Consider the following 63,370-nt stretch of genomic DNA (forward strand, 5'->3'; position numbering starts at 1 on the left):
GCGTATTTAACTATAATCCGGGTACCTTTGATAACTATCTATTCATATGTTATAAAGTTTCCCAAATTTTCTAATCAAAACCCATATATTTAATCACTGCACTGCACTGCACTACAACAATAAGAGGAAACGGAAATAGGTCTGGATACACAATTTTAAATCGGATTGGATCCGCATCTATCTGTCTGCATACTAGAATATGATGTCATTGATTACTATTTTTTTCTTGAACGAATTGATAGTTTGTACAGTTTGACTAAGTGTCAAATACTTTAAATGATTTTATTATAATATCTTTTTAACTGATTCATCACATGTTTGAAATTCATATTTGTCTTTTCAAAACAGGATGAAAATTATGGGATAAATTTCAGTCTTTGTTTTTTGTGTTGAAGATCTCTAGATGATTCACGAAACCATTATTTGGATACATTTTACTGTTACAAAGTTAATGCAATTAAAACAAATTGTAAATTATCACAACCCACACATACAGATTTATTAAGGATATCTCTAAAGTATATGTAGGTAATAGAGTCACTACGTGACTTCTAAGTTGGCTTATCTTGAATTAAAATCAAATGTAGCGGTCTATTTGGGTTATGAGCAAAAAACTAATATGAGGATAATGGTTTGCAGTTTCATTGTATGAACCAATATTATAAGGGTGGTCTTAAGGATTACAGTTTTCTCTTGTTGTTCATTTCGATTTGATATTTCATTTTCAAATTAATGATAGTTGTATGATTATGCACTGCCTAAAGCCTCGGTCACACCTTACCGGATAGCTCGAACGGACGCCTAACGGATAATTTTTTTTCAATCCGTTCAAGTCCGTTAGATGTCCGTCCATATCCGTTGCATGTCCGTTAAGCGTCCGTTTTATCCGTTTCATGTCCGTTAAGCGTCCGTTTCATCCGTTGACGTCCGTTCTGTCAGGTGGAAAATTTTGAGCATGTTCAAAACTTTGAACGGACGTCTAACGGATAAAATGTCCATTGAACGTCCGTTAGACGTCCGTTAGGCGTCCGTTTTGTACGGTACTCGTCCGTTTCGTTTCCGTTTTGTATCCGTTACGTGTCCGTTATACATCCGTTGGAGGTCTGGCAGATAAATTCACCAACGGACTTCTAACGGACGTCTAACGGATAAAACGAATGTATAACGGATGAGAAACGGACTTCTACCGGACGTATAACGGACAAAACGGATGATGATGAACGGAACTGAAACGGATAAAATTAATGCCAATTGAAAATTGAAAATTTCATAAGGTTCATGAATTCTTATTATTCATAATCGATCTTAGAGTAAGGGCAAATCTTCTCAATCAAGCAGCTGTTAAACTTATTCAGGTCAGACACTGCCCTTTAGCGGCATTTTGAAAAACAAACAAAAACCAGTTACACAGAACTTTGACTCTGGAGGCTCACAAATCAAATAGATTTGCTTTCATTATATTGCATGTTTTTTCAGTTTTGTTTGGTAGTATTTGCATGAATTTTTATGTGATAGTCGGTTAAAAAGCTCACCAGAGCTCATGTTTTGTCTGTTATTATGTATATATATGCCGACTCTAAATAAAATCTATTTACTTAATTACTTAACTTGAACATTATCAATTATATCAATGCGATTTACATGTATTATTATTGTCGCCTTTAATTTTTTCGTATATCTTGTTTATCCGTTTTATCCGGTACGCTTCCGTTAGGTGTCCGTTTTATGCGGTACTCGTCCGTTGGATGTACGTTCGACATCCGTTCTGTCCGTTACGTCTCCGTTTCTCGTCCGTTGCATATCCGTTGCATGTCCGTTATGCATTCGTTAGGCGTCCGTTTTAGTTGGTCAGTACATCAACGGACGCCCAACGGATAACAATTTTGTCAACGGACAACTTTTATTTTCATCCGTTAGGCGTCCGTTCGTCTTATCCGGTAAGGTGTGACCGAGGCTTTATTGTTAAGGCTTCAGTTTTTAAAACAATGTAATTTTACACAAAAGTCATAAAATTTCTATCCGTGAATGCCACTTGAAGTTTTCATATGAGCTACATGATTTATATCTTTTAGACGGTTCCATTTATTGTTGATGCGTTTTCTTCGGTTTTCGTTTTTTACCCGGATTTGATTTGTTATGACTTTTGAACAGCGGTATAAAAATGTTGCCTTTATTCGATAATTGAATGGTTATTTGTTTCGTTACTTCTTTCAAAAAAACTAATGAAAATGTTATCTTGCACAACCAAATGACAATATAGGCATTCGTTGGCTGCTGCTGTATTTGATTTTAGTTGTTGTTTTTAAGTATAAAACAGTCAGTTAATTTTATTATATGAATTGATTTAATCACGCCTGTATATTTGAGTGTTTATTATGTGGTATGCAGAATAGTTTTGCTTATTGTCCTTTTGATCTCTGTCGTATAGTTGAGTCATTGATATTATAAAATAATTCTGTTTAATTCAGATATTTACCCTCTTTGATACAAACGAAGAAAATAAATAACAGCACGATGGGATTTTGTGAAATCAAAAAAAGGAGAACTAAAATATAATAAAATGAATGTATTTGCAGCCGGTAAACACATTGAGTCTTTGAACTTCTGTCTGTATCTTGCATGATTAATTCAAACTTATTGTTGTAATTCCATAACAGCAACATACTTTTAGTATAGGTTGAAACAATGATAATGCTTTAAAATCAGGTTCATGATAGAATAAGTTAACAACAAAAAAAGTAACAAATTAATTGATATACTTCGTATAATTGGATATTGTTTTCAAATTGACTGCTCTTAAAGGGACCATAAGAACATTAAAAGATCAATAGAAAAAAACAAAATGAAAGGAGAGGAGAGCGTATGATTTCAAATGTCACGTTTTGTTTTCTTGCACTGATTAAACGCTTCTTTCAAATAGTTTTCACCATAAAAAGATAATGAAAATCCGAATTAAGTTGATAGAATAAATAGATGAAAAGAAAAAACCGTGCAAAAATGGTCCAGGGGGAATATGATTAATTACAACAGCTATAATAGACGTTAATATATAAGGACGTTATTAACTTAAGGTTGTATGGGTGTCTTCCTTCATCTTGGATTGTAAAAAACAGAGAACCAAAGGTCCAGATTTTCTAACAAGTTAGCAAAATTGTATGCAGGAATGCAGATATTTAATGTGAATTTTTATTTAAAAGAACCAATTTATAAGAATATAACTTCTAACGGACGTCTAACGGATAAAACGAATGTATAACGGATGAGAAACGGACTTCTACCGGACGTATAACGGACAAAACGGATGATGATGAACGGAACTGAAACGGATAAAATTAATGCCAATTGAAAATTGAAAATTTCATAAGGTTCATGAATTCTTATTATTCATAATCGATCTTAGAGTAAGGGCAAATCTTCTCAATCAAGCAGCTGTTAAACTTATTCAGGTCAGACACTGCCCTTTAGCGGCATTTTGAAAAACAAACAAAAACCAGTTACACAGAACTTTGACTCTGGAGGCTCACAAATCAAATAGATTTGCTTTCATTATATTGCATGTTTTTTCAGTTTTGTTTGGTAGTATTTGCATGAATTTTTATGTGATAGTCGGTTAAAAAGCTCACCAGAGCTCATGTTTTGTCTGTTATTATGTATATATATGCCGACTCTAAATAAAATCTATTTACTTAATTACTTAACTTGAACATTATCAATTATATCAATGCGATTTACATGTATTATTATTGTCGCCTTTAATTTTTTCGTATATCTTGTTTATCCGTTTTATCCGGTACGCTTCCGTTAGGTGTCCGTTTTATGCGGTACTCGTCCGTTGGATGTACGTTCGACATCCGTTCTGTCCGTTACGTCTCCGTTTCTCGTCCGTTGCATATCCGTTGCATGTCCGTTATGCATTCGTTAGGCGTCCGTTTTAGTTGGTCAGTACATCAACGGACGCCCAACGGATAACAATTTTGTCAACGGACAACTTTTATTTTCATCCGTTAGGCGTCCGTTCGTCTTATCCGGTAAGGTGTGACCGAGGCTTTATTGTTAAGGCTTCAGTTTTTAAAACAATGTAATTTTACACAAAAGTCATAAAATTTCTATCCGTGAATGCCACTTGAAGTTTTCATATGAGCTACATGATTTATATCTTTTAGACGGTTCCATTTATTGTTGATGCGTTTTCTTCGGTTTTCGTTTTTTACCCGGATTTGATTTGTTATGACTTTTGAACAGCGGTATAAAAATGTTGCCTTTATTCGATAATTGAATGGTTATTTGTTTCGTTACTTCTTTCAAAAAAACTAATGAAAATGTTATCTTGCACAACCAAATGACAATATAGGCATTCGTTGGCTGCTGCTGTATTTGATTTTAGTTGTTGTTTTTAAGTATAAAACAGTCAGTTAATTTTATTATATGAATTGATTTAATCACGCCTGTATATTTGAGTGTTTATTATGTGGTATGCAGAATAGTTTTGCTTATTGTCCTTTTGATCTCTGTCGTATAGTTGAGTCATTGATGTTATAAAATAATTCTGTTTAATTCAGATATTTACCCTCTTTGATACAAACGAAGAAAATAAATAACAGCACGATGGGATTTTGTGAAATCAAAAAAAGGAGAACTAAAATATAATAAAATGAATGTATTTGCAGCCGGTAAACACATTGAGTCTTTGAACTTCTGTCTGTATCTTGCATGATTAATTCAAACTTATTGTTGTAATTCCATAACAGCAACATACTTTTAGTATAGGTTGAAACAATGATAATGCTTTAAAATCAGGTTCATGATAGAATAAGTTAACAACAAAAAAAGTAACAAATTAATTGATATACTTCGTATAATTGGATATTGTTTTCAAATTGACTGCTCTTAAAGGGACCATAAGAACATTAAAAGATCAATAGAAAAAAACAAAATGAAAGGAGAGGAGAGCGTATGATTTCAAATGTCACGTTTTGTTTTCTTGCACTGATTAAACGCTTCTTTCAAATAGTTTTCACCATAAAAAGATAATGAAAATCCGAATTAAGTTGATAGAATAAATAGATGAAAAGAAAAAACCGTGCAAAAATGGTCCAGGGGGAATATGATTAATTACAACAGCTATAATAGACGTTAATATATAAGGACGTTATTAACTTAAGGTTGTATGGGTGTCTTCCTTCATCTTGGATTGTAAAAAACAGAGAACCAAAGGTCCAGATTTTCTAACAAGTTAGCAAAATTTTATGCAGGAATGCAGATATTTAATGTGAATTTTTATTTAAAAGAACCAATTTATAAGAATATAACTTATAGATATTAATATTTTTGCAAATGTTGATTATTTTTTGTTGTTTTTTTTTTTTTTTATATTGGCATTATAAGGGGAGGTAACTCTAAAACAGTGCATTTTCTGAAGGATTCTACATGGAATTTTCCTATTTTGTATTTTAGCCGGAAAAAACGTACGGTGACCCTATCTTTTCTTTTGATATTCTCAAAGCATTGTCTGAAAGCTATCTTTTCCTTAAGTATTTAACAATTCTATCATTTTGTTTAGTTTCTAATCCCAAAATGGTGGTTTTTCCTGTATAATCCATACAAAATGTGTCATTTTTTCACATCCTGTAGCTTGAGAAAATGCGCGGTGACCTATAATTTTTATTATATTTTTCAACATATATCAATAGATACTATCTTTTGGCAAAGTATGAACAAATTCTATCATTTTTATTTTAGACTCCCATACCACCTTAAGCTTTCCTAAACGTAATTGTCATTGTAAATTGACAACGTAGTATATTACACATGATAAGATCAGGGCTTCAAAGCTATAAGGGTGGTATACAACAAATGTTTAGTCATTCAATTAATTCATTGCTATTGCACTTACAATTATGAAATGCCTTTACCATTTAAAGATTTTTTTTAAATACTGCTGCAGCATTTACATTGCAATTTAAGTTATAAAAGATTGACTTTTACTCCGTCTAAACGAGCAACGATGGCAACTTTTCTCACATTTAAGGAGATTCTATAAAAACTTGTCCATTCCTTTGTTCAACAAGCAGCTGTGATCTTTTAATTTTAGCATGTATCTTTTAATTTTATGATCTTACTTTTCTTTTCTAGAGTTTGTGTTTAAAGTTTGAGACCATTTTCTCTTAATTTATGAGAAATATGACAGTGGTTTCCAATTTTTCACGTGCTTAAGCTTTGATTTTGCCATTTCATAAAGAATTTTCAGTTTTGAATTTTCCTTGTAGTTCGGTATTGCTGCTATTTAACTTTCTTTATCATTCTTGTGTCATTTCGTAAAAGTTCTTTAATCAATATACAATAAGATTTCTAGTGCTCCAGTATCGTGTGCGTGATTGATTTTGACCTAAAGAATATTTTATCAATGCATTTTCTTTTTCCGACTAATGTTTAAAAAAATTTATTCTCATAGTATTTTATATAACTGTATTTTCTGTATGTTGACTATAAATATTTCCCCGACATGGTTAAATGGCTATTATGTTGTGGGTATCATAATTGTTTAAGTGTCAAGTAATTTTAATCTACCCTTTTTCTGTCTCTATGAGGTAGCTAATTAATCTATAAATTTTGAATACTAACGACACGCTTGTCAGACGTACCATAATGTAAGAATTGAATAAGGCTTTTGACAAACCACAAATACATACCACTAGTTGTTGATGTTTCATTCCACAGGATATCATCAGCCGAAACGTTATATGCTGATATGATATATCACTATGGCAATCATTAATTAAAAATGTACGTCAACCTTATGACATGTATCAATCGCAATCGTTTTATTGAGTTTTTATCTTACCCTAGGCGAAAATGGCGTTATCCAGATTTGGTACAACTTTTTTTAAACTATTGGGGTTCAATGCCTTTTATCTTCGTAAATGTATTTTCCCTTCAAACGTATGATTCGATTGTTTTACTGAATTGTGAAAAAAGCATCTTTGATATTTTTATAGACAAATCAAACGACTGTTTGGTACACTTATATAATAAAAAAAATATTTACAATTTCACTTAATTATTATGTGATAAAACATGACAGATCACTTTGCACAATTTAAGTAAAGACTGAGCAATTGGGTTACAAATTCATTCCCCAAAAAACATAGACATTTGCCGGCGGAGGCCATTTTAGCGCATTGATAGGACATTTGAGCGAGAAAAAAAATAGGACGTTTTAGCGCCAAAGTAGAATCCATTTTAGCGCCTGATTTTTAACCCATTTTAGAGATAATTCACATTGTCAAAGCCCATTTTAGCGAAATATTTTTAACCCTTTATAATATATTATTAATAGAAAAAAACCTTTAATACACTCAAGACAGCACAATATAAACCATATGATGTCCATTAAAATACAGCACTAAATGTCTAAAAGATTTAATCAAATATTAAATGTTCGTTCTAGCCTGAAATTTATGTCCTAGAGAACGTACGTCATGGGCTCTGGATATACCCCCTGTACAATACTGTTGAATTTCATTTGGAACTGTTCTTTCTCTTTATCTTGTCTAGATTTTGATGCACATTCGTCTATGCTTCGTATTTTTGTAAATGTTGTTTGCAATTAATTTGACATGAGTAGCAAAGAAACGTAAATAGCTGGGTGTGTTATTCAACCAGGTTAGTTTTCGCTAAAATGGGCTATCGAAAATACACTGTCAGGTGAACGGATTAATCCGGCGCTAAATTGGGCTCTAATGTTGGCGCTCAAATGTCCCCTAGTAGTTCAAAATGTTTTGCTAAAATGTCCTGCGCCCATATTGGCCTCCTCAAAACAAACCAAATATATAAAAAAAAAAATTAGATAACGCCTTCCGCTACTTTAACAAAACAAAATATGTAAACTAGAGGAAAAGTGCATGGAAATAGTTTTGCACCATTTTACACTCTTCTCTTATCGTTCGAATGTATACTTTAAATATATATACGTACTTATAAATATAATTATTTTCTGTGACTGTATCTTATATTAATTTGTAGGATCCTTTACTATAGATAATTTAGCTGATCTGTAAAAATAACATCTCCATGCCTTATATATCATGTACTGTAGTACGACGCTAGATTAAAACTGACGTGGAAAGGTAACACCCGGCCACCGATAGCTTCATTTTTATGGAGCCCAGGTGGACGTGTGGTCTAGCGGGACGGCTACAGTGCAGGCGATTTGGTGTCACAATATCTCAGTAGCATGGGTTCGAATCCCGGCGAAGGAAGAACAAACAATTTGCAAAAGCAAATTAACAGATGTATCATTGTTGGGTTGATGTTTAGACGAGTTGTATATACATAATGTACACAGCCATGAATCACCATCACTGCTGGTGATCCGATGGATAAATATGTTGTAGATTGTCACTGGCTCAGACGTACTTATACATATAATTAGTTTCTGTGACTGTATTTTATATTAATTTGTAGGATCCTTTACTATACATAATTTAGCTGACCTGTAAAAAAAACATCTCCATGCCTTAAATATCATGTACTGTAGTACGACGCTAGATTAAAACTGACGTGGAAAGGTAACACCCGGCCACCGATAGCTTCATTTTTATGAAGCCCAGGTGGTCGTGTGGTCTAGCGGGACGGCTACAGTGCAGGCGATTTGGTGTCACGATAACTCAGTAGCATGGGTTCGAATCCCGGCGAGGGAAGAACAAAAAATTTGCGAAAGCAAATTTACAGATTTAACATTGATGGGTTGATGTTTAGACGAGTTGCATATATATTAGAGAAACAAATTATTTCAACATCTTTATCCAAACCTCTGTCTTGGTTCCGTTTCATGGATGATGTTGACATGAAATGGATTGAATCCCAACAAAAGTTGGATGCTTTTATCAGACATGCAAACAACGCCCACCAGTTAATTAAATTTACATATGAAATATCCGACTCTAAGATATCTTTCTTAGACACAACTACATCTATAAAGGACGGTGTCATATCAACAGACCTCTACTGTAAACCTACAGATAAACATCAGTACCTATCTCCCCAAAGATGTCACCCCAAACCCTGTACAAAAAGTATTCCGTACAGTCAAGCTCTCAGAGTAAAGCGGATTTGCTCATCTGAGGAGGCTGTCACTCAGCGGTTACAGGAACTTCGCGGATTTTTAATGAAACGAGGTTATAAGAAATGGGACATAGATAAGGGGTTTGCGCGTGCTAACAATAACAGCCACAATGACCTGTTAAAGTACAAAAAGAAGAGGCGCAGCAAAATAGTTCCATTTGTTTTAACAGACAATCCCGCCTTTACTAACCTTTCACGTTTGATCCGTGCCAATTGGCAAAGTATTGCCAATCACCCAAAATTATCCAAAATCTTTCCCGATCCTCCTGTCTTAGCTTTTCGGAGACCAGCAAGTCTAAAAGACTTATTTGTGAAAGCTGCCGTCTCCTCTAATACAAGCTGTTCAACTACAGGATGGTGCAAGTCATGTGGTAACAAACGATGTCTGACTTGCCAACAAATACTGAATACTCAAACATTTACTTGCCACTCCACTGGGTCTGTGTACACAATATTTTGTAATGTAACTTGCAAAACCCAGAATGTTGTATACATTCTTCAGTGTCGATGTGGCATGCAGTATGTTGGCGAGACAGAACAGCCATTCAACAAACGCATGAATGGTCATCGTAGTGACTACACCTGCAAGCCCGACCTCCCCGTAAGTCGTAATTTAAGATCACCTGGGCACGCCCATGCTGATCTAAAAAAAAACTTACCATCACCATCATAGATCACAACGAGGATTGGTCAAAGGCCGACAGACTTGCTCGGGAAAGTTTTTGGATAAGAATGCTGAGGACAGTTTCCCCAGAGGTCATTAATGAAAAAACATAGAAGAGTCACTCATTTTCCCTACCATCACTAATTTCCTGCCATTACTTGTGCCCAGTAACCCCGGCTTCCGTACTGGACTCTTACACTTTTCAGGAATTTTTGAACTATACTAGTTTTAATTTACAGTTGGCAGGGATGTGTAAATACGCTGCCACGTTCTATTACTTAACCTTAGTAATAATTTATTACTCATTTTTCTTATCATCAAATTGCTATATATTTGGGATGTTTAAATACGCAGTCTCTGTTGCAATTTCTCTACCGTTGTCATATTTTAAATATTATACCAGCTTAGATCGGTCAAGACTGTGTATTGGGACTGTTTTTCCACTCAGTTGTTAACATCTCAACTGCCACCACCTTTGGGCATTTAGAGTTGTGCCAGTTCACATCGTAAATAACTATTTTTATTTTGGCATATCTTTGTAGTCTTTGCGCCGTGTTTGGAAATTTTAAAATTGTACCAGCGTTCGCTTAAATTGTATTAATTTCAAGATTTTGACAGAGTCTTAATTTGAATTGACATGATCCATTTGACATCGTGCTATTACCGAGGAAGGATATCTGTTATCCGAAATATCTAACAGATTGTTCGTTTTATTGTGTTTTTTGGTGATGTACCCTTTTAGACTTGTTATATATTATATTTTGTAGTGTACTGAATCATATTATATATATGATCCATCGCCCCGTAAGATTTATCGTTGACTATTTATTCAGTCATATATATATAAACTTTGTCGTTTTAATGATTTGATATTCTAATCATACTCAAATGCACTGCATATTTCTTTGTGGTACTTAGTAATTATGGTACATTGATATTGAATTGAGACAATGTAAGTTAACCGATACCGATTTCAAATCTGATAAATTGCTTAAGTGAACCATGTTTTAAGATGATTTATTGCCTACAGAATGAATTTTAGGCCTACGTCAATAAAATAAGCGGTTACAACTTTTGCTGAACCTATTTGGAAAAAATCCTTCAAGCCAAGAATGTACAGAGTAATAGAAAAATCATGAGTTCGCATGGTAATAACTTCTCCCATTAAAGGACGCCGCTAATTTTGTTTAAGCTTGTATCCAATCCCTTTTGCAACTTTTTCAAATAAAATCTATGTATATACTAAATCCCATGACATATTAACAAGGAAAGAGAGGACTGTTTACCTACGTGTACAGAACGAACACTGATTACTTAGCCTTTCTTATGAACGTTAAGACAATAACTGAATAAGATAATAAACTGTACAATTATCAATGCAATTTGTTTCTGTGTAATCAATGCTAAATGCATAATCATGAACCTTAAGCCAAGTTTTAGGTTAAAAGATTTAAATGTCAGAAATGTGTGTACAAATTTAAGAAACGGAGGCGGAGTAGGAGAGTTTGTGATATAGACAATATGTGATCTATCTCTCGTGATTATAACGAACAAGGTCATAAACGCCTAAACGCATAAAATACAGATTCCATAATTAAACTTTTGAAGAATGTCTGGCGAACATCAAATAAATCCGGGTATACATGATGATATTTTTGCATGAATAATATCTGAAATTTACACCAGTCATTAGTATGCAGTTACCAAGTGTCGAACTTCAATATAATACGCGAGTTTGATTATTTTATCCAATAGTATCTGTCGTTTGTTTACAATATTTTGCTGTGACACCTTTATATCATTTTGGAATTAAAATTACATTAGGGTTATGCTACCCTCTTCGGGTAGTGTTGGGGAAAATGTAACAGAAAAGAACTAAGTCACAAGTAAGAAGTTAAAATGCAACACATGTTACTATTTTGTTTCTGACCGGGTTTGAACTTGCATGAGAATCACGACGGGTGCAACATGTGAATCAGGTTCTGCTTACCCTTTTCGGAGCGCCTGATATCACTCTTGTTGTGTGTAGGGTTCGTGTTGCTGTCTTTAGTTTTCGTGTTGCTGTCTTTAGTTTTCTATGTTATGTTCTGCTGTTTGTCGGTTTGTCTTTTTCTGGCGTTGTCAGACTTTTTCTACTTATGATTTTGAATGTCCCTTTCGGTATCCTTCGCCTCTCTTTGACAAAAGTGTTTCAAGATGGTATTGTAAAGTCAAAAATAATAGTATGTGTCACAGAACACGTCTTACAATACTTAAATGAATTGAATCCTATGGCATTATTTTCATTTCTCATCTGTAGTATATTTCCTTTGTGGATTGTTTTACAGTGCAGCTGAATTGTACTCCTGCCACCATGAAAATGATATCCTACTAAGAAAAAAAAAGCTTGAGCAAATATTACTTCCTTAAGTTAATCTTTGAGACTTCAATTAATCGGCTTTTCTACACGGGTGCGAGTGTTCGTAGAAAAACATATTGATTTTTTCTTTGATTAGATTGGATACTAAATATTGTATAACAATAAAACGAAAATATGGAAACCCAATATTCGACTTATAGTTGGACTTGTAATTAAGTGTCTGGGTATTATTTCTTTCATATAATTCAGTGTCAAATGAATAGCCTTGCGTAAAAGTAAATCTGTATGTTAGTTTCTTATTTTTCTTTATTTTTTTAAATCGGACTTCATAATTTTTGTGACATCAATGATCCTCTTAAAAACAAAAATATATTATTTATAAAGATGTAATTTTTTTACTGTGATCACAACCTGAAAAATGATCGTTACTGAATCGATAAGGATTTGTTAATTGGAACTATTACTTTTAATTTTGAAAATGAAAATAATGTTATAATTATAAAAATTTCATACAGATAAATTGGTCAACAGGTCATTGATAATATTTGTTTGTAGACGAAACAAAATTGTATTCATGTTATCTTTGATAAGTTTGTACACAATGATTGTTTACGGAAACAATTGTTCAAATGCTTAATAATCTGGCCAGATGCACATATCTATCCTTAGATATTTCTAAGCAAGTGTAAACGACACACCTAGATGACACTGATAAATTGTCCTACCGTTAAATCCCAAATGCAGCACAATGACTATAATGTTCTTATCGAACGTATTTTGTAAATGCAGTTTAACTTGATGGAAAACGTTTTAACCGTACTAATATTCCTCAAAATCAGATTACAACTTTTCACATTGTAAAGGTAGTGAAAAATCCTTCTTAACCGAGAGGTGACAGATACCAAAAGGCATATTCAAACTAATAACTTAAAAGTAATCTGAAAGTACCATGGCAAATTAAAAAAAACGCAACACAGAAGACATCACAGAAGAAAAAAAAGACTGGCCAAGACGAACACCACCAAACGGGGTTTTTATGCTTTATGAATACCTGAAATAGCAGCAAAAATCTAGCTCAAATTCAATCAGGAGTTTGTTAAATAATTACGAGACAGGAACTAATACCTGGCAGCGGCGGCGTAAACTTTTGTATGAAGCTTTATATTTCAGGAGATCAGGGACCTAAATGGTTCATCCCATATGTATTCAGATACATTATCTTACGAAGTTAACGTCTGTAATATATCCATTCTCCTTCACCTCATTTTCATTGTTCAGTCGCTGCTTGAAAAAAAATGTTTGTCTTGTGAATTTCTCACTCATTGTGATTAATAGTATTATCAAATTTTATTTGTGGTTTCCTTGCTACTTTTACAAGTCTGTTAGACAGGGTTCACCTGACTTCGACCTCATTTCATGTATCAGTTATCGAGGTTAATGTTCAGTGATTATTTCCGTTTCTAAAAACCATAAGAAGTAGGTATCTATAGGTGGTGTATGGAATGATTGTATGGGGTAAATGTTAATCTGGCAGGTTTCAACTTATGTTGATATCATTTTCATGGTTTATTGGGCAATTTTAAGTTTTTTGCGTTTTAGTCTGTTTTCAACAGCTATATGAAATAGGTTAACTATGTATGGAGTCTTGAAAAAAAAGTAAAATCCCAAAAATACTGAATTCCGAGGAAAATTCAAAACGGAAAGTTCCTAATCAAATGGCAAAATCAAATCATAAAACACATCAAACGAATGGACAACAATTGTCATATTCCTGACTTGGTACAGGCATTTTCAAATGTAGAAAATGGTGGATTGAACCTGGTTTATAGCGCTAAACCTCTCACTTGTATGACAGTCGCATCAAATTATTGAATGATTGTAAGATGAACATGTCTGTCTGGACTGTATCATTTATCTTCGCCAACAATTATAGGTGAACTTTATTTGGTATACGGAATGATTGTAAGGTAAACATGTCCGTCTAGTCAAATTTATCTGACATTTTAAGTTTTGGTTTTGACTATAAGATTAATGTCAAATACATTTGGTGTGTGTAATGATTTAAAGTTGTACTAGGATATTGGTGCAATTTATAATTATTCGGAGATAAGATTAACACATTTTGGAGAAATCGTAAATTCCTTTTACACAAAGAAACTAAAGCATGTTAACGACCACTATGTTAACATGGTGAAGATATTTCATTATTATAATGGTATATATCCAAAATCGACCCTTAAATCATTTAATAGCTGTCTTTCGAGAGTACTAGTATATAATACTAGTAAGCTATTTGTTTGGAATGCGTGTACACGACTCAACTACTTCCCAGAGCACAGCCTATCTGATGAACTATTGGAAATTAAACTTACAAGAAATGCACTGGTTTCCCGGATCAATTAAATTTTCCATGATTTTATTGGTATTGAAACAAATTACAATATCTGATAAGGCATTAAGCAAGGAATCGGAACATATAAATCTTGCAACACACTATGTTGTAATGACTTTTCTAATCGCTCAGATCAAACACCAGTAAGCAATCATGTCAAACAGTACAAATTCATCGACAACAGTCAGTGCATCTCTAGCTTTTGGTATTCCTATGGTCATAGTTGCCTTATGTAGCGTGATTATTTGTATTATAATAATTGTTTTAATTTTGAAAAAGAGCGCCGGAAATTTCTTTCAGCTTAAAATTGTGGATAGAGTTGCGTTTTACACAGTAACTTATGATTTATTATTTTACGCTGCGCAAGTAGCTCATGGTGTTCATCGAGCCCTTGCGAATGGGATTCCGGAAGGAATACAATGCTCCATCCAGGCAATTTTACTATTAGAGTTTGCTTATTCACAAACATTTCTCTCTATCATAACTGCAATTTTCGTTTTTATGTTGATCTTACAAGGCCGTCAGATATCGTTTGGAAAGTATGACTGGCGAATGCAACTTCCTGTGATCGGAATACCATTGGCTATTTTGATTACTGCAGCCGGATTTGGACAACTTCGTTCAAATCGAACATAGTAAGTTTTTGATTTAAAATAAATAGTTATATTTTAGACAACTAAGAAGGTGAGGAAAAAGGGGTCTATTCATGATCAGTTAATATTAATTTAACAAATCTTTGTGAAATGATTCTTTACTAATCTGAACGTTCTTATCCTACTTTTTGATGTCTCAGTCCGATAAATAAACTGGACACACTTCGAATTAAAATAAATTTATCAAAATAATTTCATTTTTCAAGAGAATCTAAACACTGTGTTACAGCCGACAGAGGGATAGAGCATTTTTTGAACAATGATAACCAATCCAACTATATGCATTGACTTCATCATTGAGTTCCACTAAGAACACTCTAAACAAAACTTCTGACGAATAATTCAGACATGCCTTTTTTTATTTTTCAATTTTCTATTATGAATCTTGGTGTACATTTTTATTAAGATATTTAAGTACGCATGACTATCTACACGTAATTATGTGAGTTTTGTTTTAGCTTCATAACTATATATAATTTTCTTTCAGTTGTGGATTCAGAGAAGTGAGAGGACTCCTGAGTTGGCACTTTCTGGGGTTTTTCCTCATAGTTGTTCTGTCAATATTAACAATAACTATCTTATATTTGATTATATGGTGTTATGTACGAATTGAAAGCAACAGGATAAAAACAACACTTCAAAAACAGACAGCAGTTAGAGCCAATCGTCTTGCGTTTAAGTTGTCATTGTTCGTTCTGGTGTATGTGGTACAATTTGGAGGAAATGCTGTTGAAGGGTTGTGGATATCCATTTCTGAGCCACCGTTGAGTGTACGTTATGCCTCAGTTGTGGCCTCCGTTACTGGTGGTATACTGAATGGAATTGTGTATTTTACCATTCGCAGAACAACTTAATAATTATACTACGCTTTTGTAGCTTGAGATAAACAATTCTTTAACTTTAATTTTTTTAAAAGCTTATAATTATGTAATCTATATGTTACAGTAAATAGGTGAAATTAGGAATTACACGTAATTACTAAACATTTCAGTAAATACCTGTAATTACTAGCCAATTTAGTAATTACATGTATTTACTAGTTGTTTCAGTGATTACTGGTAATTACTGATTTTTTTCGTCATTTTTACAGCTATTTACTAACTTGATGTTTTTGTTTTAAAATCAAAAACATAATTCAAGATACCAAATAAGAAAGTAAAGGGGTAGGGATTTTAAGGGAGCTTACCTAAGGATGAAGGAATATAAGGCACATCAAAAGTGCATACTCTTTAGTGTTTGTGAATTGAAACTGGAAAATGGTTGTTTTATAGGCCTTGAAACTCCGTAAATATATGCATGCAAGACAATGATATCAATATAAAATTGATTTTCATAATTTTGTTAAACTAAAATCTCAATCATGCACTGTGGTTTAAAACTTTAAAATAACTTTCTCCAAATATCCTGGATTTCTACCAAACTTGGACAGAAGCTAAATGTTTATGATCATAAGATAAAATCCGAAAGTAAAGTTTGTAAAAAAATTCTTTTTTTCCTATATTACCTATGAACATGATAAATGGACTAGTTTTGTTCCCAGTTAAACTTAAAACAGTTAACATTAATATAAATAAAATTGAGAATGGAAATGGGGAATGTATGAAACAGACAACTACCCGACCATAGAAAAAACAACAGCAGAAGATCACCAACATGTCTTCAATGTAACGAGAAATTCCCGCACCCGGAGGCGTCCTTCAGCTGGTCCCTAAACAAATATATAATAGTTCAGTGATAATGAACGGCATACTAAATCACATACACTCTGCAGTTAAAGTTTTTAAAACATAAGATTTTATAAACCATCCTGGATTTTTACCCTATGTTGACAGAAGCTTCTTAAAATGTCTTATAGTACTAGTCAAAAGATAGTATCTAGAGGAAAATTTTAATATTTTTTCCATATTTTTGTTGAACCTGCGATTATCAGCAAAAGTAGGCGAGACTATTTGTTCTGCAAAACCCATACAATTTTGATAGCTTAATACATCGATAACCTATCTCCAGCTAGGGGTTGAATTGAAGGTCACATGAATACGTATTCAATGAGGTCCAAATATTCACTCGCAAGTGCACAACTCAGCAACCTGGTTTCTCAGCTAATTTAACAAAATAGAACCTGAGACTGGCTGCTAACAGTGAATTTATATTTCACTATATTATTTTTATTAATGATTTAACAACAACACCAAACATTATATCTCGAAGCTAATGCACATAACAGTTCATTCCAGTTCTAACCTACATAACGTTATCTTATCTTTATAAGGTAATAAGTTCTGAATATTCTTCAAACTCTTAAGTTTTTTTAAAAAGTTAAAACATATTGCTTTGGGAGAAATTTTATTTCTGATTTCCATGTCTGCTGAAATTGGTCAAAAATTATTTGTATAATGCTCAACTTTAACCATTTTGGATTAAAACTAAAGTTACTCTGATTGAACCAAATATTTGAAAGTCCATATTTATTCAAAATATTTTTAATACAAATCAACCATTCAATATTTTAAGAGTACTAACAGATCTTCAAGTTAGTATTAACATAAGGGACCAGTCAAAATTTATCGTCACATAGGACCGGTGCAAAGTGCAGTAGGACAGATATTTTTTTCCTGAATCGCTTTTGTTGGGACATCACTTTTTTCACAGATAATATCCATAGGACACACGGTTTTTTTCAAACTATTACTTTGAAATAATTTTTATAAACATTTATAACAAAACTTGAAATAACCGGGTATAATATACAATATGTAAAAATAAAAATAATTATATAAAAATTCAGATAGGCATCTTTAATCTTGTTTATAACTTTTTCAAATCAACTTGGATTTTCATCAAACTATATGCAGCTATCTTAGATATATATCAAGTTTACTGAATCCCATTTCATTTTTTTTTTGTATTGCTGTAAAATTTAAGAATTAAAGTAATCTTGGTAAAAAAAAAGCTAGGATTTGCAATTTGGACAAAATAGAGATAGTACACTTTAATTTTTTAAATAACTTTTTCAAATCAACTTGGATTTTCATCAAACTATGCAGATATCTTAGATATATATCAAGCTTACTGAATCCCATTTCATTTTTTTTGTATTGCTGTAAAATTTAAGAATTAAAGTAATCTTGGTAAAAAAAGCTAGGATTTGCAATTTGGACAAAAAAGAGATAGTAGACTTTAATGTTTTTTATAACTTTTTCAAATCAACTTGGATTTTCATCAAACTATGCAGATATCTTAGATATATATCAAGCTTACTGAATCCCATTTCATTTTTTTTTGTATTGCTGTAAAATTTAAGAATTAAAGTAATCTTGGTAAAAAAAGCTAGGATTTGCAATTTGGACAAAAAAGAGATAGTAGACTTTAATGTTTTTTATAACTTTTTCAAATCAACTTGGATTTTCATCAAACTATGCAGCTATCTTAGATATATATCAAGCTTACTGAATCCAATGTCATTTAGTTTTTTGTTGTTTTGCTGTAAAATTCAATTTCACTTATATGGTGAAGTGCAACAAACATACATCATGTACATCATGCACATTACATCAACCAACAAAGAAGCAAAAATCATTTTAGTGTCACATCAGGTAAATTTTCTGTAAATGGGAAATTGTTAAAGCAATTATTACCATTCCTAATAAAAAACACATTTCAAGACAACCTATTAGTCTCCAGGTTAAAATATATATAGAGAGTTAAACCAAATGCTATTCGGTTTCCTGTTTTTCCTGGAGCTTGTTTTTATAATTAATATTTAAAGGTATTAATAAAATTCTATATAAGATACATGCAGCTTCATTAATTTTTCACTTCAACAAACACCTATTTGTGGTTTGATTGCATTATGCAATGTATTTGTGTTTTTCAATGCATTATGCATAGTATAATTTATGATAATGCCATGCCTGTAATTGTATGTGAATCAACAAAATAAAACATGAAACTGTTGCTTTTGATCATATAAAGACAACATATGTTAAATGCCTCTATTAATTAAAGTATACTATTATTTACAATACATTGGAAAAGTAGGATAGGACACCAACTTTTTTATTACTAAGTTGGCATAGGACATCATTTTTTTTCAGTCAGAAAGCCATAGGGTTGTAACTTTTATTAAATGTTTTTATTTTTTGCACCGGTCCTATGTGACGATAAATTTTGACCGGTCCCTAACCTTTGATCATCTGACCATTGTACAACATTGTTTTAGCAGTCAGTAAATAGGTGTAAAAAATCATTTTAAAATTAGTAATTACTGGTAATAACTGGGCCGTTTTAGGAATTACTTGTATTAACTAAGTGCATCGGGGATTACCTGTAATTCCTAAATTTTAGGAATTACATGTAATTCCTAATTTCACCTATTTACTGTAACATATATAAATATTAACATTCACTTTATCTCTAGTCGTTTATTTATATTATTCCATCATAAAAATAATGTTAAGCCTAAATGTATATAAACTTGTAACAATAATAATTATAATGGTTAAACTTTCATTATTGAAATTTGAAGCAAGGCAAATAGAATCAGATATACATGGTTCAGTAATCTATTGGTAATTATTAATTGAAATCATAGATCATTAAATGATTGAGGTATGCATACAGCGAATATCGGTTTCAATATGAAGCCCATAGCTTAAAAGACAACATAATGTCGAGTTTAAAAAAACAAACGACGAAAACTTACATTGTAGTTCTGCTTTTGGGTGAAATTGTTTTATAAAAGTTACAAGCTCCATGAGAAGTTTTGTTAATCAACATTGATTTTTGTATTTGTATTTTTGTATTTGTATATAAACTGTTTACATATCCTGACTATCTTGAAATTACGACTCATGATAAAATTTTGCTAAGCCTGGTGTGGGATTTCTCTGGATCTAGTCTATACTGACTGAAGGTCAAGTCTTGGAACTTAAATTTCAAGTTAACTTTAAACTAGCTTTAAGCAATTATTGGTATTCTTAATTGTCACATCTGGTGCAATAAAATTGGTACCGTTAAAGTTATTACAATTGCTTTTCCATTATCTATCTCAAATGATTCACATTATCAGTTTGAATCAAAGTATCGTAATTAGTCGTTTGGTAACGTTTGATTCAGTCAACTTTTATGGACTTTCCCGTTTTTAATATACCATGGAGCTCAATGTTTTCGGTATTTCTGCTCAATTGACAATGACCGAGAGCACTATACGCCAAACAGCTGGACCTTCTGTGTTTGCACTATTAAATTGATACATTGTTGTAAATATCAAGTTGATGGAATATGTAATGTCAGTTCAAATAAAGTAAAAATAAGTAATTTGAGGCCACTGTACATGTGTGGCCTTAAATTAAACAATGATGAAAACCCATACAATATATAGTTGGCTAGGCTCCAACATTAAAATATGAAACAAGTCGATTCAGAAACAATAAACGAAAAGCAAACAGACACGGACCAACGACAGTCACTGAGCTACAGGCTCTTGTCTTGTGACGGGCACATATAGAATGTGGCAAGGTTACACATGTGGGTTTGTGAGCGCTCGACCCTCCCTTAAACTCAACGACATTGTGTCCTGGGGTCACAAATTATGTCCACGCTTTCATATCATATAAAATTATATAAAGGGACAATACTGAAAATGGTAGAAGTAACGCTACCAAAATTTGTACTTGCTCAAAGCTTTGTTGTAATAAGTATTGTGTAGAAGTTTCGGGTAAACTTAGGTAAGAGAACAGAAACGAAAAATTCAGTATTTTTGATTATTCAAGCAAAAGTAAAATTAATTTTGAGGAAATTGATCTTAATTAAGGAATAGCAATATTGCTAACATTCACTTTGCTCAACAAGGCGGACTATGTTGTATGAGCTTTGTTCATTGTTGAAGGCCATACGTACGGTGTCCTATAGCTGTTAATTTAATTTATGTGTCATTTGGTCTCTTGTGGAGAGATGTCGGATTGGCAATTGCACCACATCTTTTTTTTTTATATGTGACATTACCATTATTCACCGCCTTAGTGATTTCGTTGTAGCGTTTGTGCATCGAGTGCTGTAGATCGTGAGTTCGAGTCAGAATAATGTGTCCGGATAAGGTGAAACGTCTTCTTGTGGACTATTACCTTGTGAGCTAGCATGTTAAATATTCAGCTCAGTGTGTCGGTGTACAATGGTCTAGTAACAATCAGGTTAAATATTCATTTAATATTACTATAGTAACATGTTCTCTTCCTGAATATGCATATTAATTTGCAGCTGGACGTTAAGCAACCAACCATGATTATCATCATCTTTACTTACCCTAGCATGTTCTTTATGTTATAGTTTTTTTTAAAGACATATGTTGTAGGTAAAAATTTATTATTAAAACATATAACTTCAAACAAATTTCGTCATGATAAAAAAAAACTTGACCAAAGAAGTATTCGTCAAGCTTACGCACGGACTAAAGAAGAATAATCTTGTTGTTTGTTATTATCCCCCTTCGTATCTGACATTAGTATAAAATTTGATACATGTACTTTTGAAAGATAAAGTAATCAGTTCAGCGTATAACAAATGTGATAAAAAATTGAAAAAAAAAAAGGATCAGCTGTGTATGCCAAATGAATGAAAAATCAAAATATGCATTATCTATCTTAAACATTCCATTTTGTTGCTGTTCAATTAATTTACAATTTTTATAAACTCAGGACGCATCTATCTATTAATTTTGTTAATTTTATGGTTGGGTTGCTGTCTCATTCCCACACTTAAACACATTCACACACACCACACCCATCTCCTTTTATTTTTATGTGTTTTTCACAATTTATTTTTTTATTTCGTATATCGGTTATCTTACTAGATCATTGTTAAACTATTCATTCAATGAGATGCTGAAGATTAAAGTTAATGTATACATTACTTTTACATTTTTGTGTAATAAAAAAACTCAATAAAAAATTTAAAAAATGGGAAAAACATTTTTACTTTTAAAGTAATTGATGATATGAATAGGCCCGTTAAAAGACATATTGTGTAGGTAAAAGGGTAATATTACATTTTCCCGGCTTTATATTGGCCTTTCACGTAATATTTTCCTTTTATTCATTCAAATCCAGTCAAATTTGTCTGTGTCATGAACTAACTGACGACATAGCGAGGGAATAGTCGACGGGCGCCAAGTATTTATACTTTTATTGAACGACAGAATATAAAAGCAAATACGATTTCCGTCTAACTGTGACGATGAATGGGTGCCAATTTATGGTAAAAAAACACACCTAAGTAAATATATTTTTAAGTAAAGATTCAAAACCAGATGTTTTAGTCCTCAGGCTTTCTGATTTAAATTAAAAATGTACAAAAGTTACAAACAAGTACAATCTATAATATAATCATTTATATATCCTGTAATAAGTCATGCGTTGATGACAAATGATGACCACATACGTTATATATATACATATATGTATATCCGCATTTTGTTCGATTTGTTTTGTAATAAGTTTAGTATAGCCATTGATACTTCTTAAGTTGTACTTTAATTTATAAAGTTGTATGGAATTAAAGATTAGTGTAAGTGAAATGGATAATAGCATTTACGAGGAATTAGACGGAAAAACTATCCACCACCAAGATGAATCTAAAACCTCGACAATTTCTAATCTACAAACATACGAATCTTTAATTCATCAACATGATTCTGCAGTAGTGTATGACAGCTTACAGACCAAAAAGTTTAAAACAACAAAATGGAAATGTCTACGTCATTTACAATCAAGGAAAATAGCAATAACAGTTTTCATATTTTTAAGTGTCGTCTGTTTTCTTGCATGTGTTATCATCATTTTCATACAAACGACCAAGGTAAACCGGGAACAGACTGTGTCTAAAGAAAAAACTGGAAATAAAAATTGTGGCTATTTTCCTAATGGTATGTAAAACTTTTGACTAAAAACTGCATACGATACACATATTTCTCTTACCAAACACTGTAAATATCGTATCTCGTTTATTAATCTTTTAACATAGAGGTGTGGGGCAAAGTTTTAAAAGAATGTATTGGGAGCTATGATGATGAACCTGATCATTCTCTTTTCCATGAATGATCTGAAATCAAACAAAAATAGGACAATTCTTATTTTGCTATTGCACGTGTACACAAGTCACATTTATATGTTTATATTTATCTATATCGGGTCATGGGGGCAAAGCTTATATATCTAACATTGACTACTATAATGTTTTTGCAATACGTCATTTATATTTTTTTTAATTTTTTTTTAATGGTATAAAAACACATGACAGATAACACCAACAAGGTTGTCACAAAGCGACTGAGTTTATAAAGAAATGTAAAGTATCGGTAGATCTTGTGAAGAAGATCTTTAAAAATCAAAATGAATTGTACCCTTTTGGTCCATAGAAACTGTATTGGACACATTCTTGAAACCAAAGAATAAGCCATTTGTTTTAGAAGGGTTTCAATTTAAATTAGGAACTCCGCTCAAATAAGAATTTTCTAATTGCACAAAGAAAAAAATGTTGAATAAAAACCTCCATAGTAACACATTCGTCAAGTATGTGTTAAATTGGATCTACCGTTGTTTATGAATGATCCTGCGTTCAGCAAAGCCCATACCGCAAAGTCAGCTATAAAAGGCCCCTCCCTATATGATTGCATTGTTTGGAAAGAAAACAATTTTTGTCCACACACAATACATTCGTCTCCGGGACAACTATCAGCTAGCACGCCCTCAACCTACATCCTGGACAGCCAAACATATGTTAAACTCTCAAAAGTAAAAAATGAACCGTATTTTGATCTAATTTGATTTGTTGTTTAATATTAGCTTAAAGTCCCATGACAACTATTTCAATCATAATCAGGACGATGTTATACTTTGATAGATTAAAACAATAATATGTGAAATACACATTTGATTTAAATACATGCACATATATGTCCACAAGGAGAGTACAATATCTTACTTTAGGACATAAAATTACATCAATTTGGTCCTCAATTTAGTGAGAAAAAACATAGCATCCATTTAAACATCTATTTTAAATTCTTTAATTTATATGTGTAGCATTGATTGTTCGTTCAAAGGAGTAGGTTCGGTAAGAGCCTATTTTGGCCTCAAATTTCAGATTCATCTGAAGAAAGATTTTGTACACTTTTTAAACACTGACGTGTCTTCTTCAGTCGATTCAATTAGTTTATGTGAAAGATTTGAACTGAATTAGTCATTTCAGACGCTCATATTCAAGCTTAAATATGAAAAATCAACTATGATGTCAGATAACTGCGAGTACTCTCAGATCTGTTCATTGTGTCTTTTTGTGTCGGTATGTATAAGTAACCGGCCACGTCCACTTGTATTTTTGTCCATCTGATGAGTTAAGCCTTTTTCAACTAATTTTTATAGTTCGTTCTTATGTTGTACTGTTATACTACTGTCCCAGGTTAGGGGGAGGGTTGGGATCCCGCTAACATGTTTAACCCCACATTATTTATGGATATGCCTGTTCCAAGTCAGGAGCCTGTAATTCAGTGGTTGTCGTTTGTTTATGTGTTGTCTCATTGGCAATCATACCACATCTTCTTTTTTATATGTCATAATATGTAACTTTTCAGATAGTTTTTGTCAAAAATGAAAGTGGCCGCTACCGTGTTCATCCTCAACCTTTATATATGTTATGTATTATCATCTAATACAACTTACAATTAAATATTAAAAATGAACACGAATGCAGCCACTTCCATTGAAGACGAAACCCATATAAAATTTCACTCAAATGCTAAAATTATGAAGATTTCAGTAATTTAGCATGACTTAGTGATGCAAGTCCCCGATATATGTGCATTATATTGTAAAAAAAAATCAGTCCGTATGTATGTGGCAGAAGTATTCTACTTTCCAATAAAAAGCTGAAAGGGTCTTACTGAACCTACTCCTTTTAACGACATATTTTTTTTACATTTTAGATTGTGAAAACAAAACGATTCTACATACGCCTAACAAATATGCGTATCGACCATTTATCTTGTCAACTCATGGTTTGTTTATTTCTGATAAAGAATCGTTTTCCTTTCACGTGCAAGCATGTAATGACGTACATGTTGCCTTGCTGCCTAAAGACTTTGATATCATTACTGACGAAAGTGTCCTCTATGAAATTGTTATCGGAGGGTATAGAAACACAATGTCAAATATTCGCAAAAGAAAACAAGGGCAATCATTTGTTGAACGAGCACGAAAAGGATATCTCAATTGCACAGAAGTAAGGCAGTTTAATATAGATTGGTCTAATGGAAACATCTCTGTAAGATATATAATGAAGAACAGTACTGTGGAAACTATCATGGCATGGTTGGACCCAGCACCTCTGACGATTATTGATGCTGGAATATCTACAGGTTTTGGTGCAACAGGAACATGGACCTTCTGTGCAAACGGTAAACATAAATTCTATCTTATATATCAATATAACATAAATAAATGTGGTGTTATTGTTTCAAAGTTAAGTTTTTAAAGGTTTGCAGAAAAGTGCACTGACCAATAATTAGGGCCCCGCCGACTAAGGCGGGTCGCCCTATAGTGATCAGTCTGTCCGTCCGTCCGTCTGTCCGTCTTTCCGTCCGTCCGTCTGTCCGTCCGTCCGTCCGTCCGTCCGTCCGTAACACTTTCGTGTCCGCTCCATATCTAGAGAACCATTATGATTTCATACTTAATACTTAATATGATTATCAACCAACACCAGAGGGTGTGTCATGTTTTATGTACAACTTTCTAGGTCAAAGGTCAAGGTCAAAAAATTTGGTTTTAGTTGACAACCCCCTGTCCTGTGGTGAAGATCGTGTCCGCTCCATATCTAGATAACCGTTATGATTTCAAAGTTTATACTTGACATCCATTTCAACAACCACCAGAGGGCGTGTCATGATGTATGTACAACTTCCTAGGTCAAAGGTCAAGGTCAAAAACTTTGGTTTAGAGTTGACAACCCCATGTCCTGTGGGATTGTGTCCGCTCCAAATCTAGATAACGGTTATGATTTCAAAGTTTATACTTGACATCCATTTTAACAACCACCAGAGGGCGTGTCATGATGTATGTTCAACTTCCTAGGTCAAAGGTCAAGGTCAAAAACTTTGGTTTAGAGTTGACAACCCCGTGTCCTGTGGGATTGTGTCCGCTCCAAATCTAGATAGCCGTTATGATTTCAAAGTTTATACTTGACATCCATTTTAACCACCACCAGAGGGCGTGTCATGATGTATGTACAACTTCCTAGGTCAAAGTTCAACGTCAAAAAAACTTGGGTTTCAGTTGACAATCCTGTGTCCTGTGGTGAAGATTGTGTCCGCTCTATATCTTGAGAACCATTATGATTTCAAATATTATACTTGACATCCATTTTAACCAACACCAGAGGGTGTGTCATGATGTATGTACCACTTCCTAGGTCAAAGGTCTGTCTGTCTGTCTGTTGGTCTGTCCATCGCTAACAAATTTGATCCACACTATATTTTGAGAGGACAGCTGTTATTATTTCATACTTTATACCTGACAAACATTTTCAACTTAACATATATATAAACCAACACCAGAGAATGTGTCATAATGTATGCATCCTAGGTCTAAGGTCAGTCTGTCAGTCTGTCCATCCGTTTGTTGTTCTTAACAAATTGTGTCCGCTCTACCTCTCGAGAACCGTTAATATTTCATACTTTATACTTGGTGGGTCATAATATATTGAAGGCATAATTCTAAAAATATGTGACAAATATCAATTGGGCAGCACCTTTAAACATATTGTTCAAACATCAATCCATACATCCAGAAGTCACCTTAGAGTAGTCAACAATTAGTTCACATCATGCAGTCATATCACTATTATACTATGAAAGTAAGATGAGAATATTTATCAGTTTTAACTTAAAATCTTAGATTGAAATCACACATGAGACTCCTTAGAGTAGTCAACAATTAGTTCACATCATGCAGTCATATCACTATTATACTATGAAATAGTACTATCACTATTACCCCACGTTATTGACAGCGGGGCCCACAGAGATGGCTTCCATCTCAATGATATCTAGTTAGTCTACATGACGCTACATTATTTATGATACAAGGAACAAATAGCCAAAGAAACCGACACATAGAATTTAGAGTTTGTCAGTAAAACTGAGAAGATGTGGTATGATTACCAATTACACAACTGTTTGTTCACGAGTTTAAAACCAGACCAGTAGCCAGTTATTCGGTACTTGCATGAAAATACAGATATTATTCTGTTTAAATTTGTAGTCAGTGGTAGAAACTCCATTTTAAACTGCATTTTAAACTCCATTTTAAAGTTGTCTGAAAACGTAATCAACAGGAAAGTACATGAAGTGCATTTTGATGGTCATCTATTCGAAATTAAAATGCTGAGATCCTATTATTAAACTCGTTAATCCTGACACATTTTAAAGATACCAAAAAAATCGTTATGACGAGTTACCTTAGACGTTTTTTAAAACATCATAAACTTAGTCTTCTGTGCACGATTTATCATTTTTTTCGCATAAATTTCGTATAATCGTCAATTTTTTTTCAATCGGTCAGTGTAATATGGCAGGTAATTAATTTCGTATTTTGAAGCCGAAGTTTAACGATTGTCACCTGTTTGTCAACACACAACAAAAAGCATAGATATTGAGCACGTGTTAACATGTACAATCAGATAATAGTTTATTTTAAGGACATCCATGCGTTTTGCGATCACCAGATTTTTACGAGATGGGTCACACGGAGGTCACTTTGCATACGGAAAATATGTCGGGGAATTGCTTCCTGGAATAAAATAAAGTAAACTTCTTCTAATTATGAACACATTAAAGAATTTTCTTCAGAAAACAGTATATGTTGATAATTTTTTATAATGAAAACTATCCATTGAGTTATAAAAAACATATGCACTATTTTTTTTTAATTTGATGATTCTTATGACTTTAAGAGAGAGCCGATTACGAAGAACCTGTATTTTAAATCTAAAAATTCAAAATGTACCGTAAGGAGAGTACATACTATCTTACTTTAGGACATAAAATTAACTCAATTGGGTCCTCAATTTAGTGTCATCTTCGAGAGAGAAATTGTCGTATTTTGAAGCCGTAGTTTTACCGATTGTCACCTTATAGTAAACAATAAAAAAAAAGCATGGACATTGAACACGTGTAATATATGTACAATCAGATAATTTAATTTACAAAAACAGTTTGTATGACGTAACTCAAACAAAATCTATGATGCTGGACCTATCAATATTACTATATGTTAACATATTTGTGTTCAATTTTACTTGCAGATTTTAAGAATAGTACTGACAAAGATGGATTAGTAGATGGTAAGTCGTTATACGTTTTGTATATAAGTCATATGCTTTTTCTAAATCACTACTAGCATCTGATACTTAATACTTAATATGATTATCAACCAACACCAGAGGGTGTGTCATGTTTTATGTACAACTTTCTAGGTCAAAGGTCAAGGTCAAAAAATTTGGTTTTAGTTGACAACCCCCTGTCCTGTGGTGAAGATCGTGTCCGCTCCATATCTAGATAACCGTTATGATTTCAAAGTTTATACTTGACATCCATTTCAACAACCACCAGAGGGCGTGTCATGATGTATGTACAACTTCCTAGGTCAAAGGTCAAGGTCAAAAACTTTGGTTTAGAGTTGACAACCCCATGTCCTGTGGGATTGTGTCCGCTCCAAATCTAGATAACGGTTATGATTTCAAAGTTTATACTTGACATCCATTTTAACAACCACCAGAGGGCGTGTCATGATGTATGTTCAACTTCCTAGGTCAAAGGTCAAGGTCAAAAACTTTGGTTTAGAGTTGACAACCCCGTGTCCTGTGGGATTGTGTCCGCTCCAAATCTAGATAGCCGTTATGATTTCAAAGTTTATACTTGACATCCATTTTAACCACCACCAGAGGGCGTGTCATGATGTATGTACAACTTCCTAGGTCAAAGGTCAACGTCAAAAAAACTTGGGTTTCAGTTGACAATCCTGTGTCCTGTGGTGAAGATTGTGTCCGCTCTATATCTTGAGAACCATTATGATTTCAAATATTATACTTGACATCCATTTTAACCAACACCAGAGGGTGTGTCATGATGTATGTACCACTTCCTAGGTCAAAGGTCTGTCTGTCTGTCTGTTGGTCTGTCCATCGCTAACAAATTTGATCCACACTATATTTTGAGAGGACAGCTGTTATTATTTCATACTTTATACCTGACAAACATTTTCAACTTAACATATATATAAACCAACACCAGAGAATGTGTCATAATGTATGCATCCTAGGTCTAAGGTCAGTCTGTCAGTCTGTCCATCCGTTTGTTGTTCTTAACAAATTGTGTCCGCTCTACCTCTCGAGAACCGTTAATATTTCATACTTTATACTTGGTGGGTCATAATATATTGAAGGCATAATTCTAAAAATATGTGACAAATATCAATTGGGCAGCACCTTTAAACATATTGTTCAAACATCAATCCATACATCCAGAAGTCACCTTAGAGTAGTCAACAATTAGTTCACATCATGCAGTCATATCACTATTATACTATGAAAGTAAGATGAGAATATTTATCAGTTTTAACTTAAAATCTTAGATTGAAATCACACATGAGACTCCTTAGAGTAGTCAACAATTAGTTCACATCATGCAGTCATATCACTATTATACTATGAAATAGTACTATCACTATTACCCCACGTTATTGACAGCGGGGCCCACAGAGATGGCTTCCATCTCAATGATATCTAGTTAGTCTACATGACGCTACATTATTTATGATACAAGGAACAAATAGCCAAAGAAACCGACACATAGAATTTAGAGTTTGTCAGTAAAACTGAGAAGATGTGGTATGATTACCAATTACACAACTGTTTGTTCACGAGTTTAAAACCAGACCAGTAGCCAGTTATTCGGTACTTGCATGAAAATACAGATATTATTCTGTTTAAATTTGTAGTCAGTGGTAGAAACTCCATTTTAAACTGCATTTTAAACTCCATTTTAAAGTTGTCTGAAAACGTAATCAACAGGAAAGTACATGAAGTGCATTTTGATGGTCATCTATTCGAAATTAAAATGCTGAGATCCTATTATTAAACTCGTTAATCCTGACACATTTTAAAGATACCAAAAAAATCGTTATGACGAGTTACCTTAGACGTTTTTTAAAACATCATAAACTTAGTCTTCTGTGCACGATTTATCATTTTTTTCGCATAAATTTCGTATAATCGTCAATTTTTTTTCAATCGGTCAGTGTAATATGGCAGGTAATTAATTTCGTATTTTGAAGCCGAAGTTTAACGATTGTCACCTGTTTGTCAACACACAACAAAAAGCATAGATATTGAGCACGTGTTAACATGTACAATCAGATAATAGTTTATTTTAAGGACATCCATGCGTTTTGCGATCACCAGATTTTTACGAGATGGGTCACACGGAGGTCACTTTGCATACGGAAAATATGTCGGGGAATTGCTTCCTGGAATAAAATAAAGTAAACTTCTTCTAATTATGAACACATTAAAGAATTTTCTTCAGAAAACAGTATATGTTGATAATTTTTTATAATGAAAACTATCCATTGAGTTATAAAAAACATATGCACTATTTTTTTTTAATTTGATGATTCTTATGACTTTAAGAGAGAGCCGATTACGAAGAACCTGTATTTTAAATCTAAAAATTCAAAATGTACCGTAAGGAGAGTACATACTATCTTACTTTAGGACATAAAATTAACTCAATTGGGTCCTCAATTTAGTGTCATCTTCGAGAGAGAAATTGTCGTATTTTGAAGCCGTAGTTTTACCGATTGTCACCTTATAGTAAACAATAAAAAAAAAGCATGGACATTGAACACGTGTAATATATGTACAATCAGATAATTTAATTTACAAAAACAGTTTGTATGACGTAACTCAAACAAAATCTATGATGCTGGACCTATCAATATTACTATATGTTAACATATTTGTGTTCAATTTTACTTGCAGATTTTAAGAATAGTACTGACAAAGATGGATTAGTAGATGGTAAGTCGTTATACGTTTTGTATATAAGTCATATGCTTTTTCTAAATCACTACTAGCATCTGAAATACAGAGTAATTGCATACTTAACGTTAAAAAAAGAACATATTATATGATATACAAACCTTTCTGAAGAATAAATTAATTCTACCGAATCATACGTTATTTTCTTTGCAAGATATTGTGTTTTTGTTAACTTTTTGTCATATGCATCTCAATGATACATCTTTCTACAAGTTGCCTGAAACTTTACAGGCAATTTGTTGAATTTTGATTGAAAATTTCAATTATTTTACAATATGAGGTATTTTCAGTCATTTTAAATAATGCCTGTCAAGGTAAGACATTTTTTATAGATTGCCTGAAAATTCAGTCATTTTATAAAATGCGCAAATTTAGAAAATGCCAGTAACATATACATTTGCACGTTCATGGCTCTACAATCTGTGGATACTTGTATATCGCAATTGCACTAGGTCAGGTTTTTTCTGACTGTTTATGACGTCTTTATACTAAATCCATTTGATGTTGAATGTGAACTGAATGATATTTTAGTCTTGGATGCTTTATTTTGTTTTATTAGGGTTTTTTTGTTTGTTTTTTTAACCAGCTGTCAGTAAATATTACAATGTAGTACTCTCACATCTGTACCTAGTGTCGTTTTGTTGGGGGATGTATAAGTTGTCTTCACGTCAGGACGTCATGGACGGTAAAACAAAAACAGTGAATTAAAATGTACATGTTACAAATATTAGTACATGTTTACATATTTACGTATAATGTTACTTGCAGATTTTTACAAAAGTGCTGATAAAGATGGAGCAATAGATGGTAAGATAATAAACGTAACACTATAAAGTACAATTTATGATCATTGGAATTGGAAATTCTATAATCAATAATGAGGTAGAGATATCTCAAAGGTCGTCGAATACATTGTTGTAACTGTTTTTATATAGTAACCGGTTACCCGACTATCTTTGATATGCCACTATACCGTGTCCATTTCATTTTTCATCATTATGTAGATAATCATAAATTGCTGCAAAAATTAATTATGCAGGTATGTTTGTTTATATCAATCAAGTAAAGCACTTTAAGAATATTAATATCCAAAATGTTGAATGCTAATAGCCCTCCCTTAGCTTAATGGTATATAAACTCATCATAGATACCAGGACTAAATTTTGTATATACGAGATAAAAATTTCATGACGATTTATCCATGAAACATTGTCTGAATATAAACAAGATATCGTTTCATACTATTCATCTAGGGAATTATTATTGAACATCGATACAATTACTTAATTTCATATGTATTTGTTTTCCCTTTTTCTTAACATTATTTCATAGTTAGAGACAGCATTTCATGATACATAGGCATGAACTATTGTCTTGATGGAACAATATTTGGCTTCAAACATAGCATTTGAAATGATAACTTAAATTCCCTATATATTGTTAAATGTATGGCTTTCCCATTGTCAAGTTGGCTTAACTATATTTAACTGATTTAATTTCTAAATCTACAACTTCAAAATTGCTATTGAAACGAAAGTACTTTTTAGAGAAAGCACACAAAACGGTAACCTTTTGACTCTTCATCAAATTCAGTATTGTCTCTGTTGAAAATAGTTTATATGCAAATAAGATGATGTGGTATGATTGCCAATAAGACAACTACCAACCAAATAAAACAGAACGAAGATGTTAACATATATAGGGCATTAAAACATTACACATAGTGAGCTATAAAAGGCCTTTACAAAATGTACATATTTCTTACTTTTGAAAAGCTTTATACTAGTTATAAGGTTTATAATAGTATACCGTTCCAAAGAATGATCGATGTTACTGAAGGAAAGCTTGCATATTTAAATAAGGAGATGTGGTATGTTCGCCAATGAGACAACTGTTCACCAAAAGTTCAACGGAATTGAATGTAAGTAAACAAAGGCCACTAACGACCTTCACCAATGCGAAAACACCAAACCTGATAGTCAGCTATAAAAGGTCACATATTCTAATAACGCATGGAATAGTCATACCGTCCTTACAATTATATTTTGTTTGCACAATATAAAAAATACTTCACCGTTACAAATAGTAATGAAATACAAGATCTTATGCATTTACCAGAACGAATACAAAAGGAAACAGTTTAGTCTTTCTTCAAATTTAAGGTGGTACCTAACACTTTCACTAAAATTAATTTGGCTCGTTTAATTTTGATAAAATTTTGACAAAGTATTAATTTTGACCCTTTAACAAAAATATGAAAAATTCAAAAATTTTGAACCAACGGTTTTGTCAGAAAAATTACACTGGTTATATAGCAGTTTGACAAACACCAATATTGATCTTTGAGAAGCTTGTAATTCCCTTTACAACACAATGTAATTAAAACGTTTAGCTGACTTTACAGAGTTATCTCCCTGTAGTGTTAGGTACCACCTTAAAAAGATGTTTTCCTCTAAAAAAGCAGACTTGACATTATGGTCGTAGAGTAATAAAATAAAACAATATAATAAAGCCTTTATCAATAAGGACCTGAAATACAATCTCTGTGTGGGGAAGGCATATATATGTGCTTTGATAATGGGCCTTCAAACAAGAGCCTTCTCATAGCGTTTCGCTCATCTTTAATTTCTTGGGATTGATCTTACATCAATGATTTCTTTGCAGTTAAATGTAAAATAATGTATCTTAACGTGCCATTATAAGTTTCTATCTATCATAATTTCTGTAAAAAAAACTAAGGAAATCGATTTAAAAAAAAATCATCTTTCAATTGCAATAACTATTGAATTAATGAATCATCGGATGATTTCGGTCATTTCGACTTATTTGTAGATCTTACTTGGCTAAACATTTACCCCTATGTTATGTGTTTTGCCACGGCCATCATGTTTGTTGACTGACAGGAATAAAAAAAACACGTATACTTTATTCAATATATAGCTAGATACCATAAGATTCGAAACTTTCAGCCTAATTTAAGTTGAAATTGGAGGAGTAGTTTCAGAGAAGATTTTTTTTAAAGTTTATGCCAACGACGACGGCCGCAAAGTAATGGCGATAACTCACAATTAGATGCGACTGTCATACAGGTGAGAGGTAAAGCTAGCTATAAAACCAGGTTTAATCCGTCATTATCCACATAAGAATCTGTATCAAGTCAGGAATATGACAGTTGTTATCCATTCGTTTGATGTGTTTGAACTTTTGATTTTGCTATTTGATTAGGGTCTTTCCGTTTTGAATTTTCCTCCGAGTTCGGGGTTTTATGTTATTTTACTTTTGACATGGCTCGGGTGAGCTAAAAAGAGGAAGTTTATTATTACAGTACTTTAACATAATAAAAGTCTTTATCAATATTATGATATATATTTTATATTCCAGAAATTATTATTGGTGTCATCGGAGGAGCTGCTTTGATTTGTTTTTTAGTCTCCTGTGCATACAGATTACGGTATGGTTTTGTTTTTGTTCAAACAAATAATTCATATTGTGCAAGTTTTATTTTTTTTATGAAAAAAATTATTATGACAATTATGGTGGTATCATGAGAATCGCTTTTTGATTGCGCAACCAATTCAGTTGAGGAAATAAATGTTGCATGAATAAAAAAAAAACGCTGATCTATGGTAAATGCCACAATATACAACATTGGATATCCCCCACTTTAACCAGACAACATTTCACACTATTCATCTATGAATAGTACGTACAACGACAAAATTTCATATGGAAATTTGTCCTTCTCTTTACATTATTTCATAGATAGGGACAACATTTCATGAAACAAAGTCAATGAAATATTGGCTTCATGGAACAATATTTTGTAGGACAATATCTTGCTTCACATAGCATTCGTTATAATAAAAAAAAATTCTCCTAATATTATAGAATGTACGGCTTTGTCATTGCTAGTTTGGCTCTTATATCTAACCTAGCTCTTGAGACAATTTGAGAATTGCAATTGAAATGAAACCGCTTACAAAAAATGTACAATGAATTTATGTAAAATCGAAATTATTAATGCACAATCTTTAAATTTATAAGTTTCGTATTGTGTTAGCAAATAAAATCACTCGTTGTAAATATAACGGAAGTTGATGACACTGTTGTAAAAGTGAGAGGTTTAGCGCTATAAAACCAGGTTCAATCCACCATTTTCTACATTTGAAAATGCCTGTACCAAGTCAGGAATATGACAGTTGTTGTCCATACGTTTGACGTGTTTTGTCATTTGATTTTGCCATGTGAATTGAGACTTTCTGATGGAATTTTCCTCGGAGTTCAGTATTTTTGTGATTTTACTTCTGACTCTTGAAAATATAGTTAGTGCTACATGACGAAAGCACTTGCCAGGTTCGAAAACTCTATTGCTGAAAATATTAATCGTCACGATTGATTGATTGATTGTTGGTCTTGGAGGTAGACAGTGGTGGGAAAGGGTGGGATAAGCGTTTATTAAATTCACTTTATGAGTTCAATCCCCTTACAAATTTTTGATTTTTTTGAAATACTAAGGATTTCTACCTCAGGCATAGATTACCTTAGCTGTATTTGGCAAAACTTTTAGGAATTTTGGTCCTCAATGCTCTTCAACTTCGTACTTTATTTGGCTTTTCTAACTTTTTGGATTCGAGCGTCACTGATGAGTCTTTTGTAGACGAAACGCGCGTCTGGCGTATATACTAAATTTAGTCCTGGTATCTATGATGAGTTTATTTACAACCACTGGGCCGATGCCACTGCTGTTGGAGATTTATTTCCCCGAGGGTATCAGGATCAACCAAATTTTAACGTCTCCATTCTGACCGGACGTGACTGTCAATTTATGCATTCAGCTAAGCTAAACGGTCGCCCCACTTTATAAAGGGTTTTACTTCGGGAAGGAGAGAAATTCAGGAATTACCATATTTCTATACCCATGTGAGCTCTTACAGAATCTGTTTCTACGTAAATTTGATAGGAGATATTTGCATAATACATACTCGCTTTCTTTCAGTTTATTATAAATGTTAGTACAACTATTATTCCATTAACTACATGTATATTGTTATTGTATACGGGAATTTTATTTTTAGATTACATTTGGAAGCTAGTATGGACAATGGAGAAAAGCAAATAAATTCTTCAAGGACTGTGTGCACCAAAAAATCTTCACCAGAAAGGCCTTCCAGTGAAGGACTGGCTAGCTACACAGACTTGCAATCACAAACGGTTATTCGTCCATATTCCATACTAAATACTAGTACTCTACAAACATGCATAAACATACAGAATGATAATTCTAAAAACAGCAATACATCCAAAAGGACGTCAACTTACAAAGATTACGAAAATATTCATGATACACATGTCAAAAAAGATTATGTAAACCTCAATAAAATGCAATGTACTGAATCACTTCCGGTGTATTTAGATCTATACGAAACAAATGGCATTTAATATATGTAAAGATTATTGTATAATAAATGGGGTAATTAGTTTGAAAAAAACAAATGTTTTTTCAATTTTTACCCTCAAGGCCTCGCAGTCAATACTAATGGCAGTGAATGTACTCCTACACCGTTTACCAGAGGAAATCATGAATTATTTTATATATAAATAAATGGAGTTTTGTTGCAAACGAAAATGTCACACATTGGCGTATCGACCGCCGTGCTCCAGAAAAATTACAAAGTCGGTATACGTTAACTTAGATGCACGCCAGAGGAAACCTGTACGCTACACGCACGTAATAAATACGTTGAAAACGCTACATATAATTTTGTGACAAGTTGTACACGCTTCAAGATTGTTCGACTTTAACTAGAACGTATGCCGGATGTGTCTTTAACAAACATTCCATACTTAAACGTCCCCAACGCGCCGAAGCATGGATTATGATCCCAAGAACGCTTATCGTACGCCCAACACACGCTTAAAGCTCGTTTTGCACACACCAGATATGATTGACAGGTTGAAAGCATCCAAAATTACTTGCGTATTGACAGCGTACATGATTATTTACCACGCCCGGCGTACATTTGAGCTTTTCGTTGATGTGTGACGCCGGTATAACACAAACAACAAAGAAAATCAGAAGTTGTCTTTTAATGGAGTTTCAATTGATATTTTATAGAAAGTCTTTCTATGTAGTGATGTTACACTAGAACACACAAAGGACATTTCAATTAATAGAACAATCAGTAATAATGCAAATAAAAAGACCAGGAAGAACCAAAGGAAATCGAAAGTTAGATAGAAACAGCATACACAATGACCGAAAATTAAAAAAAAAGGTAAAAAAATAAACAATTAAAAAACATTAAACCCATGGGAAAACATTAAAATAAAATGCGATACTGATAGTACCGAAGGAAAACAGTTACATGATATTTATATTGTTTCGTGTCGAAAGTTCTTATCTGCTGAGTCTTTATTAGTTCTCAAAACTTGTAATATATTGTTGAGTCATGAAACCTTGCTTTACTTAAAGTATTTTCGTTTTCTGTTGTCTTACTTTTGACCAAAAAAAAGTGGTGTTACCCTTACTTTCTAAATTATATTAGTTCATTTTCAAGGTATTAACCCACTTTTATATGATCACCACTACAAATATGAATTAATAATTAATAAATGATTTTTTTTGTTCGATTTTCTGTTCTAAATGTAGTCATTGAATCTCTGGCTAAGGTTAGAATGCCATTTATCGTCTATCTGACATCAATGTTGAATGTTTTGGTATTTGGCTTTCACTCTTTCTACTGAAATTGACATATGTATAACGTGTTAGGCATACACATGAATGTCTACACCTTCAAACCACCTTATTCCATTTTGTTTAAATAAACTCATCATATATACAAGGATTGTAATATTTGATTTGCGCCAGACGCGCGTTTCGTCTACAAAGGACTCAGCAGTGACGCTTGAATAAAAAAATGTTAAAAAGGCCAAATAGAGAAGTTTAAGAGCATTGAGGACCAAAAATTACAAAAAGTTTTAAAAAATACAGCTTTGGTAATCTATTCTTGAAGTAGTTGGCATTCAATTATTTTACCCTCTAAAGTTGTCTTTGTGTAGATACCCTCACAGTTTTACAACAGATAGTATAAAGAACCTTGGTATAAGAAGCATTAAATAATTCATCTGACATATGAATATACGGTCAATGACTGCTCAAATAGCACAGCTGCAGTATATGATACAATAATGTGTCACGGAACGGTACGATTTCATTACGTTCCAATTCAGATAGCTACATTGTAAGTATCAGCCAGGGTTCTGAAAGTCTACTACGGTTTACTCCATTACAACACGACAAAATACTAAATACTTTGGACTCTTTTACTTTCGTTTGTACCAATGTTCGTGGATTGCGAAAATCTTGCATTTTCGTGGATATTTGATTTCGTGATTCTGCCAAAGTCTGGATACAACTTTATAGTATATTTATGTTCGTTCAACATTAAAATTCGTGATTCACCTTTACCCACAAAACCCATGAAACCCACGTATATGGGTATCTGACGAATAATAATGAATCTACAGTATTACGACGACAAACTGAAATTAAGGCTTCTGTAAAAATACTCCATACTTATAGGGCTCTACTTATTCTATGTCTTGACGTTGCGATATACATGATGATTATCCATCATGAATAATCAACAACTACTTCTTGCAATTAATTGGCTAGAAATGGATATTGATATGACAAGGTCAAGATACTTGATGACAGACGCAGAGGTTACAGGAGGCAGAGAAAATGGTGGACTAGGGACTGACTTCCCTATCCATAACCAGTTTGAGTCCCTGATTGACTGAATTGTGTGTGGATAATTCAACTACATTTAAGAACTTTGAAAGAATAGTTCTAAATATGTTTCAAGAGCTGCTACATGTCGTTAGTCTGAGGGTTATAAATAACACCACATAGTACAGACAGATAGATAAATAATTTATTTAACAATAACGAAAAATAATCTACGATTGACTGCCATATAGAAATTATGAATAACAAGTAAACTATAGAAATGAGACGGTTCGTACTATAGGACAGACAGACAGATAAATACTTTCTGACTGTTCAAATTCGTAATCACCCTTACTTATACCGTTGTTTGTCCGTCGAACATACCGTACTTTATTTGGATTCGAGCGTCACTGATGAGTCTTTTGTAGACGAAACGCGCGTCTGGCGTATATACTAAATTAAGTCCTGGTATCTATGATATACGTCACGATACGTGTCGTTGCGTACTAAATCGTTTCATTTCCGTATTATACCGTGTCTTAGTGTAAGAACCTGTATCACCCATGTCGTCAAAATGAACACACTCCTTCATTTTCCATGGAAGTAACGCCAAAACCTGTAGTCATACCGTTGTGCATCCGTATCGGATCAATATCAGACTACAGAAACATCATTTCCGGGATCATCCTTAAGATTAAATCCGTAGTGGATCCGGCTAGGTGATCCGTGAATGTGTGACCTAGCCATTAGGGAGAAATAAATCGTACTTTGAAACAAAATAAACTCAGATTTAAACAAAATAATGTCTGAAAACGGCATTATTAACTTGACGATGGTTAGATAGATACCTGATTGATACATATTTTGTTCTTCTTTTATCACGCAATTCACACTCCGACGAGATCCGACAGGGATCCGCTTCTAGCCGACTTTTGCCTTTGATCATAACAGACAGACATCAAACAAGAGCTTCTTATGTAGATTTAAAAGACACTAGCCCTACTCTTGAACTTAACGGTCTGCCATAAAGATGATGTCATCTCATATAATTCAAAGTTTGTTGACAATGACTTCGGTGAACCCATCTATCCAAACTAATTTGAAATATCGCTATCTTGACTAAACTCTTGAGGTTGACAATGAGGGTGGATGAGAACAAAACATTACAGGAAAAGTTCTAATTGTAAAATTACCGTTTCTATGAAGTTACATTCTAGCAGCGCCGGTATATGGAGTATATACCTTCCAGGGAAATAATATAACAGAGCTTGTATTTCCTATCATGATTTCCTTGAAAGACAGGTTTCTGCTTACAAGAGACGAAGAGTTTCAAGTGATACATTTCAAATCAACTCCTCGAAATGTTTACGGACGCCATCACGAGTTGGTTGACCTTTTTGATATCGGATATGTTTCTTACGTCGTAACTACAATCCCCCTCCCTTTTCATGAATGTGATCTACCAAAAAAGACTATTTAAGGGGTTTGTATAAACTAGAGCAACACGACGGGTGACATATGTGTAGCAGAATCTACTCACCCTTTTGGAGACTGAGATCACTCCCAGTTTTTGGTGGAGTTGAATTGCTCAGTCTTTAGTTTTCAATGTTGTGTCTTCTGTACTATTATTTGTCTATTTGTCTTTTTTCTTTTTTAGCCATAGCGTTGTCAGTTTATTTTCGATTAAAAAGTTTGACTGTATCTTTGGTATCTTTCGCCCCTCTCTTCTTGACTCCATAACCGTCATAACCATAAACTCCGTTCCTTAAACCTCCAGAGCACTTACAATCACCAACGGGTTTTGTAGGGATTCATGCTGCACAGTCTTTAACTTTGTATATTACTGTTTTTCTTTAGGTCGGTTTTTTTTTGCCATATAATTATCATATTGTTTTTGACTTTTGAATATCCTTTTCGTCTCTGTTTTAATGTTTCTGCAGTGATGCTCGAGATCAAACTATTTTGATTGATCAAACCTAATACAAACTTCGAAAAGCTGATAAACACAAAAGGCCCAAGGATAAGGTCAAGACAGAACAATGAATCAACGTTTTGCATGTGGTTGATACATTCAATTAGTAGAATAAACTGAAAATCTGAAGTTGTTATTTGTCATTGATCCTAATTATGAGTTTCTATCATTGCCATGGCCAATTTCTTATATGAATTTTAGATATGAAGCACAACTTATTGACTCTGTGTTATAGTTATTGTAAGTTTACAAACACATATAACATTAAATACTATCAGATTAATTGATGATTATCGAACTCGTTGGAACATGATTATTGGACCTGACTTATATTATTTATATTAAGTAATCTAATTTTAATAGGATACACAATTTCAAATACCTTAATTGTTAACGGAATTTAACATTTTAGTTTAAATAATTTCGTACGTTACAAATCTTTTGAATTTCTTTTGGTAATGCTTATAATGAATTTTTTTATACAGCTTTGATTTATTATTATATTAGATTATACTGTGATTTATGCCATATATATTGTCCTTTGACGATAGAAACAATTAACATACAAATATTGTTATATTTGATACCAGTATTATGTAAAGTTAACAAGTTTTGAACATGTATATCCTCTTCCGTCCCAGACAGTAGCATATAATCCGTCATGTGGATGATTGATGTCTGCCATAATAATTTTTTTCGTTTATTGTGTAGTATATTTCAGATTTTCTTACATTCTGGAACCTTTTTGAAATGTATTTCTATAAAGAATGGGGTTTGCTAATTATTAAAGATGACATATGAGTGATTCGGGTTTAATGGTTAAATGGTTTGTTGTCTCATAAGAAATCATACTATATATTCTTTTATTTAAATCTGTAACTTGTCTTCTGGTACCTCGTGAATATAATTTGTGCTAACCTACTTTTCGATAGACAAAAAATGAATTTTTCATACAGTCACCAAACAAAGTGTTATTACATTAATTATTTATTTTATCATTATCATAGTTTGGTTGTGGTAAATGATCGTATGTAATGTCTTTTGTTTTAGTCTTCATACAGGTCATACTGTCATAGGCGTCACCAAGAGACCGATCGTAGATATTAACGTCATCATGGTTAACGTGACGTCGATTATTAGTTTCATCATACACACCTTCTTTTGAAATAGCATAATGGTCATAATTGTTTGATTTCGAGGCTTCATTCCTTTCTTTTACGGTTGTTAGTAAAGAATCTTTTATTTCCGAATAGTTATCTACATTGTTTAAACGTCTTGTTTCATTCGGGTCTAGGACAAAATAATTATTTTGGTCGAGTGAATTTCGTTGCAATCTACTTGAAGAAGATGCAACAAGATTATCTATGTCTGAATAGCTATGGTCCATAGTTGCTTCTGATTCACTTGGTTCAATAAGAAAATAATTGTTCTCCATGTTTCCTTCCATTCCATCCAAATGGTCCACATATATATGTCCCCTTTGAGGATCATTTAATGGGTATGACGTATTTTCTGTTTCTACACTTGCAGCAAGACGAGAATATGGACCGTTTGTAGCATTTGCATCAACATACAAATTAGACGTTTCATTTAAACCATCGTTTCTGTGTAAATTCTGGTAATTTATTGGTATTGATATGTTCGATTCAGAATTATGTTTCCACTTTTTATTTTTCCTATAAAAATCCAAATAAAAATTAAATTGCGAATATAAAGTTATAAGATTACCTGGCTAAAACTATCACATGATTTGGCTAATTGTTAAAAAAAGAAAATGAATTACAAAACTCAAAGGTAAATTGAAAAAAGGGGGAAGTCCCTAAAATCTGATAAAATCAAACGATAGACTACACAATTCATAAGAACAAATGAAAACAAAGGAGTAGGTCCGATAAGGGTCGAATTTGGCCTCAAATTTCAGGTTCATCTGACGAAAGATTTTGAACACTTTTTAAACACTTCAGTGTCTATTTTATTTGAATCAATCAGTTCATGTGAAAGATTTTAACTGATTTAGTCATAAAAAAAGGACCGATTCAAGCTGAAATACGAAAAATCTACCAAATATGCCGAAAAATGTCACTTTTCAGCTGGTTTTTGTCTGAAATGAAAGTGGCCGCATCCGTGCTCACCCTTAACCTTTATATATGTTATGTATTATCGTAAAATACAATTTACATTTCAATATTAAGGATGAACACGAATGCGGCCACTTTCGTTTGGCACGAAAACCGTCTAAAATTGAACTAAAATGCTAGAATTGTGAAGTTTTCAGTAATTTAGCATGACTTAATGGTGATAGGCCCCGATATATGTGCATTGTATTATCAAAAACAGCCCATATTTATGTAGCAGAAGCATTTTACTGTGCAATAAATAACTGAATGTTTACATTTTAACTATTTTGTAAAACTGCTATATTTTGGGGCCAAAAAGGGGTCTTACTGGACCTACTCCTTTTCAAATTACTAACTTAGAACAAGATAAGACTACTCAATATATTGAATAAATGCCAAATGGAACATAGCGATTTGGGTACATAGAAGATTGTTTGCTAATAATTCAGATGTCAATATTTCGTGAAAATATGTGTAAGAAAATCACTTTGAAAGGTCAATGTAACGAGAGAAAAAAACATGTGAGGTGGAATAAAACAAATCACATCAAATATATCAGGATTATAATGTGTTTCGTCAGACGTCTTTCGTTTTTACCTATTGTGTCTGTTTGTTTTGTTCGCGCATCGTTGTCAATATATTGGAATTTTATCTGACTATCAAACAAATGTTAGGGGTATAAAACCTAAAACAATCCACCATAAGAAAATTCGTGTATCAGTTCAGGAACATGACAGTTGTTATTCATTCGTTTGATGTGTTTGAGATATGGACAAATTGCAAATACTTGACTATACAAGCCCTGTAACCAGCAATTTTCCTGGCATGGTTTTTCTTTATCAAACTTTCATGGGTTATTTTTTTTTTAGATAAAGTAAGATAGATGCATATATCTTACTACTCGCTTGAAATTTTCGGATTGTTCAATTAACGCCTTTAAGCACAAATGACATAAAAAAAATCAAAATTGGTGCACCAAACAACGTCATGTTGATATGTGTCATACCTCGTATATAGACAATAATAGTGCATTGACTTGACATATCAACGATATAAGGATGAGGCTTAGAAACGGGAAAATGCGAGGCTGTGCCGAGCATTTTTCCCGTTTCGGGCCTCATCCTTATATCGCTGATATGTCAAGTCAATGCACTATTATTGTCTTTATACTGCAATCTAGAAAACCATTTTCAAGTGTTGTTTTATGTGTTAATGTTTTGATTTGATTTAAAAATTAGAAACTTCCCCCTTTTGTAAAAGGGCCCCATATCATGCAGACAGAGAAATATACAACACAATGAAATGTACATTTATTTTACCTGCATATTGAAACTCGCCATCAAATGACAATGGTGAACGAATTTGATTTAGACTGAACTTAAATTGAATATCAACAATAACCATGAATTATAATGATTTATAGTGAAATATGTTCTTCTTCTAAAAATTGCAAATGAAATAAGTTTGAATCGTTGTTTACATTGGAAACAAGAACAGGTTGAATAGGTCGTATGAATAATTAATTATATTTTCGGCAATTTCTATTTAGATATTCATGAGGAAAAGTGATATCAGGTCAGTGACTGTATATGACATAGAAATATACGGTCAACGTATTTTGACTGCTCAAATAGAACGAGTGCAGTATAAATACCCTTATTAGTACCACCAAGCTTTGACGATTATACCAACTTTGCATATTTTTATTTCTTGAGTACTAGTATCTCTATGACTGATGTCAAACATAACTTTTTTGATAATTTTCTGAGTCAGATCTTGTTTATATTTAAGAGATGTAAGTACTTTATCTAATTAACACTTTGAATCGGTACTTAAACCCATGTCCTTGATTTTCTTCCGACTGCAATAAAACTTGATGAATGACTCAGAATAACACAGTATGATAAAACAAAACTAAATAGATGATTTCACGAAGTAATGCGTCTTCGATCTCTTGTTTGCTGGGGTGGAGTATAGCTTTAGCTACGTTTCATTTATTAGGACGCATATTTAAATACTTTCAAAAGTACATATATGTATGAGAATGTTGTTTCACAGCTATACCAGTAACACAAAGATATAAAAATATATAAAAAAAATAAAATTTAAAAATGAATATGCATAGTTGGTAAAATATTGAAAATACAATTGACTTTAGTATTTAGTTGTTATAAAATTCATAATGGATTAAAAGGATAAGTATCTTTTGATGCGATAATTATGTTACTAAGTTAAATTCAAAAATCGACTGATCTGCACGCCCTCAATAGAATTAGTTTTTTCTCTCTTTTTCTCTATGTTTGTCTACAAAACAACATAACTACCATACAAAACAAACAAAAATAAAGTAATTGCATACTATTACTTGGTTTGTTATTTCCCTTACACTACTTTATCCGTGAAATCATTTTTTTTATGGAAATCACTAGCTATTTATATCAAATTTTAAGCAGAGAAAACATCTATGCTTTCGTTTCAATAACATGTAATCTCAAACTGAACAAATCAATTACCTGTATATGATGACGATAACAAACAATACAGTGGCAATGAATACTATTGACGAAATAACACCAATTTCTGTTCCTGAAAAGATTAAAAAAGTTATACAATTTAAATTCTATTCATGAGAGTTTGCCATTTTCCCCGAATTTGTTAGAGAACGATATGTTTCTACTTTTTTCGTCAACTATACAATTTACAATAACGTTTTCATGCAGTCTGTCTTGGTTATAATTTTTTGGGAATGAAAGTTATTTCCATATCAAAATTAATAAGGCAACCAGTTGAAAAAAAAAAAAAAAGTCATCTTTTGGACAATAAATAGTCTTAACACAAGAACCAAACTTCCAAACAGAAAGTCCCCAAGCAAATAACAAAATCAAAAGCTCAAATATCTCAAATGAACCGATACAAAATATCAAATTAATTACTTTTGTACAGGCATTTTCTTGTGTATAAAATGGTGGATTAAACCTGGTATTATAACTTGCAAACAGTACACTACGCAAGTTGCAAAGATATTTCAAAATCAAATTTAACTTCAATATTAAACTTTCTCGCAAAATCAAACTAACAAATATTACCTGTCATATTTGAAGGAATAGATGGTGGTACAATTACTTCAGTTGATGAGACAGGATTTGTGTTTAATGCTTCAATACAGATTTAGAATAATTTTAGACAATATAATAGAGACGTATCTTACCTATGTTTGTTTGAATCTATTTGTTAGTGGGTTTTTTTTTAAGTAGAACATGTAGAATGACATCCTTTTGTTGAGGATAGCGATCATTCCTATTTGATTAGTTGTTTTGTGTATAAAAAATAATATTGAGCATTTCAATCATACATTTATCATAATCAACATTGCACCAAAAAAAAACATTTTATCCTTTTTATAACCAAATGAAAGTTATTTGAATCAGCCTATTTTTTTATTTCTTTTATTCAATTTAATTTCTCAAACATTACCATCATTTGAACTCTATCTGGAAGTGAAATATTGTTAGAAGTTTCGGGTTTAAATGCACGTTTATATAATTTATCATAAAATATTACACTAACACAAAATAATTAAGCGATACAAAAACTAGAAAAATGTGATAAAACAAAAAAGAAAACGAACTTAATAGTGTTCTGTTCAAAACTATTTTTATAAGTAGCACAACTAAATTATAACATACTGCATGTACAAAGTCACAATCTTTTGCATAGTATACTTTTTATGACTTGGTTCAAGACAATTAAATAAAGGTCCATGTAATATTTGTAAAATTTATCAAATCCAATCATAGGTTTTTTGATTGAGTTAAGTCTGCCAATTGATATTTTATCGTGTGTTTTTCTATGTTGTGATGTTATGCTATTGTTTCCGAAAAAGGGAGAAGGTTTGGATCCATTAAAACGTTTAATCCCGCTGCAAATGTTTGCACCTGTCCTAAGTAAGGAATCTGATGTACAGTAGTTGTCGTTTGTTTATGTAATATAAACGTGTTTCTCGTTTCTCGTTTCTCGTTTTGTTTATATAGATTAGATCGTTGGTTTTCCCGTTTGAATGGTTTTACACTAGTAATTTTGGGGCGCTTTATAGCTTGTTGTTCGGTGTGAGCCAAGGCTACGTGTTGAAGGCCGTACTTTAACCTATAATGATTTACTTTTTAAATTGTTATTTGGATGGAGAGTTGTCTCATTGGCACTCACACCACATCTTCCTATATCTATGATAACTTCTGCAGTTTATAAATCTAGTTTTAAGCATAATCTCCTTACTTGTACAGCGAACAGCGGCGTCACTGTTTTCACAAAACGTCTCCGATGATCTGTCAAATCGGCACAGAAGCAATGTTGATTCATAACCAGAACAATTTACATCAACGTGTAGTTGTTTGTAACAATCTTGTCTACTCACTGTAACCGCAAATCCAATGTCTGACAAATTAAACTGTCGGCAAACAATAGTTGCGTGTGTATCAGTCCATATATTTGGACACAGGACAAAACTTTTATTTTGCCTTTCATCATATATCAAAACTCTGAAATCAGTGTCTAACTTAACCTGCATATAATATTTAGTACCTGTAATGAATAGTTAAACACAAATTTATTGTAGGAACATTCACTACACTGTACAGACATACTAAATAAATGCTTGGAAAAAATACGCATATTTGTGCAATATGTGATTAAATAGACACTTTTGAGAAAAATTAACAGATTTCGGGGGTGGATATGATTGACAATAGAGATTGTAAAATCTGTATTTTGTATACATATGGATTCGTTTGAAATTTATTCAAACCATGTTAGGTTTTAAATTTTTTAATAGTAATGATTTTTATTTCTCCTATTCAGACATGCACTCATTCTTCTGTAACACCGTTGTAGCATTGTCTGTACTGGGCAGCGCCAAAGACTACTTGATACTGGACATAGTATTCGTATATATATATAGACTAAATTGTTCGTGTTGAAACATACTACCTTGAAAATTGAAGATCAAGCACGTACCATGTAGAACATTCCCTGTACCTTCATCATATTGTTGTTTAGTAGAAGTCCGATTTATCGATGGTTTGAATATTGAATCTCTCGAAATAGACTTCATATTAGTCTTGGTTGGGCCTGAAATATGCAAAATATTCAGTTCAGAAATATTCAAAATTTTGATACATAAAGTGCATATAGAAAACAATGTATAAGACGCACACACGCCTTAAATGGGGTGCAATGTATGAAATTACCAAGCAAAAGTTTAAGATTTTCTTTCTGATAGGGGTCAAGAGTTGTTTTTAATGAAATCATACTGTATTGTTTTACCTTGATCACAGCTGTAGGTTATCTCTATTCTAAACGGTTTAAAGAAACAGTATGTGTTTCTAATTTTCGTCTCGTCACACGTATACTTTTTATCACATGCAGATATAATTCCATTTGTTAAGCATCCTTGAATGTTTTCTTTCGTTTTTTCACAGGAATCGTGATAGTCATAATCATATTTAGCTTTTGAAGAACTTATGACCTCAGTATAATGCAAATTGCACTGTACGTCTTTTAAAGACCCACATACCACACGTCCTTGGTTGCTTTGTATAAGTCTATTCCAGGCTGAAATATACGAATGTATTAGTAAATGTCAAGGTGTAACATAACTGATTATATTTTTTGAGAAATAAGATGTTAAAATTATTATCAGTCATTACATTTTGTGTACGATTGTTTCTCTTCTTCGTATTCACAGTTTTGAGTAGGGAGGTATTCAATTGTTAGTTCGGTTACTCTAGACGTTGTCTGTAAGTGTATGTTATCGTAGAAATTGACATGAGGATACTATATAGTAATTTAAATAATCATTGTCAACGGATTATTGAAAAAATACTGGCTAAAGAGCATTACTTTTAATTAAAAATTATTCAAAACTTTGTGACACATATACATACATTCTGTATGTGCCTGTCCAAAGCCAGGCACATGTAATCAGTCGGTGCAATTTATTGCTGTGTATCGAATTGATTTTTCGTTTTCTGTTTTGTACATAAATCTGGCTGTTAATAATTTGTTTCAATTATTGAAATTTGTCATTTCGGGGCCTTTTATAGCTATTAGATTAGTATTGGTAATGCTAATTATTTTGCTCTATATCTGCATTCTGAGTTACAATTTATAAGAATGTTTAAAAACCGGAAACCGATTTAATTTGAAAATAAAGAAGATCTATATTGTTTGCCCATAGCCATACAAAATATTTGCGTACAGTTTAAGGTCACGGAAAAGTGAATCCACACACTGACAGTTAATGTTATAAAAATTCTTGAATAATCAACACCGAACAATATTTATGTAAGAGCATTATTGAAATAATTCAAAGATACCTCGATAATTTAATCAATATTTTTCAAATATTTCACACTTACTTTTTTGGTTTTGGCGTACCGTTTTAATGTTATTCTTTATTCCAACTTTTTTATTTGAGAGAGTCTTATTTTTATTAATTATAATTCAAAGCTTGAACAGATGAAGATGCAAGATGCATTGAGATCATCAAACCAACTAATGATTTGACTTCTATAGTTCATAATATTTATGTCTTTCTATTACACTTACCATCTATATGAGAGCAAGCATAATTCAAAACAATATGTCTTGGAACTTTTGTACAACGGCCATGTATGAAGGCGTTTGTACCCACTTCACACCATTTCTGTCCATTACATAGTGACTGTATCTGTGTCGCCTTGTCGTCACAATAACGTACAGTATTGCATCGTGAGCCTTGTTGTGGAAAGATCACCTTTTCAATAGAAAGGTTTCCATAGGCGCAAGATATGTTTCTTTTCTCATCTTCACATGAGATAATTGTACCTAAATGAGAACGTAATTTTACAAAGAAAGATACTAGTAATACACAACGAAAGACCACGAATGAAGACACAAACGCCTATAAAGGAGGTATTACAATTTGGGTCCAATTAGACAGTAACTTGAGATTAATTATTTTTTTCTTTATTTTTAGGATAACAAATTGAATCGATGTTCTCCAATGACTGAATAAAAGCATTAATTTTGTTATTTTTTGTTAAATTTTGATTAACACAAAATCTGAACCCTTTGACACATATAAATAGTATAAGGCACTACCACTTCTAACAATATGTCGTTTTAAATGATATGTATTTCTTTATCTGCAATAGACTATACGCATGTGCTTAATGTTATTGTAAGACTAATAAAATTGAGAAAGGAAATGGGGAATGTGTTACAAAAACAAACACCCGACCAAAGAGCACAAAACAGCCGAAGTCCACCATTGGGTCTTCAATACCGTGAAGAATCCCAAACCTTGAGGCGTGCCTCAACTGCCCCAAGCTTGTTGGTTTTTTCTGTGTGCCTTTTTATGAAAATAGCTTAATATTTCTTTCCAAAAAAATTTCACAAATATTATTGAAACTGCCTTTTGAAGACATAGAAGTCAAAAAGATGATATTTAGCGTTTTGTTATGTATTAATGACAAAGCTGTTGTTTACAATTCGTTTGATGTGTTTGAAGTTTTGATTTTGTCATAACATAATAGTCTTTCCTGTTTGAATTTCCCTTGGAGTTCTGGTACTCTTTTAAAAGATAAGTTTTACCCGCACGTACAGTTTTAGTTTACTTTGCAGTATTAAAGAATTGATATCACAAAATAATGATGTACATGATACACTAATTTATAAGTTTATTAAAATGAATAGTCTACTGAATAGTAAGCATAATTTCAATCGTTTCAAAATTATGAAAAATAATAACCTTGTTTTAAAAAATAAAGTAATGTGTTACTTACGACTTTGGGGAAAATCTAATTTATTCCCGAATGTTACAAATGGTAAATAAACAAGACCTATAAACTTCAATACGATCATTGTATGCATTTGTTTGAACAAATGGACATAAAACTTTTATATGAATACTGCTTTTTTACAGGAACTTATTACACTTTACTACATCAAGTGATATATCCTTTATTAAAGTATTTGGCACATATTACATGTAGTACTTACTTACTTAGTGTTACTATCCTTAAAACGGATGTTGACATCAAAGGTCACATGTAAATTAAAATAGATTTATTACTGTCAACACGATGACAAGATTTTCCTCCTCTTTTTCTTCGTCATCATACTATATTTGAACAAAGAAATTTTTTTTTTATTTCTATCTTATTTTACAATGATGGATGTACAAAATAACAGAAACTATTCGTTATCTGAATAAAGGTCTGAGGTTCATTTGTAATACGAATGCTGAATAATTATGGTGTCTTTTTCATGGTTATTTTATCGTTGGGATGCTGTCTGATTGTCGTTTTATTCCTAGATGTCCTTTTTTATTATTTTAAATGAGTATGTTTCAAAATTTGGAGGATCTAAAAAAATTAACATGCAATGTAAAATTGGTTATAATTATGTTATAAAGTTTTCCGAATTTTCTTCCCAAACCTCATATATGTTAACAGTGCTTAGTTTTATGACAAACAGAGGGAAAAAATAGGTCTGGATACATAACTTTATATCTGATTGGATACAAATATGTCTGTATGAATAAATGATGTCCTTTATTACTATTTTTCATGGACGAATTGATAGTTTTGTACAGTTTGACTAAGTGTCAAGTACTTCTAATAATTTTATCATAATATCTTTTTAACTCATTCATCACATATTTAAAATTAATATTTGTCTTTTCAAAACAGATACTGAAAATTATGGGACAAATTTCAGTCTTTGTTTTGTCTCAGAGATCTCTAGATGATTGGAGAAATATTATTTTGATACATTTAACTGTTACAAAGTTAATGCAATTAAAACAAATTGTTTTTTATTAAAACCTACACATAAAAAATTTATTAAGAATATCTCTAAAGTATATGTAGATAATACAGTCACTAGCATGCCTTCTAAGTTAGCCTATCTTGAATACGAATCAAATGTAGCTATCTATTCGTGTTATGAGCAAATAACTAATATGAGGGCAATGGTTTGTAGTTTTCATTATATGTACCAATATTATAACAGTGGTTTTAAGGAATACAATTGTCTTTTCTTGTTCATTTTAATTCGATATTTCATTTTCAAACTAATGATAGTTGTATGATTATGTACTGCCTTATTGTAAAGGCTTTTGTTTATAAATCAAAGCGATTTTACATACATGTGTATATAATTTCTATCCAGGAATGCCACTTGCAGTTTTCTTATTAGCTATATGAGCTACACTTTTTAGACGTTTTCTTCTTATGTTTGATGCGTTTCCCTCGGTTTTAGTTTGTTACCTGGATTTGTTTTCTCCTTATCGATTTATGACTTTCGAACAGCGGTATAATAATGTTGTCTTTATTTGATAACTGGTTGGTTATTTCTTTCGTTATTTTTTCTAAAAACTGATGAAACTTTTATCTTGTATAACCAAATGACATTATAGACATTCGTTTGCTGTTGCTGTATTTGTTTGTAGTTGTTATTTCAAGTTAAAACATTCAGTTAGTTTTAATTATATGAATTGATTTAGTCACGCCTGGGGAACTTAGTGCTTAGTATGTGGTATGCTGAATGGTTCTGCGTATTGTCCTTCTGATCTCTGACAGATAGTTGTGTTATTGGAAATCCTACCAGATATCCCGTTTTATATTATAAAATATTCTGTTTAACTCAGATATTTACCTTCTTTGATACAAACGAAGAAAATAAATAACAGCACGATGTCATTTTGTGAGATAAAAAAAGATCTAGAAAATATAATCAAACAGATGCATTTGCAGCTGGTAAAAATATAGAGTCTTCTTCTGTCTGTATCTTGTATTTTTTTCATAATTAAAGAAATTTGTTTTTACTTTTTGTATTCAATAACCAAAACATGTTTGGTTAGTAGTTTGAAACTTAGTAATATGGAAGCACTGCAAAAGAAATCATACCACATTCTTTTTTTTCCCAAACGTAATGCTTGTTGTAATTCCATAACAGCAACACACTTTTGATACAGGTTGAAACAATGATAATGATATGAATCAGATTCATGAAAGATTAACAAAGCACAAATTAACTGATATTCTTCGTACAATTTGATATTATTTTCAAATTCATTGCTCTTAAAGAGACCATAAGAAAATTAAAAGATTAAAACAAAAAACAAAAGAAAGAAGAAAAGAGCGTATGATTTCAGTTGTCACGTTTTGTTTTCTTACACTGATTAAACGCTTCTTTCAAATAGTTGTCATCATAAAAAGATAATGAAAATCCGAATTAAGTTGATAGAATAAATAGATGAAAAGAAAGAACCTTGCAAAAAATCGTCCAGGGGGGATAGGATTAATTGCAACAGCTATAATAGACGTTAATATAAAAAGTAAAATCACAAAAATACTGAACTCAGAGGAAAATCAATTAGGAAAGTCCATAAGCACATGGCAAAATCAAATAACAAAACGCATCAAAAACGAATGGAACTGTCATATTCCTGACTTGGTACAGGCATTTTCAAATGTAGAAAATGGTGGATTAAACCTGGTTCTATAGCGCTAACCCTCTCACTTTAATAACAGTTTTAATAAAGGAAGTTATTAACTTATTAAGCCTTCCTTACCGTAATTACATTGTTTATTGACAAAGTAGTATTTTACACATTTGAAAATCAGGCCTTAAAATTATAAGGACAGTATACAACAAATGTCTAGTCATTCAATTATTTCATTGCAATTGCCGTTACAGTAATGAAATGTCTTTACCTTTTAACGATTTGTTAAAATACTGCTGCAGCATTTACATTAAAATTAAAGTAATAATTTAAGATTGACTTTTCCTCCGTCCAAACAAGCAACGATGGCATCGAACTCTTCTTATATTAAAGCAAATTACATATCTTTCTATAAATACTTGTCTTAAACTTTAATTTTGTAGATTATATTTCGAAAAAGAGTATGCTAATGCCGCTACAAGGAAGCACTTGCACCCCCAAAGTGGAAATGGATTAATATAAGTTGTAAAACTTGTTTCTAATCCACTATAAATAAATAAGTTTAAACTTAAACTTTGTCCTAAACTTTACAAATGTAAAGTTCAATTTTAACTGAATTTATGAGGAATATGGCAGTGGTTTTTCATTTATTTAACGTGTGTAAGCTTTGATTTTGCCATTTTATAAAGAATTTTCCGTTTTGAATTTTTCTTGTAGTTCGGTATTGCTGCTATTTAACTTTCTTTATCATGCTTGTGTCTTATGTAGACGAAACGCGCGTCTGGCGTACTAAATTATAATGCTGGTACCTTTGATAACTATTTACACCACTGGGTCGATGCCACTGCTGGTGGACGTTTCGTCCCCGAGGGTATCACCAGCCCAGTTGTCAACACTTCGGTGTTGACATACATTTCAATAATATGGTAGTTTTTATAAATTTTCTGTTTACAAAAGTTAGAATTTTTCAAAAAAAATAAGGATTTTCTTATCCCAGGCATAGATTACCTTAGCCGTATTTGGCACAACTGTTTGGAATTTTGGGTCCTCAATGCTCTTCAATTTTGTACTTGTTTGGCTTTATAAATATTTTGATATGAGCGTCACTGATGAGTCTTATGTAGACAAAACGCGCGTCTGGCGTACTTAATTATAATCCTGGCACCTTTGATAACTATTTACACCACTGGGTCGATGCAACTGCTGGTGAACGTTTCGTCCCCGAGGGTATCACCAGCCCAGTAGTCAACACTTCGGTGTTGACATAAATTTCAATAATGTGGCAATTTTTATAAATTTCCTGTTTAAAAAAGTTAGAATTTTTCGAAAAAAATAAGGATATTCTTATCCCAGGCATAGATTACCTTAGCCGTATTTGGCACAACTTTTTGAAATTTTGTCAAGTAATTTCAATCTACCTTTTTTCTGTGTCTATGAGGTAGCCAATTAATCTATAAATTTTGCATACTACTGTTTAAAATGTTAGTGTCCAATCTCTTACAACTATTTGATTCCAGGGCCAATTATAATTCGATACAGACGACACGCTCGTCAGACGTACCCTTATGTAAGAATTGAATTTGGCTTTTGACAACCATAAAATTCACACCACTAGTTGTTGATGTTTCATTCCACAGGATATCATCAGCCGAAACGTTATATGCTAATATGATTTATCACTATGGCAGTCCTTGATACGTCAACCTTATGAAATGTATAAATCGCAATCGTTTTATTGAGTTTTTATCTTACCCTAGGCGAAAATGGCGTTATCCAGATACAACTTTTTTTTATACTGTTGGGGTTCAATGCCTTTTATCTTCGTAAATGTATTTTCCCTTCAAACGAATATGATTCGATTGTTTTACTGAATTGCGAACAAAGCATCTTTGATATGTTTTATAGACAAATCAAACGACTGTTTGGTACACTTATATAATTAAAAAAAAATTATAATTTCACTTAATTATTATGTGAAAAAACATGACAAATCACTTTGCACATTTTAGGTAAAAACTGAGCAATTGGGTTACAATTTCCCCGAAAAACATAGATATTTGCCGGCGGAGGCCATTTAGCGAGAAAAAAATCGGACGTTTTAGCGCCAAAGTAGAACCCATTTTAGCGCCTGATTTTTAACCCATTTTCGAGATAATTCACATTGTCAAAGCCCATTATAGCGAAATATTTTTAACTCTTTATAATATCAATAGTCAAATTTATCTGACATTCTATGTTTTGGTTTTGACTATAAGATTAATGTCAACTACATTTGGTGTGTGTAATGATTTAAAGTTGTACTTGGATATTGGTGCAATTTATAATTATTCGGCGATAAGATTAACACATTTTGGAGAAAGCGTATTCCTTTTACAAAAAGAAACTAGAGCATGTTAACGACCACTATGTTAACATGGTGAAGATACTTCAGTATTATAATGGTATATATCCAAAATCGACCCTTAAATCATTTAATAGCTGTCTTTCGAGAGTACTAGTATATAATACTAGTAAGCTATTTGTTTGGAATGCGTGTACACGACTCAACTACTTCCCAGAGCACAGCCTATCTGATGAACGATTGGACAATTAAACTTACAAGAAATGCACTGGTTTCCCGGATCAATTAAATTTTCCATGATTTTATTGGTATTGAAACAAATTACAATATCTGATTAGGCATTAAGCAAGGAATCGGAACATATAAATCTTTCAACACACTATGTTGTAATGACTTTTCTAATCGCTCAGATCAAACACTAGTAAGCAATCATGTCAAACAGTACAAATTCATCGACAACAGCCAGTGCATCTCTAGCTTTTGGTATTCCTATGGTCATAGTTGCCTTATGTAGCGTGATTATTTGTATTATAATAATTGTTTTAATTTTGAAAAAGAGCGCCGGAAATTTCTTTCAGCTTAAAATTGTGGATAGAGTGGCGTTTTATACAGTAACTTATGATTTAATATTTTACGCTGCGCAAGTAGCTCATGGTGTTCATCGAGCCCTTGCGAATGGGATTCCGGAAGGAATACAATGCTCCGTTCAGGCGATTTTACTATTAGAGTTTGCTTATTCACAAACATTTCTCTCTATCATAACTGCAATTTTCGTTTTTATGTTGATCTTAAAAGGCCGTCAGATATCGTTTGGAAAGTATGACTGGCGAATGCAACTTCCTGTGATTGGAATACCATTGGCTATTTTGATAACTGCAGCCGGATTTGGACAACTTCGTTCAAATCGAACATAGTAAGTGTTTAATTAAAATAGTTATAGTATTGGCAACTATATAAGAAGGTGAGGAAAAAGGAGTCTATTCAGTTACTATTAATTTAACAAATCTTAGTGCAATGATTATTTATTAATATGAATTTACTCATTCTACTTTTTGAGGTCTCAGTCCGATTAATAAAAAGAACACACTTCGAATTAACTTCAAATTTCCTTAAAATATGTTTATCAAAATAATGGTCTTTTATAAGAGAATCTGAACAATTTGTTACAGCCAACAGAAGGACTTTTTTTCAACAATGATAACCAACCCAAATATATTCATTGACGTCATCATAGAGTTCTAAACAAATTCTGACGAATAATTCAGAAATGCCTTAAGCTTTTATTTTTCAATTTTCCATTATGAATCTTGGTTTATATACATTTTTATTAAGATACTTAAGTACGCATGACTATTTACACGTAATTATGTAATTTTGGTTTAGCTTTATAACTTAATCTAATTTTCTTTCAGTTGTGGATTCAGAGAAGTGAGAGGATTCCTGAGTTGGCACTTTTTGGGTTTTTTCCTCATAGTTGTTTTGTCAATTTTAACAATAACTGCCTTGTATTTGATTATATGGTGTTATGTACGAATTGAAAGCAACAGGATAAAAACAACACTCCAAAAACAGACAGCAGTTAGAGCCAATCGTCTTGCGTTTAAGTTGTCATTGTTCGTCCTGGTGTATGTGGTACAATTCGGAGGAAATGCTGTTGAAGGGTTGTGGATATCCATTTCTGAGCCACCGTTGAGTGTACGTTATGCATCAGTTGTGGCCTCCGTAACTGGTGGTATACTGAATGGAATTGTGTATTTTACCATTCGCAGAACAAATTAATAATTGTGCTACGTTTTTGTAGTTTTAGATAAACAATTATTTAACTTTATTTTTTTAAGCTTATAATTATGTTATCTATATAAATATTAGCTTTCACTTCGTCTCTTTCCGTTTTATTTTATTATTCCATCATAAAAATATAGTAAGCCTAAACAGCTAAATGTATATAAACTTGTAACAATAATTATAATTGGTTCATCTAAATTATTGAAATTTGAAGCAAGGCAAATAGAATCAGATATACATGGTTGCGTAATCAATTGTTAATTATTAATAGAAACCATAGATCATTAAATGATTAAGGGATGCATACAGCGAATATCGTATTCAATATGAAGTCCATAGCTTAAAAGACAACATTAGATTGAGTTTAGCAAAAGATAAAACCTTCACAAAATGTGTGGTTTTTTTTCCAAACTAATTCTAGTCTTGGGTGATATAATTATTATTAAATCAAGGTTACAAACTTCAAGTGGATTTTTGTTAGATTATTGATTTTGGTATTAGTTTCAACATATCCTGACCATCTTGGAATTACGACTTAATATTTTGCTTTAGTTAGCCTGATGTGAAATTTCTCTGAATTTCTACTATTTTGACTGAAGGTCCAGTCTGGAAAACTAATTTCAAGATAACTTTGAACTACATGTAGCTTAAAGCAGCAGTTATTGGTATTCTTACATTTATTGTCGCGCCTGGTGTAATAAAATTGGTACCGTTAAAGTTATTACAATTTCCATTATCTACATGTATCTCAAATGATTCACATTATCAGCTTCAATCAAAATATTGTAATTTGTCGTTCCGTTGGCTTTGCCAACTTTTATGGATTTTCCCGTTTATTAATTTGATATATACATTGTACCATGGAGGTCAGTATGATCATGTTTTCGGTATAACTGCTCAATTGACAATGACCGAGAGCACTATACGACCGGTAAAAATCAGGCTTCCAGTGTTTTCATTAACATTAAATATAGATGTTGATCTTAATGTTCATCGTTAATTATATTCTTGTATGTATGCCTAGAATGAAATCAACTTCCACACGGTACCATAGCTTTCCTGCATTTGCATGTCTTGGTTGTGCACGAACCTTTTCAGTAACAGCATTATGAAGCTCCTGATCTCCATAATCGTAAAATGACTGCAGTAAACCATATTCACAGATCAAATTAAATAAACTATGGTCCTTGCCGGTGATGTCATCTACTTTACATAATAAACATGGTACATGTATATCACTAGACCCGGTATACGTAAAGTAACAAAACTTCATTCTATAATATGTGCATTTCATTTTGCCATCTTTGTTTACTTACAAACAATGAGTAAAAATAAATGTGTGAAATAGCTTATTTTTATTTAGTTTGTGGGATTATTTTTTTTATTAAAATAATAACATTTTTGAAGACTAGAAGAATCATACCTTATAGAGTTAAGTATAAAAGGTAAACGTAGGGATTACCCTGACCATACGCGTACGGTCGGATCATACGTGTATGGTCGGACCATATGAGTATTTATCTGACCTATACATTTCTAGGAACATGATTGGTTAAAAGCGTCCTCGTGGTGACCGTGTATATTTCATATTAGGTTAGAGGGAGACAGGGCTTAATTCATACACGGTTAGTAGTGGAGTTACGTCCCTTTATATTCCAAATAAGGTAAGACAGGAGGCGGTGATTATTTCATACACGGTTAGTAGTGGAGTTACGTCCCTTTAAATTCCATATTATGTTAGAAGGGGGCGTAGCTTATTTCATACACGGTTAGTAGTGGTGTTGCGTCCCATTATAAAAACGAAACGGTACTGAAAAAAAATTAAGGGTTTGAACAGTCGAAGAAATTGATGATTAAAATAGAAAAAAAATCACAAAACACATTAAAACATAACATTACGCGTATGGTGCAAATGCTCATATGGTCCGGAACATTTATATAAAACTAATTAGTGGTGCCCCAATAAAACAGTCGATAGGTCAAATCGATTACGAATAGACAAGCAGCGAAAACAAAATTATCAGCAAGTGAACCCTTGGAGACCTTAGAAGGCAACGTGCATTGGAAACTAAACAAGCATTCTTAACGTGACTGGGCTAGAAAAGCCTTAATGGTTCTACATGTATGTAAAGTAAAAATAATGTTTAATATTTAGAATTGGTTTTTGACTAGGCTTGAGATTCCTTTGGGGGAAAGCGTCCATTGGCAATGGTATTGAACAAATGTTTTTTTTTTAAATAACCAAAGATGACAGGCTCATAAGATTAACAATTTTATTCAAGATCGTTGAAAATATTCATAAAATAACAACTGTTAGAAAAAGATTACCTTTTTAATAAAGAACTGTATTACAGGTCGTGATTTAATAGTCTTTTGAGTGTTGAAAATAAATGTATTTCTGTAACTAATAGATCCAACGTAAGTGTCTTGCAGTTGGAAGATGACATGGTTTCTTGCTTATGTTACACATGTTAGCCTCGAAAACAATGAAATCCTGGAAAACACCATTGAATATATATCACCCTAATTGATGCAATACTCGAGAGCTTGCATTTCTTGTCACGATTTCCTTGATAGAGGATTAAAGTTTACGAAGAAAATAATAGAATAAGAGTTCCAAGTGATGTAGTTAAAATCATCCTTTCGGACCCTTCATATAGCTTGCTGCTCGGTGTGAGCAAAGGCTCCGTGTTTAAGACCGTACCTTCGCCTATAATGGTTTACTTTTACAAATTGTGACTTGGATGGAGAGTTTCATTTGCACTCATACCACATCTTCTTAAATCTTTTAACTCTTCAGATCGATACATAGCAGAAAAACTCTAATAAAAACAGACCATCGTAGAAGGATATTCATACATTCCTTAAAAAAACACAAAAAAATACAGATCTGATAGTACTCGTAAGTACTGACGGCAAGTTCAAAACCAAATCTAAGACTAAAATATCAATCAGTACTCTAGCTCTTACATTCAATGTTTTTAGTATTTTTGTGAAAGATATGACCTTGTGCTATGCCAAAATATAGTTATCAGCAGATTATAGTACATGAAAGTGCATATGTAAAATTGAGAATGGAAATGGAGAATGTGTCAAAGAGACCATATAGCAGACAACAGCAGAATACGTGTATTTATACTGCACTCGTTCTATTTGAGCAGTCAAAATGCGTTGACCGTATATTTCCATGTAATATACAGTCACTGACCTGATATCACTTTTCCTCATGAATATCTAAATAGAAATTGTCGAATTTATATTTAATTATTCATACGACCTCTTCGACCTGTTCTTGTTTCCAATGTTAGCAACGATGTGTTAAACGACTCAAACTTGTTTCTTTTACAATATTTGGGAAAACATATTTCACTTATTCACCATTGATTGCGTAATGATGTACATTTCATCGTCACGGTGTTGTATATTTCTCCGCCTGTGTGATATGAAGCCTTTTCAAAGGGGGATTTTTTCCAATATTTAAATCAAATAAATAACATAAACACACTAAACAACATTTGAAAATGTTTTTTTTAGATTGCAGTATAAAGACAATAATAGTGCATCGACTTGACATATCACCGATATAAGGATGAGGCTTAGAAACGGGGAAATGCGAGGCTGTGCCGAACATTGACTTGACATATCACCGATATAAGAATGAGGCTTAGAAACGGGGAAATGCTGAGCATTTCCCCGTTTCTAAGCCTCATCCTTATATCGGTGATATGTCAAGTCAATGCACTATTATTGTCTATATATGTATAGTAATTATGATGGGTTTAACTAACTGATAACAAAATCAATACTTACATGTATACCAATACAAAATATGTTCAAAAATCATACATATTACAGTGTTAGTAATTGGTTAACTTTTATAAACAAAATGATATTTAAAGGAATTGTTTTTGATAGAAGTTTTTGATTCTATCTCAATTTCCAGGCTCGATACACAAAATCAAGGGGAAATTTAGGATATGCTATTCCGTCTGAATTGATGTTTGAAATTTAGCTTTAAGTTAATGTACAGTTTATTATTAAATGTTATTTCGTTGACAATACCTACATGTTTTAAAAACTTTAAGGATTTTCCAATATCATACCCTTTAATCCAAAAAAGCTTACATGGAAAGTTGATAGCCTGCATGGATTATTAATTTACTGACACAAATAGGAGAAAAATTGGGCCAGGCTAAAAATATAATAATTATTGTGTGTACCCCACTATTAAACGATAATAAGTTAGATAAGGTTAAACTTGTATAAGGTCTGTAATTAAGGATATCAACATTGCTAATAAAATAAAATTGAGAATGGAAATTGGGTAATGTATCAAAGAGGCAACAACACGACCATAGAGCAGACTACAGCTGAAGGCCAAAAAATGGTCCTCAATGCAGCGAGAAACTCACGCACCCGTAGGAGTCCTTCAGCTGGCCACTAAACAAATATAAATAAAATAGAGAATGGAAATGGGGAATGTGTCAAAGAGACAACAACCCGACCATAGAAAAAAAACAAGGTCACCAACAGGACTACAATGTAGCGAGAAATTCCCGCAACCGGAGGCGTCCTTCAGTTGGCCCCTAAACAAATATATACTAGTTCAGTGATAATGAACGCCATACTAAACTAAATGTATATACTTTTACGCAGCAAGGCTGTGTGGTTGTGTGTTAGCCTCGAGTGGGGAAGGTTATGAGTTCGAACTTTGGCAGGGTCAATCCAAAGACTTTAAATTTTATATTTCCTGCTTCCCCACCATGCACGAGGTAAGAAGGAGTTAGAACAAAGACTGTTGGCTCAGAGTCAGAGCAATAGGTTCTTCTTTTGAACTAGTTACCTTGTGATCTATCTAAGTAAAAGCTCAGCGCGTCAGTCTAGTACTTTAGCAAGCATAAATATTCATATCACGTTATATTAACATTATATGCGTCCTGAATATGCATATAGATTTGTCGCTTTCAGGATATCTTTTATGTTATATTTTTTTTTAAAGACGTATGTTGTAGATTTATTCAGATATACATTTATCATCAAAACATATTATACTAGCTTCAAACAAATTTTGGTCTGTGCCCAAAAAAACATGACCAAAGAAGAATTCGCCAAGCTTACCGACGCATAGAATATAGAAGAATGTGAAAAAGTGAAAATTGTTGTTAGTAAAATCAAATATAATATTTACTGCGAAACGTATGTTATTTTCTAGGTGATATTTTCGGGCCAAATTCGTGTTGTTCAGTTTAAATTTCAGTGTTGCTTTAGTTGATTTTTATTCGTTATTTTTATCTTTGGCCATGTTTTTGTCTTATTTTCTTCAACTTTTAATTCTTCCCCTTCGTATTTGCCATTACGTATAAAATTTGATACATATAAATTTAAAAGATGAAGCAATCAGTTCAGCTCATAACAAACGTGATAACAAATTGAAAAAACACAATGGATCAGCTGTTTATGCCAGATTAATGAACAAATCAAAATATGCATTATCTATCTTAAACATTCCATTTTGTTGTTGTCCAGTTTATTAACAATTTTTAAAACTCAGGAAGCATTTCTCTTTTTATTTTGTTAATTTTAAAATTGGGTTGCTGTCT

General features: G+C 32.4%; 2 protein-coding genes across 6 annotated transcripts; one reads left to right on the forward strand and one right to left on the reverse strand.

Annotated features, from left to right (window-relative positions):
- The first annotated feature begins 22,632 nt into the window (after nt 1-22,632).
- Nucleotides 22,633-37,843, forward strand: LOC134725237 (uncharacterized). 2 transcript variants are annotated; one of them, XM_063588891.1, is made up of 6 exons: nt 22,633-23,109; nt 25,168-25,638; nt 31,278-31,316; nt 32,106-32,144; nt 34,719-34,788; nt 36,413-37,843. In XM_063588891.1, exons 1-6 carry the CDS (start codon nt 22,734-22,736, stop codon nt 36,774-36,776), a joined length of 1,359 nt encoding a protein of 452 aa, XP_063444961.1. In that variant the 5' UTR covers nt 22,633-22,733; the 3' UTR covers nt 36,777-37,843. The 2 variants fall into 2 exon arrangements, with proteins under 2 accessions (XP_063444961.1, XP_063444962.1); XM_063588892.1 differs by lacking the exon at nt 31,278-31,316 and adding an exon at nt 28,542-28,580 and having other exon boundaries at nt 22,634-23,109.
- Nucleotides 37,844-41,584: 3,741 nt separating this feature from the next.
- Nucleotides 41,585-51,159, reverse strand: LOC134725238 (uncharacterized). Of its 4 annotated transcripts, none has more exons than XM_063588894.1 (8): nt 50,979-51,159; nt 49,762-50,019; nt 48,478-48,765; nt 48,169-48,282; nt 47,431-47,736; nt 46,245-46,313; nt 45,672-45,744; nt 41,586-42,717 (listed from the first exon to the last, which is right to left on the reverse strand). In XM_063588894.1, exons 1-8 carry the CDS (start codon nt 51,064-51,066, stop codon nt 42,021-42,023), a joined length of 1,893 nt encoding a protein of 630 aa, XP_063444964.1. In that variant the 5' UTR covers nt 51,067-51,159; the 3' UTR covers nt 41,586-42,020. The 4 variants fall into 4 exon arrangements, with proteins under 4 accessions (XP_063444965.1, XP_063444964.1, XP_063444963.1 ...); XM_063588893.1 differs by having other exon boundaries at nt 48,142-48,282; XM_063588895.1 differs by lacking the exon at nt 49,762-50,019 and having other exon boundaries at nt 41,585-42,717; nt 48,142-48,282.
- Nucleotides 51,160-63,370: the final 12,211 nt, after the last annotated feature.

The sequence above is a fragment of the Mytilus trossulus genome, chromosome 7 (assembly GCF_036588685.1).
Source record: "Mytilus trossulus isolate FHL-02 chromosome 7, PNRI_Mtr1.1.1.hap1, whole genome shotgun sequence".
NCBI classification, from domain to species: domain Eukaryota; kingdom Metazoa; phylum Mollusca; class Bivalvia; order Mytilida; family Mytilidae; genus Mytilus; species Mytilus trossulus.

Excerpts from the sequence above, each read along its gene's own strand:
- LOC134725238 (XM_063588893.1), bottom strand. The coding sequence starts at position 51,066 with ATGCATACAATGATCGTATTGAAGTTTATAGGTCTTGTTTATTTACCA. Across the intron at positions 47,737-48,141 it reads CTTGATCTTCAATTTTCAAG|GTACTAAATATTATATGCAG; the intron begins GTAGTATGTTTC and ends TATTCATTACAG. Across the intron at positions 46,314-47,430 it reads CGCCGCTGTTCGCTGTACAA|CATTAAACACAAATCCTGTC; the intron begins GTAAGGAGATTA and ends TCTGTATTGAAG.
- LOC134725237 (XM_063588891.1), top strand. The coding sequence starts at position 22,734 with ATGGAATTAAAGATTAGTGTAAGTGAAATGGATAATAGCATTTACGAG. Across the intron at positions 23,110-25,167 it reads TTGTGGCTATTTTCCTAATG|ATTGTGAAAACAAAACGATT; the intron begins GTATGTAAAACT and ends TTTACATTTTAG. Across the intron at positions 31,317-32,105 it reads CAAAGATGGATTAGTAGATG|ATTTTTACAAAAGTGCTGAT; the intron begins GTAAGTCGTTAT and ends TGTTACTTGCAG.